The sequence below is a fragment of the Myodes glareolus genome, chromosome X (assembly GCF_982192425.1).
Source record: "Myodes glareolus chromosome X, mMyoGla1.1, whole genome shotgun sequence".
NCBI classification, from domain to species: domain Eukaryota; kingdom Metazoa; phylum Chordata; class Mammalia; order Rodentia; family Cricetidae; genus Myodes; species Myodes glareolus.
In genome coordinates this window covers 53,031,075-53,103,163 of record NC_142053.1, presented here as the reverse complement: position 1 = coordinate 53,103,163, position 72,089 = coordinate 53,031,075, and the positions used below count along the sequence as shown (strand labels likewise).

Here is a 72,089-nt window from a genome sequence, read left to right as displayed (position 1 = left end):
CGCGGGGAAATGTTAAGAAGTCTTGCCCTTCTTAGGTCAACAATCTGTGTGGGGTCTTTTCAAACTGGAAAATGGAGTCCAGTCATCAGAACCATCACAGTTAGCCTGAGTGCTGATCAGAATGGTAAGCCTCAGGGATCATGCCTTCTGAGCGACTGTTGGGGGTGAGGACCTCCCCAAAGCCAGCTTCTGACTCGGACCTGTTTCTCAGTGAGTTCACCTGCTCCCTGCTTCTCATCTCCTTTCCCTCTCCATGCCCCATCCCCAGAAGGAAGTCTTGCTCCTGGCTACCAGTTTACCACAGAACAGCATTCCAATAGCTACCTCCCCAGTTTAGGGATCTGGAAATCACACCTCAGATTATCACATGTGAGTCAGCTAACAGAGTAATCCAGACAGCAGTAGGTAAGACCTCCCAAGGCCTTGCTTCTCCTTTGCTGAAATTGTCTCTCATTGGTTGCCCAAGAGAACTGGTCACTGCCCGAGTCTCAGCAGGTTCCTGTGTGGTTTCTCTGACCAGGAATAGCCTAGTGAGGGCTGTAAGTTGTCCCAACTCCTTCTTCTGGATGGCCATTGTTTTGTTTCAGTGAATTAGTGTTATGGTGGAAATCTTGCATCATTCAGTTTACCCACCCTTGAAGAAACTCTCCCGCTCCTCCGATGCCTCCTCTTCTTTCTCCTCCTCATCATCTTCCTCCTCAGTCAAATACGAAGATGCACTAGGGTATACTAAACTCTGCCCAGAGAATCCATCCCTACCTGTGATGCAAAGGCAGTCAAAGCTCTCTTTACTTCTCTTTCTGGACTTAAAGCAACTGGAACCATATGTGCTCTTCTCTGAGGTTCATCTACATCTTTCAGGTTTTGCACTATTGTTCTAGGGAAGATGGACATCGATTCTTTTTAAACGAGCAGACTGTATATGGTAGGCGAGCCCAGTGGATCATTGTGCCAATACCGCTCATCTGAGCCTTCCAGGATTCTATCCATGTCAATGAGTAGCACCAGGTACTGGGGTGTTCCAATCTCTGGAGCCAGCCCTCTGCAGTGCCAATCCAGTGTCCCTATCCACATCTCCATGGGGTAGGTGGAATTATGGGATGTGAAAGGGGTTGAAACTCCATTTCATTAAGTCTCAGGATAGTCTGAGGAGCAGGCCATCTGATCATACTTGGATAAAACAGAAAGTTGCCCTTTAGGGATTGGTCAGGGTGAGGGACATGGGCAGTTCTGAGCTCAGAATCAAGTCATTCCCTGTTCTATACTCTACTCTTTTAAATTGTGTAAATGAATGTGTGTTGTGTGTATCTACGCTGTGTGTGTTGTGTAATTGTTTTACCAGGCTATGCTCTCTGAGGATCCCTGTAAGATGCCCATTCTCACTAATTGTGACAGCTCAATTAGAGGGGGTAAGTGGCTTTGCCAAGAAGACTCAGTTCTGAATCCCACTTTGCAGTAGTTCTGCTTAACTACAGAGCCTGGGGCTGGTGCCTGCCAGGAAGCTGAGCTTCCGCTTTAAGGGTTAGTGTTCTCAGGGTTTCTGTCCTCAGTGTCTCCTAACTCCTTTTCCACGTGGTGGTGCTCCCACTCCCCAGATGACCTCATTCTTATTCATTCCCTTTAAATACCAATTATCCCCAGACATGCATCTCCATTCTAGTCCCTCTTCCAACTCAAGCCCGCCTTACCGACTGTCTACTGGATACTCCTGCCTCATCGACGCTTTAGAAGTATATTCAAAGAAGGTATAATGTCTTCATTAGCTTAATTCTGTTTTGATCTAGCTCCACACTTACAATGCTCCCTCCAATATTAGATCTGTTTTCGTTAAGGAAGAATAAGAGACAACCAGTATGACTAATACAAAAAATATTAAAATATGTTTAATTTATCACTCACATCCAACTTGTATTTGCTATCTCTTTGAGATTATCCCATTCATTGAACTTCTTACACATATAGATTATTGGTGTTTTACCGTTAGTTTTGAGCAACATCCATGATTCAAATGTAAAAAGTTCATTATGCATGTTGCTATGCTAGGTGATGTCTGATATGATTCTTGGGCTATGTTCATCGTTCCACAGTCTTTCAAAAATCTTCTGTTCCTCAGGCTGGATAATCTCAACTGACCTTGACCTCCAAGTTTACTAATTATTCTGACACCTCAGTTCTACTACTGCTTCTCTGACATTTTCATTGTTGTCATTGTATTCTTTTCTCTTTATGTGAAAGGATCTGATAATATACCTAGCTTAAAATAAGAAAAACAGAGATTGCTGGGCTGTGGTGGCACATGCTTTTAATCCCAGCACTTGGGAAGCAGAGGCAGTGGATCTCTATAAGTTCGAGACTAGCCTGGTCTACAGAGAGAGTTCCAGGACAGCCAAGACTACACATAGAAACCCTATCTCGATAAACCAACCAACAAAACAAAACAAAAACCTACAGAGGTCTGGAGGGACTGCGAGCTCTTCCTCCAACACTTTGGCTCAGGTCAGTCTGTTTTCACTCTCTAATGCAGTCCCTGAGTCACAGCTTGCAACAGCAAAGCTTCTTCATGGGGTCCTCCAAATCATCTTGATCCTGCATCCTAAGATTAAGAGTAGAGAGTACTTATTTTTAACATTCATTCTTTAATTAATTGTATACATGCATTTCTGTGAGAGTATATTCCACATGGATAGAGTTATAATTTTAGCCAAACCAGCATGGCTGGCACTTCCAGATCCCAGTACCCCAAATGTGCGGACAAGCCCTCAGGCAAAAATAACCTGTTCTTTCATACGTTCCTCCATTTTAATTAACCCTCATCCATTTCCTTACCCCCACCATCACCCATTCCTCTCCTTATCTGAACATTTTCACCCTAATATGCCTCCTCTACCCTCCTCTACACCTTCACTTTATCTATGCTCTGAAATCCTCTCTCCTTTAAGGCATGTCCCCTCCCCCAGTGTGCCTTTCCTAGCTTCCTGGTTTCCACAGGTACTCATGTTGAACACAGAGTTGAGGCTAGGATCTACATATGAAAGCACAGATAGTTTGTAGTATTTGTCTGACAGGATCTGAGTTATCCCACTAAGCATATTTTTTTCCAGTTGCATATATTTGTCTGAAATTTTCATTTTCATTTTAGAAAATTTTATTGTTTTGAAAATATCATACATGAGTATATTGTATTTGGATGATTTTTTCTCCCCTCTTCCCCTCTAACTAATCCCTACTACCCACTACTGATTCTTGGATTTAGGACCTCTTCTTGTACAATTGATAGTTATTGTTTTGTATATTTGTATGCATTTAAAATACACACACACACACACACACACACACACACACACACACACATACATACCCTACTGAGTCCATCTAGTTTTCCTCTAGTATACATGAGTTTAGAGCTGACTACCTACCTGGAAATAGGGCTCATCCCTGGAGGAAACCAATGCTCCGGCAGTCATTGACTACCTGTAACTCTTCATCTACTAGTGGTCTTTGTGAAATTTCTCTCATCCACTTTGGCATGTCAACTGGTGCTGTCATTATGTGAGTCTTCTTTCAACCACTCACACAGGTGATTTTCATGAGTGCACCATCTCTGCAATCTATAGAAGATACTTTCTCACAACAGGTATCTTGGTCCTCTGTCTCTGAGAACATTTTCACCCCCATTTCTGCTATGTAACCTGAGCTTCAGATATGAGAGTTTGTTGGAGATGGAGATATTGGAGCTATGAGATCTGCAGTCACTTATTCTCTGCATTTCCATCTGCTGTGGTTCGTAGTAATAGTTTCCATCTGCTGCAAAAAAAGAGCCTAAAAATTAGGGGTAGGAGCTATACTTGTCTGTGGGTATAAGCATAAGTGTTTAGAATACAATTAGAAACTACAATGATTTAGGAAAATGATAGCAGATAGCAGTAGTTTCTCCTCTAGGACCTATGACCTCTGCAGCAACTGGTTGTTGGCTATGGCTACAGTACCATGGCAGTTTGAAGCCCAATAAGACAACTGTTGGCTACCCCCAAGATATAAGTGCTACTGCTGTACAATTGGAATATCTTAACTAGCTGGTCATTGTTGTGTTTCATTATTTTTAATTTGAAGTCAACTTTATATTGTGTTTTAAAAATTATTTTTAATTTTACCATTATTCCTACAAATATGTTCACTGATTATGGCTCCTTTTTTGATAAAAATTTAGATCCTCATTTTGTCTATGTTTGGGTATTTGAAGTTATATGTATGATAAGACCCTCTATGTCAATATTTTGTTCTGTTTTCTTTTTCTGAAAAATGTTATCTAAAATAGGAAAATTCATACTGGGAGAAAGAAAAATGATTACAACAAGCTATAGGAAGGAGGAAATGAAGAATGGAGACTTGAATCAGTTGTGAAAGGATGAAACATTTTGGAGCTAGCTATTGGTATACTCTTATGATGCTGTGAATGTACTTAATGTTTTTGAAGTGTATGACTAAGATACAAATTTTGAATTACTTATGCTTTCCACAATAAAATATCCTGCAATTAATAACTTATACAGTACAGTAATAGTACATTTTAATGTTGCATAAGTACTTCAGTGTATTTTCAATATTGCCATTGCCTTAAAGTAAAATTCTAGCAAAAAAAACTGAATAAAAAGCAATTTTTAAGTATCACCCTTTCCCCCAGGTCTCGAAAATCAGCCGCCTGTGTTTGATCACCATTGTAATATATCCGCTGATGCTGTCATAAAAAAAAAATAGCCCACACTGGTGACATAAATGACAGAAATTGATTCTTCAATTTCATGCTACCTCAAAATCCAAGGTCAAAGAGCTAGCAATAGGAATTTGTGTTTTCCTCTTCAAAGTTGCTGATAGATACCTCCCCACCCCACCCCCATTTTTTGAGACTGGGTTTCATGATGCAGCCCTAGCTAGCCTGAGCTCACAGTTAAAGGTTCACCTCACCATTCCAAGCAATAGATGCCTTCTGATTGTGTCATCAATTAGTCTTATTCTCTGTGTGAGTACACTCCCGTCCCACCTCCGTAAAATAGTTCTACATACTTGCAGCATACAATATGATCTTTAGATGTATGTATGTACTGTGAAAAAGTTAACTAAAGCTATGTCTACCTTCATTAACTCATATAATAATTATTTTTAGTAAGAAAACCTAAAGCCTAATCCTTCAATATTTTTCAACCATAAAATATTGTTAACTCCAGTTATAAAAATATTCATTCAGTCTATTTTGCTCTCTATAACTTCATACTAAAATAAATAATTTCCTATTCCAATATTACTTTTTTCTCCGAATTTATTTTAAATAGTTTTTTAGTATCATGCCTTGTACTTAAACCTTTAATCAATGTTGAAATGAATTTTGTATATGATGTTTGATAAGGTTCTGTTTTCACTGCTCTATATGTGGTAATCCAATGTTTCCAACATCATATTTAAGAAACCATTCCTTTCCCTTTGACACCTTTGTCAGAAAAACTGACCATAAATTTGTGGAATTATTTATGGTATTTCAATTATGTTTCATTGATTTGTGTCTCCTTTGGACCCAATACCACATTTTCTGATTATCATAACTTTTATAGTCTTTGAAATTTGGTCATTATCCGGGTTTTGTTCTCCTTGAAAAGAATTTTCTAAAATGTTTAGAGTCTAAAATGGCTCCCTTAGTTGAGATACAAACTTCCCTGCTCCCGTAACCATCCTTCCTCCCTCCCCCCTCCCATTCCCCCAATCCATCCCCGATCCTCCCCCTCTCCCCTCTCCCTAACCATCTCCCCATACTTCCACCCCCCCACCCCCTGTGCACCCAAGTTTGCCTGGCAATCTTGCCTACTTCTAATCCAGGAGGATTACTATATGATTTTCTTCAGGTTCACCTTCTTATTCAGCTTCTCTAGGATCACAAATTATAGACTCAAAGACCTTTAACTATGGCTAGAAATCACTTATGAGTGAGTACATACCATATTCCTCTTTTTGGGTCTGGGTTACCTCACTCAGTAAAGCGTTTTCTATTTCCATCCATTTACATGCAAAATTCAAGATGTCATTGTCTTTTACCGCTGAGTAAAACTCTAATGTGTATATGTTCCACACCTTTTTTAACCATTCTTCTATTGAGGGGCACCTAGGTTGTTTCCAGGTTCTGGCTATTACAAATAATGCAGCTATGAACATAGTTGAACAAATACTTTTGTAGTATGATAGGGCATCTCTTGGGTATATTCCCCTGGACTGGGACTGAACGAGCATGAGATCAAACTGGACTCTCTGAATGTGGTTGACATGGGGGCTGACTGAGCCCCCAAGGTCCAAATGAAGACTGAGAAGCCATTGACAATGGCACTGGGTCTTGTTTCGTCTACATGGACTGGCTTTTTGGGATCCTGGCCTATTTGGATGCTCACCTTCCTGGACCTGGAGGGAGGGGGAAGGAACTTGAATTTCCCACAGGGCAGGAAACCCTGGCTGCTCTGGGGAATGGTGAGGGAGGAGGAGAGGGAGTGGGAGGAGTGGGGGGAGCGGGAGGGTATTGGGAGGAGGGGAGGAAGTGGAAAGAGTGTTTTTGGATACTTGAATAAACAAGTCTAACGGAAAAAAAATGTTTAGAGTCTTGTGTTATGAGTTTCAGGATTTTGCATTTATAATTTTGTAAAACATCTTTGGTGTTTTAGTAGGGACTGCCTGGAATCAATTTATGAATGCTGAATTGCATCAATATGCTGCTAATGTTAATTCTTCCAGCTCAATAATGTAAGATACCTTTCTATTTCATCTTCTTCAGCTTCATTCATCAGCATCTTACACTTTCAGTGCTTAGATCTTCTGCCCCCTTTAAAAAAATTATTCTTAGGTATTTAACTTTTGTAGTTATTTAAATGTGATGATCTTATTCATTTCTTTCCCACATAGTGTGACGTGTATATAATTGATACTAGAGGCAGAGCAAAACTTATGGTAGTGTAAGATCTTTTCTCACTGTCTCCTCACAGAAACACACTTGAGCAGTTCTGCGTGCACATTATCTTTTCAACAGGTGGTGAACAGAGGGGGAATATCACAGTATTATGCTTTATGGTGTTAACTTTTTAAAACTAGATTGAAGTGATAGGAAACAGAGAGTTGCTTGAGTCAGATTTTGCCACTTTCTAAGCAAAGCAGCATAATGAATTCCATAAACTCCTTAGGGAGAGAAAGAGAAACATGCCTAGGTCTCACACTTGGAGCACAATACAAGGCAAGACACGATTAAATCCACAGTTGCGCAAAACATTATGCCTTCCCCTGCCAGCGTAGTGATGGCGGATTGAGCTCTGGACCTGTGTTAGCCTGATAGCCAAGAATCAGACTCTACCTCTCCACTCCCATTCTCAGGCCGTAAGCTAGAGTAAATTGTCATATTTTGTGATGTCAGACACAGAAGTAAACAAAAGACTTTACTTTGGTTCTTAGTGCTGTACTAACAAACCTGGACTGCTTGATGCTATGCTGTATGAACTGTATGAACTGGTCTATATGCTGCACGGTGCTTCCCAGAGTTGAGTTGGTGAGGATGGCTCCTACCGGGCAGTCTCAGAGACAGTAAACATGTTTCCTCCATGTTGGATGGGGCAGAGCCAACAGGCAGAGCCTTGTTAGTTCTAGTCATGCCTGCTTCTGGTCAGAAAATAATTAGAGATACACAATAAGGACAGATTCAGATTTTTTAAAAAGTCCTCTAAATGGATCACAGTGTTGGAACTGAACATACAGGACCCACAGAGATATGACTGCTAAACTTGCCTAAAAGTGAAACAATCCTTCAGGGTTCCTGTTTCATGAAAGAGACTGCCAGATATTTTGCAGGACACAGAAGAAAGTGACTGAAAATCTGCCAATATAGGTGGAACTGTCTCTGAAATTTCCTGCTTTATGGGAAAGTCTGACAGATACTGTCGACTGAAGATGGATGCCCCAATGGTACAGAAGAACTTTGAGTGACTGTCCAGGCAGCGAGATGTCTTTGTCAATTCTAGAGTTTTGGAAGTTGCTTACAATGCACTTCCTGTTTACTTAGGTAATATTATATCCTTCTGGAGTCTTTGATGGACTTGAAGAATATATAGATATAATTATAGTTTTCCTTAGTTATGATAAAAGACAAAATAGAAATGAATATTATAACTGTAATTCTTGTTTGATACCTATTTTGTTATATGTAATTTTACTATGTTAAAGTTAAAACCTTCCTTTTTATTTAAACAGAAAAGAAAAAATTGAGTGGGAGGACCTTCTACCTATGTGCTGCTTTTATTGGCTAATGAATAAAGAATCTGTTTTGGCCTATAACAAAGCAGAACTTAGCTAGGTGGGAAAAATTAAACTGAATGCTGGGAGAAAGAATGCGAGGTCAGGGAGAAGCCAGGTAGCCCCTCTGGAGACAGATGCCAGAATGTTACTCAGTAGGCCACAAACACGTGGTGATACACAGATTAATGGATATGGGTTAATTTAAGATATGAGTTAGTCAGAAATATGCTTAAGCTATTGGCCAAACAGTATTGCAAATAATAAAGTTTCTGTGTGTTTATTGAGGAACAGGCAGGCAGAAACCTCGTACAACATTCAATGATGACATTTAAGATAGTCGTCAATGTGACTATGGGACAAGGCCAGATCAGGCATCTTCAGGCATCTTTCCACAATTGCTTAGGGTCTTAGTTGGACTCATCCTTGTGGATTCCTGAGAATTTCTGTAGTGCCAGATTTCTTGCTAGCCCCATAATGGTTTCCTCTATCAAGATATCTCTTTCCTTGCTCTCCTTCTCTGTCTTTTCCCCAGCTTGACCATCTAATTCCCTCAAGTTCTCCTCTCCCATCCCCTCTCCTCTCTGCTTCTCCTTCCATCCTCCTTTCTCCTTCAACCCCCATGCTCCCAATTTTCTCAGGAGAACTTGCCTATTTCCCCTTCCCAGGGTGATCCATGTATGTTTCTCTTAGGGTTCTCCTTGTTACCTAGCTTCTCTGGAGTTGAGAGCAATAGGTTTGTTAGCCTTTGTTTTAGGTCTAATATCCTCTTATGTTTCAGCACATACTGTGCTTCTCTTTCTATGCCTGGGTTACCTCACTTAGAATGTTTTTTTCCTAGTTCCATCCATTTGCATGCAAATTTGAAGATGTCTTTTTTTTACCACTGAGTAGTACTCCATGTTGTAAATGTATCACATTATTTTATCGCTTCTTCAGTTGAGGGGCATCTAGGTTGTTCTTAAGTGTTGTCTTTTCATGATGTCCCAGATTTTCTGGATGTTTTGTGTTAAGAATTTGTTGGATTTAACATTTATTTGGCCAATGACTGGATTTTCTCTATTGTATCATCAACACCTTAGATTCTATCTTCCATCTCTTATAATTTGTTGATTATGCTTGCATCTGTAATTCATGTCGTGCCTATCCATGTCTCTGTCTCTTGCCTGCCCAGCACGTGTCTCTCTGCCCTGGACCAGCCACTACTCGGGGATCAGCAGCCATCCCTGCCTGGAACTGGCTGCTCCCAGGGCCCGCTGCCTGCCGCCACATGGCCTCTTACCACCGCTTGGGGCCCTGCAACATTTCTGCTGCCTACTGCCACCGGGGATCCTGCAGCATTTTTAATTTTTTCATAACATTTTGTGCCATGTGACTCCAATAGGCTCTCCCACTCCAGTTTTTTTTTTTTTTTCCAGAGATTGGGATCCTGAACCAGGTTTTTTTTTCCAACTCCTACCACTGTCTTCCCTGCTTCAATTGCTAAGTTTCCCCCAACTGCTATGGTTGCTTCCTTGAGCTTAAATTGTGTTTGGCCCTGGGCCAATCCATCCGTGACTGAGGGCCCAGGGTCCCTCAGATCCCTCTTTCTCTCTTTTTTTCCATTTCTTTCTTTTCTTTTTTTCCCCTCGCCGTAAAAGGCTGCTCAGAGCAGCCTCTCTCCTCTCTGGCTTCTGAGTCACCCTGACCAGATCACCCCACCCAGGGTTAGGGGACACCTGGCTCATGGGTCCTGCAGTGTTCGCACCAATTTGCACCCAGCCTAAAAGGGGAGACATCCCTGTTTGTAGGTCTTGTGGTGTGGTGTCACTATTTCATGGGTTTTCACAATTTCAGCTGTGAATAGCAACCATCCATGTCTGTCACCCTGCTTTTTTCAATCCCAGCCTTTTGCTTCCTGTCGTGGCTTGTGGCATGGTGCGGCTTTTCTCAGTTCCAGCCTTTTGCTCCCCGTTGTGGCTTGTGGCATGGCAACTTGTGGCATGGTGGCTCAACGACAGGGCGGCTCACAGCTCTAGGTCTCTCTTATTATTAAGCTTAAAATCCCTGTAGCTCAAAAATTGTGGCTTTTCCATCTCTTATTGAGCTTAAAACCCCTACAGCTCAAAAATTGTGGCTTTTTTCATACAACATGTGACTGCTGCCATTTTGACTGAGGTCATGTGACCTTAACCACCATCTTAACTGAAGTCAGGTGACTTCATCACCATCTCAACTAAGTGGCTTTTTTCATGCATCATATGACTGCTACCATTTTGACTGAGGTCAACTGACTTCACTGCCATCTTAACTGAGTGGCTTTTCTATACAACATTTGGCTGCTGCCATTTTGACTGGGGTCAGGTGACTTCACCGCGATCTTGGCTGAGAGCCAGGTCAGATGACCAAATTCTCCCATCTTTACTAAAGTATATCCTGCCTTGTCCCCCGGTTTTCACTAAATTCCTCTTGTTGACTCTGTCACATGCATGTTTTGCACAGTGGCATGTCTTTGGTAGGGCCCACCAAGAGCATCCACTTTGCCCAGTTCCTGTTCACTCTCTCTGTGTATGATCAAACATGTAACTTAAATAGACCTATGCTTAATGTTATGATTGTTCATTACATCTCATTTCAGACTACAAAAACAATAAGTATCATGCTTTAAACTGATATGTATTTTTAAGTCTCTTACAAAAATACCTTATATTTAATCAATTCCCTGGTCCTAAATTTTTTTTCCTTAATTTAACTTTGTCCTCTGTTCTGCCAATATCTTATTCAGGTGTAAGAAACACCAGACATTTCCATGCCACAATCACTGGACAGGAGCAAAGAAACCAACCATGCCAGGATGTGGCCAGTGCCCCGGCTTCTCAGGTTTCCCCCAAAGATGATGCCTACAAATAAGCAGGAAGCAGTCTTAAGAATCCGCCGTCCCAATTCCTTCCACTGCCACATCCACGGCTGTCACGCCGGTGTAGCAGAAATGCTGACTGGACGGACTGTTGCCCTAGGATTGGGGCCTGTGCTCCACGGAGTTGTGCCCCAGGCTGTCCCTTGGCAATCAGCTGCGGTCATGATGCCACCTGAGTTGCCACCTGCACTGACTCAACCTCGCTGCCCTTGGTGCCGATATGGCTGTCTTTTCCTTGTCTTTCTGTTCTTTGTGATTCTTGCATCTTGCCGACAGATCAGACTATTCCAGGAAGTTGCTGATACAAACAAGACTGCTGAGGACATTTTGAGCTCTGCCCCACCATTCATTAAAGCCTTTAAGGAAGTAGCCAGTTCTGGGAATTGGGGGTCATCGTTAGGATAATTCCTTAATGATGTGGAGCAAAAGGAGTTACTCTTACTAGGAGAAACCTTAGAAGTCTTCTGCAGGAAAACAGTTGCAGCAGTCCCCACTAGGCATCTGCCTTGGGGGATACGTGCAGTTGCAAACAGGAGGCCTATGAAGCCTTTCTTGTGGGCAGAAAAAGACCTAGGCTGATAACAACATCTGAGCCTGAGAATCAGGAAGGGAGGAGAGTTGAGGTCAATGGTGTGAGACGAGTTTCAGAGAAGTTTGAGATCATGTCTTTGAAATTTCCTAGCAGAATGTTTTCCCAGGAAGATAGTGGCCTTCCCATCTCCCACCCAGGATATTCTGAGCACAAGGTCATTTAGCTCAACCCAGCCAGCCACCTGGTACAGGTTGATAAAGATGGCCTAACTCAAGAACAATGGCCTCTCTAAAAACAAGAAAAAAAGGCTACTTGACAAAATGTGAGGGAGCAAAAGTCCTTGTACCCATGCCAAAGCATCTTCAAAGATTCTCTTTGTAAACTGTTTTATGCTGTTCTTTTCTATGATCTGATGATGTATGCCTTTGCCAAGTTCTTTGATTGTAAAAGAATATAAACCTTGCACTGATTGAAGTAAAGTCGCAGCAGCATATTCAACCACATTGAATGTGTCTGTCTGTCATTTCCTCGCCAATTCCTGAATTCTCCTGAGCCTTCGCCCTGATTCTCCCACGGTCTGAGTGCCTCCCCTGAGCCGGTCCGTGGCATTCCACCTGTTGTGTCTAATCTCCCACTTTTTATTATAAAAAAGATCTAGAAATGTAATGCTGTCTCTTTAAGAGACAAGCCACGCCCACTCCCTGCAGCCTTGCTCCCTCCCTCGCCATCTTGGTGCTCTCTCTATTCTCTTCTCTCTCTCTCTCTCTCTCTCTCTCTCTCTCTCTCTCTCTCTCTTTCTCCTCCCATTTTTTCTTCCCCTCCATAATCCAACTAATAAATATCTAATTCTATTTTGTACGATGTGTCTGTCTATGTGCCTCCCACTCAGTGTCTGCTCACACTGCTCTCCGGGCTCGCGGGGGACCAGCCTGCCACCACATGGTTGTGGACCAGCCACCTTGGTTTGTGGACCTGCTGCCACCAGGACCCTGCAGCAAGCTGCTGGGGACTCACTGCAAATCCATAACATTTACAGCATTTCTGCTGCCTACTGCCACCAGGGATCCTGCAGCACTTTTAATCTCCCACTTTTTATTATAAAAAAGAGCTGGGAATGTAATATTCTGACTCTTTAAGAGAAGCCACGCCCACTCCTTTCCTCCTTGCAGCCTCTGTCCCACTCTCCTCTCTTCCTGTCCCCTCTCTGGGAGAGGCAGCTTCTGCCTCTCTCCTTACTTCTCCACTTCCCCCTTTTGTGTCTCTCTTACCTTTTTCTCATCCTTCTCTCTCTCTCCCCTTTTTCCTTCCCCTCCATAACCCAATGAATAAATATCCAATTCTATTCTGTACAATGTGCCTGTCTGTGTGCTTCCCACCCACTGCCTGCTCACACCACTTGCCGGGGACCAGCCCGCCACCACATGGCTGGAGACCAGCCACCTTGGTTTGTGGACCTGCCACCACTGGGACCCCGCAGCAATTACATAACATTTGGTGCCATGACTCAGATAGACACTCCTGCCCCAAACTCCTCTACCAGGGATTTTTTTCCTACTCCCACCACCAGCTTCATGGTTGATTGGTGAATCTCCCCTGTCTCGTTCTGCTATGGTTGCTTTCCTTAACTAAAATTGTGTTTGGACTAACCCTGGGTTAGTCAGCCTGCTCTAGCACTGCAAACTCTGTGCAGTGCATTCAACAGATTCTTGTTTCTCTTTTTTCCCATGTCTTTTTTTTTTGTTCCCTCTCCATAAAAGGCCGATTGGAGGGCCTCTGGTTTCTCTGGTTTTTGAGTCACCCCGACCGGATCCAGCCATGCCATAGCACCCCACCCCGGGGTCAAAGGACACTTGGACACAGGTCCCTTCGGTGTTTGCAGTGATTCATATCCCACCCACAGTTGAGAGACGTCTCACAGTGTGCCTAGTGGTGTTTCATGGATTTTCACAATTTTAGCAGTGGGTAGCAACCACCCATGTCCGTCCCCCATCTTTTTTTCAATTCCAGCCATGGCATAGTGCAGGTTTTTAAATTCCAGTCTTTTGCTCCCTGCTGTGGCTTGTGGCATGATGCAGCTTTTTTGGTTCCAGTCTTCTGCTCCCCTCTGCAGCTTATGGCATGGCTGCTCAGCCACAGGGAGGATCACACCTCTAGGCCTCTCTTATTAAGCTTAAAATCCCTTCAGCTCAAAAAATTGTAACTTTTCCATACAACATGTGACTGCCACTATTTTGATTGGGGTCAGGTGACTTTGCTGCCGTCTTTACTGAGGTATTCCCTGCCCGGTTCTCCAGTGTTAACTGTTGTTACCTTACCACCAAGCCAGGTCAGGTGACCAGGTTCTCCCATCTTTACTAAAGTATATCCTGCCTTTTCCCCCAGTTTACTTATGTTTTTTTGCAATAAATTCCTCTTGTTGACTCTGCTACATGTGTTTTGCGCAGTGGCATGCCTTTGATAAGGCCCACCAAGAGCATCCACTTCGCCTAATTCCTATTCACTCTCTGTGTGTGTGTTCATACATGTAACTTAAATGCACCTATGCTTAATGTTATAATTGTTCATTACATCTCATTTCAAACTACATAAACAAGTCTCATGTTTTAAACTGGTATGTACTTTTAAGTCTCTTACAAAAATACCTTATATTTAATTCAACCCTCATTCAAAATATATTAAGTTGTTCTCTACTATCGTCAGTTCTGCCATTAACCTTATATTGCAAGCAGTTTTGTCTTCTTTCTGCCTTTTTACGAGTATAAATCTTACCTGCTAAGAGCCTGTACAATCAAGCTCAGACCCAACCTTCCAGGCAGATTCTATACTGTAGTTATACTTAATAATCAGCCCTCAACTGCTCAGAGATCTGGGGAATGTGATATTTAAATATTTAATTATTAAAAAACTTTTCATAACAAAAAGATATGGTTTGGCTCCTAGCACCAAAACTCTACTTCCTCCAAAGAAGATAGAAGACAAATGGACACACAACAACATCCATCTACACTGGGAAAAACTGCCTTTCACCTAGGCTGAAGATCTCCTGACATGGACAGAATCATTGGAATTGACAGCCTAGCTACTCAGGTCAAGGTAGGCTTGTCTTCCTACAGATTTCTTAGCCCACAGGATCTTCTGGAGCCTGGCAGGCTCTGCACTAAACAGCAAGTGTCAAATGTGACCTTCAGCGACTATGGAGGATTCTAAAGAGTAGCTCTGGGTGCCAAGTAAGTTCTCTGTCATTTTTTAATCAGTAGCTCAGGTAAAATTTTATCCTTCTCAAAGATCTCTGATGTAGTTTGATAGCTGAGAGGTTTTGTCAGTTTAAAAGAACAACCTCACCAAACAAATTTCAGATCAAATTTCTCTCTCATGCTGTCTTCCACAGTCTTAAAAATACTTTTCATTAAACAAACATATGTCACAGTCATTATACAATGTATGTGTCTAAAACTTCTGTTTTCACAAACCCAAAGAATTCTAGTGAGTTCCAGAGAGCTGAATTAAAGGACCCACCTTAAACAGGTCAGCAACATCCTCCTCAACTCCCTGGTCCTAATTTTTTTCCTTAATTTAACTTTGTCCTCTGTTCTGCCAATACCTTAACCAGGTATGAGAGATACCAGACATTTCCAAACCACAAACACTGGACAGGAGCAAAAAGGCCAGCTATGCCAAGATGTGGCCAGTACCCAGCCTTCTCATGTTCCCCCCAAAGAAGACACCCACAAATAAGCAGGAAGCAGTCTTGAGAATTCGCCGCCCCAATACCTTTGACCTGTGGTGCCTAACCACCTGCTTTTTTATTATAAAAAAGAGAGGGGAATGTACTGGTTGTGCTGTCTCTTTAAGAGACAAGTCATGCCCATACCCTCCCCCACCCACTGAGGCAGGCTGATCTTCAGCTTCTGGCCTGAGCTCACTCTCTTTTCCATCTTCCTCTTGGAGAGGCAGCTTCTGCCTCTCTCCCCTCTTCTCCCCTCCCCCCACTTCTCTCTCTCTCTCTCTCTCTCTCTCTCTCTCTCTCTCTCTCTCTCTGTCTCTCTCTGTCTCTCTCTGTCTCTCTCTCTCTCTGCTCTTCTCCCCTTTTCCCTTCCCCCCTCCAGAACCCCCTTGAATAAATATCCAACCTCACTCTGCATGTTGTGCCTATCCATGTCTCTGTCTCTTGCCTTCCCACCACGTGTCTCCCTGCCCTGGACCAGCCACTACTCCGGGACTGGCAGCCGTCTCTGCCTGGGACTGGCTGCTCTCAGGGCCCACTGCCTGCCACGACATGGCCTGTTACTACCTCTTGGGGACTTACAGCATTTCTGCTGCCTACTGCCACCAGGGATCCTGCAGTATTTTTAATTTTTTCATAACAATGACAATAACAAAGAGGAAAGGAGTAGGAGGGGACCAAAAGCCTATCCAGGAGGAGACTTGTCATTGGCTATTTTTTTAACTCTGGCCCTTAGGTCTTTGGACCTCCATATCAAACCAGTTTGGATTTCTTGGTGCATAAGGAACTCTGCTCCTGTCAGAGGGCACAAACGTAGTCAGGCGATTTAGTCCTCTTTTATTTTGAAGTTGGTCCTGAAGGATGTTTAACTGATCTGAAACTTTTTAAGTTTTCTGAGAGCTGGTGAGACGGGGGAGATTAATTGGTGTCAAGAAGCTCTCAGTCCAGCTGCTTCAGATCTGCATCCTGAAAAAAATGACCAGAGGAACAAGAAGAGACATGATTTTGGTTACGCATTAGTCCCTTTTCAGTGGTCATCTGAATTGCTATTGGAAGTTTGGGGGCACAGACCATTACAACTGTTTTGTAGGTGGAGTAATAGGCACTATAGAAGAAGGAGCAACACATAGGGCTACTCAGAGGAGGGACAATCTAAGGGACCACAATAAAAATTAATAGATGGTAAAAATTCTGAAAATAAGACAGCCATTTGATGACAATATGCATCCTTGGAGTATATTGTGTGAGTGAGGTACCATCTGTAACATACAGAGTGTGAGACTGCTAGGAATACTATAATTGTTACTGTGATGGCTATTCTTAGTTGTCAAGTTGGCTACATTTCTAATAAACTACAGTCCAGAAATCGAGGACACACCTGTGAGATTTTTGCTTGGTTTAAAGCAGGTGGATCCACTTCTAGTCCACACCTTTGAGGTACGAAGACCTGTGCCTTTGATCTAGATCTTGAGGTGGGCAGACACTAATCTGACCACACCCTCTTCTGGAAGTCTATATAAGGATATGAAGAAAGGAAGCTATTGCTCTTTGTGTACTTATCCTTGCCTTGCCAGCACATCTACTCTGCCACTGGCATTAGAGTCAACTTTTTCAGGAATCCAGCAAATCCTGAAGATCAGTTGAGCTGTCCAGCCTTGTGGGCTGAGCAACAACTGGATTCTTGGACATTCCATTCACAGCTATACAGTTAGCCATTGTTGGATTAGCTAGTCTGTCATTCCAACACACACACACACACACACACAGAGAGAGAGAGAGAGACAGAGACAGAGACAGAGACAGAGACAGAGACAGAGACAGAGAGACAGAGAGATTCATTCTGTAAGTTATGTTACTCTCGAGTAACTATTTAGTCAGCTGTTTATTGCATCAGACTCCTGTTTAAGGAACAAGTTCCTGGAAGCTTTGTAAGAGAAATCTGTTAAAGTCAGCATCTAAACAACAGTTTAAATGAGACAGAATCGTATTAAGTCATTTTTATAAGAATGTCTAGCAGCATTCCAAAGACACCACTTGGGTATTTTGAATAATTTTCAAAACCTTGGAGTATTTGGCAGCCTCCTTAAACATAGATGGTTAGAGTGAAGAAGGACACATGACAGCTGGGAGACAATTTTCCAGAAAGAGGCAGTGTTCCATCATTAGTAAATACAGATTTTAGATTTGGCCTCAGTGCTTAAGAAGATAAGCTTCTTTATGAGCTATAGCTAAACACTGCAGTGCTGAGGTAAACTAGTTTTTTCCTATATCAGGGAAGGAAAGAGTTGGGAAAGAGTTTTCAAAATACTATTTCATATGGTTATGTCTGGGGACTGCAATCCCTTGAGCTGTTAAACATACTGATCATTTTTACCAAGCATACACTTTTCTGCTGTGTGTTTAAGACCATGTAGGTAGCCAAAAAAAATTTGTACTGTCAAGGCTACTGGAGAATCTAATCCTCAGGAACCTCTTGGGTTTATGAAGAATCTCAATCTAGTGTTCCTCTAGACTATTTTTCACCAGTTGTCCATCCATCTAAGAAAAGTCAAAAGACCTTGCTTGACTGTGCCTTGCCTTGGAAGCACTGAGGAGATCTTTCCTCTGTGTTGACCTTCTTCTTTGTAGACTGGATGCTGGTTAGAATTCATAGGTTAGGGTCTCTGTGGCTTCCTTGAACAAGAGAATAGGTAACTTTCTACCTTTGCAGAACGTTTCTAGATATGGCTGACAGTCCCTTGTGACCTCATTGACCTTAGAGGGCAAGAAGAAAATATTCTTTATTTCATATCTCTGAGTATATTAATATAAGTCTCCAAAATGGTTTTGAACACCAAGGTCAGTCACACCAGTCTGGAATTTTAATAACTGTATAATAATTTAATGGCTAACAATTTCTAAATAAATTTTGGTTAGACACGTATTTTAGCCAATTATTGTAATTACAGATCTTTGGCCTTAGAAATTTTAATACCATATACATCTTCTCTAAGTCTTATCCCTTACATGCTTTAAATAACTCAGCTATTCAGGACTTACATAAGATTTCTTATTTTCTTTTCCATTCTATAAACATCCATCTAGCTTAATCTTCATACATATAAATGTTTTTTAGTAACACAATTACTATCTTTACATCCTTCTAACTTTTTTTTACATTTTTAATACCACACAATCTAATAGCATTAACAAATGGATTTACTATCTTTTGTGAGAAGATTTTTTTTCCTTGAGAAAGAGAGAGAGGGTACTAAGCAATGTTTATCTCCAAGTCATAAGATCCCACTAGCAAATCAAAGCTCAATTTCATCAAAGTTCACCCTGGAGAACCAATGTGTTCATTGGGCTTCCTTTCAGAGAATTTGAATGGGATTACTGATGGGAATATGGGTGACTCAGACACAATCACACTCAGAAGACTTTACTCAGTATGCATGAGGACATTTTATAGTCACATAGTCAGCTCTACCTTTGTAAGCCTATTTCTCTATCTAAAATTGGCCTGGATCTCTTCCTTTTGTGAAGAAACATTAATATTTCAGAAGTACCACTCTGATCATTTTAGGCTGAAGGTGTGAAGTTGCTTAACTTAGGAGATACAACAGAGGCCCTAGATTGGATTTTGAAAAAAGAATTGTTCATTTGTTTGATTTTTTAAAGGCCATAGTGGTAAAAGGTGTTCTTAAAGTCCTTAGAATATTTATATTTATATGTATATTCATCTATATAAAATTTATTTAAAAGCACAGACATAAGTTATTCTTATCTAAAGGGAGGGCAATTGTTGAATAGGAAAAATGCATCCTGAAGTAGGAGTGATCATCTTTAAAGTTAATTTCTACCCTCAAGAACCAGGGACCAGGCTGTAAAATTATAATTAAGATAAGGTTCAAGGAGATGACATTATGACCAGAACTGTGTGATAATGTATGTCTTAAACTTAATTTTTTTAAAAAATAAATTTTAAACTTAAAAACTTATTTTAATTGTCCCAAAGAATAATTTAGGACCATTAGCGATTTTTTATTTATATTACATATGTGGTCTCATTGATTAAAGTTTTTACCCTTTTGTTTTTTAATTTTTAGTTGAGCCAAGTCAACAACTTTAGTTTACATGAGCACTTACTTATATGTCAATTTGACATTAAGTATATGTTGTAAATAACAGACCATAATCATATGCAGATAGATGGTTTGTATATACATGATCATATATAAAATATGTTTTATTAAATCAAGATTCTGAGCTCTATTATTTGTTTGTATTATGTTTTCATAATCCTCCTATTGAAAGGAAAGCAACATTAAGATCTCTAATCAACGTACTGCTAGACAGGGCTGAAACAGAAGCAGACATGTGGAACAAAAGAGTGTTGAAGGGCAGAATGTATTTTGTCTCACTTTTAGGGCCTGGAGATCCCATCAGAAATAGCAGGTATTGAAGCCCAGCAGAACCAACCATAACAGCTCCTCAAGACTTGTCAATTTATCCTTTGAGTCTCTTCTAGAATCTGGAAATCTCAAAATCCTAACTCAGTGTCAGAGGCATGTCCTTAGGTTTTCCTTTGCAGCCAGTAACTGCATGATATACAGTGTCAGAATTAAGACAAAACGAAACATTAAAATTCCAAAATAAACACCTCAGTGGGGGAGGGTCCTGATATTACCCGCTTCGTCTAAAATGAACAGGGCACAGTGATTGCCCTGAAGGTTCAGTGAGACTGGGAAGTTTTATTGATGCCTCCATTTTGTTTGAGTTCAGTTTCATTGTAAAGTGAACCCATCCCCCATCAGGGCACAAGTCCCTGGGGGATTCACGCATTGCACAGATCATATAGATCATTGCCTACTTTTATTTTAAGAAGACAGTTTAGTTAGGTTAGGAGGGATGTAGGAGGAGATGGTATATATGGCCTAGGTAGGTACGCCCAAAATAACAAGCTAAAGAAAGAGAGGAAAGAATTTCATGGTTTTATCTACAGGAAACTGAATCCACAGAAAGATGTTAGAATAGCTAGAATGTAGTTTGCATGAGGTTTCTCTAGAAGTTATGGCAGAGACATGAGAAGGAGAAAGAAAGTAACTTCCCGAATCTCCCTAAGGAATGATCCAGCTCGATCCAGCTCAGGTCTCTGATAGGGAAAGGGTGACAGTAGCTCCCTGTCAGTCAGGGGACTATCTTTTAGTTTTTACATCCTTTTGCAGCAGTTATTTTAACTATAGACTTTTTTATATTAGGTGTTAAAAACAGTAACCTATATTGGAAATAGTTTACCCATTAGCTGTCCTAGGGCCCAATATTTTTTCTTCTTAGACTGTTTCTTTCTCATGTTCCCTGATACAATAAGGGGGCCAGACTGACCCAGTAGTGGGGTTTGAAGGACATTCTGAGACAAGACTTTGGAATGGGAGGTCCAAATCCCATCTTCATTGACAGCTTCTCAAAGATCTTAAATATTACAGGACCCTATTCAACGGGCAGACTAGTTCTCTGAAGTTTAAGGCAAGCCAAAGGTGTGTAGGAATGGAAGTCACAGATCCCACTTGGGGCAATGCAAGGGTCAGGATCATTTATGGTAATAAGTTGTCACTTACACCCAAGGATACATATCCTTTAGTGATAGCATTATGTATTACTTACCCTACTGAAGAGGTAGAGGCAGGCAATTCTTTCATACATAATCACGAATTTAAGTGATAATGACTTTTGAATGCAGATTTAAGGATATATGTCTAACCTTCTTGATTTATTTTTAGCATTGTTAAGCCATAGATCTTTTGGTAAACTGCGTTGTATGGGAAACTGTTATGTTCTATAATCATACACTACATAAGTATCAGATAAGTTTCCAGGCTCTTTGTAGATTATGTTTATAAGTCTTAATCTTGATACTAAAAGAGTTTCAATTAAGAAATTATCATATTAAAAACTGTTAAAAATGATTAAGCCTGGAGCAATAATAGATTTGTCAAAGATTTGTTAAATATGAAATTTAAGGACTTGACCCTGCCTTGCCCCATCTGCCCTTGTGTCTGAGGTGTCCTTGGAATTCCAGGTATCCCTACTTCAGTGCTGAGGAGTTTCATCCAAACAGGTGAGTGTGTGCTATCCTGGGGCAGACTGTCCCGGAAGACAGCACAGTCCCCTATCCCAGCTCCTGCTGCATGGGCTCCTGTGTTTCAATCGACCCTGCCCTGCCTCTACATCCATCCTTGTGTCTGAGGTGTCCTTGGAATACCAGGTATCCCTACTTCAGTACTGAGGAGTTTCATCCAAACAGGTGAGTGTGTGCTATCCCAGGGCAGATTGTCCTGGAAGAGAGCACATCCCCGCTACCCCAACTCCTGCTGCAAGGGCATCTTTGTTACAGGAGACCCTGCCTTCCCCAAGTCTGCCCTATTGTCTGCAAGGTCTTTGACCCAGGAACAGTTCTTGCTCCTGCACTAAGGCTATCCATCCAAAGGGAAGACCCTGTGTCTGTGCTGAGGAGTTCCATCCAGACAGGAACAGTTCCTGCTCCTGCACTGAGGAGATCCACCCAGAGAGTCAGTCACAGCAGACTGGACCAAGACACCAAGACTCTCCTGGCTCCATCTGAAGGAAGAGATGGGCAGGTGCCAATGCAAGAACTCCTCCAACAGCTGGAAAGGCAACATGATATCATCAGAAACCAGGGATCACGAAACAAGAAGAATTAAACACTCTACTCCAGAAGAAATAGAAGAAATTGACTTTAAACGGAACATTATGAAAATAATAGAGGACCTTAAACAGGACGTGAAAAAACTGCCATAAAGAAATAGAGATGACAAAAAAAGGTAGAGGAAATGGATAAATCTCTCAAAGATAACCAAGAACAACAAGAAATACAAGAAAAGCAATCAAACAGGTAAGGGAAACAGTTCAAGACTGAAAAATGAAATGGAGGAAATAAAGTAAACACAATCTGAGGGAAGGCTAGATATGAAAAATCTGGGTAAACAAGCAGGAACTACAGAGACAAGTATTACCAACAGAATACAAGAGATAGAAGAAAGAATCTCAGACACTGAAGATACTACAGAGGAAATAAACTCACTGATTAAAGAACAAAACAAATCTAACAAATTCTTAACACAAAATATCCAGGAAATCTGGGACACCATGAAAAGACCAAACCTAAGAATAATAGGGGTAGAAGAAGGAGAAGAGTTACAGCTCAAAGGTCCAGAAAATATATTCAACAAAACTATAGAAGAAAACTTTCCCAACCTAAAGAAGGATATTCCTATGAAGGTACAAGAAGCATACAGAACACCAAGTAGACTGGATCAAAAAAAGCATCCCCTCACCATATAATAATCAAAACACAAAATATACAGAATAAGGAACAAATATTAAGAACTGCAAGGGAAAAATGTTAAGTAACATATAAAGTGAAACCTATCAGAATTATACCTGACTTCTCAATGGAAACCATGAAAGGCAGAAGGTCTTGGATAGATGTACTGTAGACACTAAGAGACCATGGATGCAAGCCCAGACTACTATAAACAGCAAATCTTGAATTCACCATCGATGTAGAAAATAAGATATTCCAGGACAAGAACAGATTTAAGCAATACCTTGCCACAAACACAGCCTTAGAGAAAATATTAGAAGGAAAATCACAAACCAAGGAAGCCATTAACACCCATGATAACACAAGCATCTGACAACCCTCCACCAGCACAACTCAAAGAAGGGAAACACACAAACTCTACCACCAGAAAAAATAAACGGAGTTAACAACCACTGGTCATTAATATCAATTAATATCAATGGACTCAATTCGCCTATAAAAAGGCACAGGTTAAGAGAATGGATACAAAATCAGGATCCAACATTCTGCTATTTACAAGAAACACACCTCAAACTGAAAGACAGACACTACCTCAGAGTAAAGGGTTGGGAAAAGGTTTTCCAATCAAATGGACCAAAGAAACAAACGGGTGTGGCTACACTAATATCTAACAAAATAGATTTCAAACTAAAATCAACCAGAAGAGATGGAGATGGACACTTTATACTCATAACTGGAACAATTCATCAGGAGGAAGTCTCTATCCTGAATATCTATGCCCCTAATAAAAAAGCACCCACTTTTATAAAAGAAACATTACTAGAACTCATACATCAAACCACACACTCTAATAGTAGGAGATTTCAACACTCCACTCTCACCAATGGATAGGTCAACCAGACAGAATCTTAGCAGAGAAATAAGAGAACTATCAGATGTAATAAACCAAATGTACCTAACAGACATCTAGAGAACATTCCACCCAAACAGAAAAGAATATACCTTCTTCTCAGCATACCATGGAACCTTCTCAAAAATTGATGACATAATTGATAACAAAGCAAACATCCATAGATATAAAGAAATTGTAGTAACCAGCTGTGTACTATCAGATCAGCATGGAATAAAGCTAGAATTCAACAACAAATCTAACCCTAGAAAGCCTACAAACTCATGGAAACTGAACAGTCAACTACTGAACCATCCCTGGGTCAAGGAAGAAATAAAGAAAGAAATTAAAGTCTTCCTTGAATTTAATGAAAATAAAGACACAACATACTCAAACCTATGGGACACAATGAAAGCAGTGGTAAGAGGAAATTTTATAGCACTAAGTGTCCACATAAAGAAATGGAGAAAGTACACATTGGAGATTTAACAGCACACCTGAAAGCTCTAGAAAAAAAAGAAGCAGACTCTCCCAGGAGGAGTAGAAGACTGGAAATAATCAAACTGAGAGCTGAAATCAACAAAATAGAAACACAGAAAACAATCCAAAGAATCAGTGAAACAAAAAGTTGGTTCCTGGAGAAAATCAACAAGATCGACAAACCCCTATCCAAACTAATCAAACGGCAGAGAGAGAACACGAAAATTAACAAGATCAGAAATGAAAAGGAGGACATAACCACAGACACAGAGGAAATTCAGAGAATCATTAGATCTTACTACAAAGGCCTGTATGCCACAAAATTGGAAAATGTGAAAGAAATGGACACTTTTTTAGATAAGTACCATATACCAAAATTAAATCAAGACCAGGTGAACAGTTTAAATAGACCTGTAAGTCATGAGGAATTAGAAGCTGTCATCAGCAACCTGCCTACCAAAAAAAGCCCTGAACCAGATGGTTTCAATGCAGAATTCTACCAGAACGTCCAAGAGGAGCTAATACCTATACTCCTTAATGTGTTTCACAATACAGAAACAGAAGAGTCATTTCCAAACTCCTTTTATGAAGCTACAGTCACCCTGATACCAAAACCACACAAAGACATAACCAAGAAAGAGAATTGCAGACCAATCTCACTCATGAACATTGATGTAAAAATTCTCAATAAAATACTGGCAAACCGAATCCAAGAACACATCCAAAAAATTATACATTATGATCAAGTAGGCTTCATCCCAGAGAGGCAGGTCTGGTTCAACATACAAAAATCTATCACTGTAATCTATCATATAAATAAACTGAAGAAAAAAAACCATATGATCATTTCATTAGATGCTGAAAAAGCATTTGACAAAATTTGACACTCATTTACGATAAAGGTTTTGGAGAGATTAGGGATTCAAGGTTCATTCCTAAATACAATAAAAGCAATACACAGCAAGCTGACAGCTAACATTAAATTAAATGGAGAGAAACTCAAAGCCATCCCACTAAAATCAGGAACAAGACAAGGTTGTCCACTCTCTCCATACCTCTTCAATATAGTGCTTGAAATTCTAGCAATAGCAACAAGACAGCATATGGAGATCAAGGGAAATCGAATTGGAAAGGAAGAAGTCAAACTTTAGTTACTTGCAGATGGCATGATAGTGTACATAAGTTACCTCAAAAACTCTACCAAAGAACTCCTATAACTGAGAAACACCTTTAGCAATGTGGCATGATACACGATCAACTCCAAAAAATCAATTACCCTCCTATACACAAAGAACAAAGAAGCAGAGAGGGAAAACAGAGAAACACCACCTTTCACGACAGCCACAAATAGTATAAAGTATCCTGGGGTAACTCAAGGAAGTGAAAGATCTATTTGACAAGAACTTTAAGTCTTTGAAGAAAGAAATTGAAGAGGATACCAGAAAATGGAAGGATCTCCCTTGCTCTTGGATTGGGAGAATCAATATAGTAAAAATGGCAATTCTACCAAAAGCAATCTATAGACTCAATGCAATCCCCCTCAAAATCCCAATAAAATTCTTCACAGACCTTGAGAGAACAATAATCAACTTTATATGGAAAAACAAAAAACTCAGGATTGCCAAAACAATCCTATATAATACAAGTACTTCTGGAGGCATTACCATCTCTGACTTCAAACTCTATTACAAAGCTACAGAAATGAAAACAGCTTGGTATTGGCACAAAAACAGGGATGTTGACCAATGGAATCGAATCGAAGACCCAGATATTAATCCACAAACCTATGAACACCTGATTTTCGACAAAGGAGTTAAAATTGTACAATGGAAGAAGGAAAGCATCTTTAACAAATGCTACTGGCATAACTGGATGTCAACCTGTAGAAGAACGAAAGTAGATCCATTTCTATCACCATGCACAAAACTCAAGTCCAAATGGATTAAAGACCTCAATATTAATCTGACCACACTGAATCTGATAGAAGAGAAAGTAGGAAGTAGTCTATAACACATGGGCACAGGAGACCTCTTTCTATGTAGAACCCCAGTAGCACAGACAATAAGAGAATCAATGAATAAATGGGACCTCCTGAAACTGAGAAGCTTCTGTAAAGCAAAGGACACTGTCATTAAGACAAAAAGGCAACCTGCTGACTGGGAGAAGACCTTCACCAACCCTACATCAGACAAAGTTCCGATATCCAAAATATATAAAGAACTCAAAAAACTAGACTTTAAAATGCTAATTAACCCAATTAAAAAATGGGGCACTGAACTGAACAGAGAATTCTCAACAGAAAAAGTTCGAATGGCCAAAAGACACTTAAGGTCATGTTCAACCTCCTTAGCAATCAGTGAAATACAAATCAAAACAATTCTGAGATACCATCACCTGAGATACACCTGTCAGAATGGCTAAAATCAAAAACACCAATGATAGCCTATGTTGGAGAGGATGTGGAGTAAGAGGAACACTCATCCATTGTTGGTGGGAATGCAAGCTTGTGCAACCACTTTGGAAATCAGTGTGGCGGTTTCTCAGGAAACTGGGAGTCAACCTACCTCAGGACCCAGCAATTCCACTCTTGGGAATATACCCAAGAGATGCCCAATCATACTACAAAAGCATTTGTTCAACTATGTTCATAGCAGCACTATTTGTAATAGCCAGAACCTGGCAACAACCTAGGTGCCCCTCAATAGAAGAATGGATAAAGAAGGTGTGGCACATATACACTTTAGAGTTCTATTCAGCGGTAAAAAACGATGACATCTTGAATTTTGCATGCAAATGGATGGAAATAGAAAACGCTTTACTGATTGAGGTAAGCCAGACCCAAAAAGATGAATATGGTATGTACTCACTCTAAGTAGATTCTAGCCATAAATAAAAGACATTGAGCCTATAATTCGTGATCCTAGAGAAGCTAAATAAGAAGGTAAACCTAAAGAAAAACATACAGTTATCCTCCTGGATATTGGAAGTTGACAAAATTGCCGGGTAGGGGTTGGGAGCATGGCGGTGGGGGTGAGGTGGGGATAAGGGGAGATGGGGGAGAGAAGGGAGAAGGGGAGGATGGGGAGAGATTGAGGGAATGGGATGGTTGGGATGAAGGAGGGGTGGTGTAGTAGGAGCTGTGGGCTGCTTCCCGCCACCCACCTTTCAGCTAGCTTTACCCCTGAAATAATTACACGGAAACTGTATTCTTTTAAACATTGCTTGGCCCATTATCTGTAGCCTCTTATTGGCTAACTCTTACATATTGATCTAACCCATTTTTAATAATCTATGTAGCACCACGAGGTGGTGGCTTACCAGGAGGATTTTAACCTGCAGCTGTCTTGGAGAGGAGAATCACAGCGACTGTCTCATTGTCTTTTTTCTCCCAGCATTCTGTTCTGTCTATTCCACCTATCTAAGCTGTTGTCCTATCAAAAGCCAAGGCAGTTTCTTTATTAACCAATAAAAGTAACACATAGACAGTTAACCCTCCTTCATCAGGGTGGATGTGGGAGCAGGGAAATATATACCTTAATTAAGGGAGCCATTTCAGAGTTGGCAAGAGACTTGACTCTAGAGGGGTTCCCAGGTGTCCAAGGAGATGTCCCCAGCTTGTTCCTTGAGGAGCAGAGGAAAGGGTGCCTGAACAGGCCTTGTCCTATAGCCACACTGATGAATATCTTGCATATTTCCATAGAACCTTCATCTGGTGATGGATGGAGATAGACACAGAGACCCACATTGGAGCACTGGACTGAGCTCCCAAGGTCCAAATGAGGAGCAGAAGGAGGGAGAACATGAGCAAGGAAGTCAGGACCGCAAGGGGTGCATTCACCCACTGAGACAATGGGACAGATCTAATGGGAGATCACCAAGTCCAGTTGGAATGGGACTGATGGAGCATGTGATCAAACCGGACTCTCTGAATGTGGCTGATGGTGGAGGCTGACTGAGAAGCCAAGGACAATGGCACTGGGCTTTGATTCTACTGCATAGACAGGCTTTGTGGGAGCCTTGTCTGTTAGGATGCTCACCTTCCTGGACCTGGGGCGAGCTGGGAGGACCTTGGACTTCACATAGGGTAGGGAACCCTGACTGCTCTTTGGCTTGGAGAAGGAGGGGGAGGGGGAGTGGGGAAAAGGAGAGGAGGAAAGTGAGAGGAGGGGGGGAGGAGGAGGAAATTTTTAATTTAAAAAAATTTAAAAAATTAAAACAAGGAGAATAATTTAAGTATAATATCTATAAATATATTCATATATGTAGAAATTTTTTAAAAAAGTGAATTCCAGGACAGCCCAGGGCTACATAGAAAAACCCTCTTTCAAAAAACCAATAAATAAATAAATGACTAAATAAATTAAAAAAAGAAATTTAAGGTATTTAAGTTTATATGACAGACAGAGACTCCAAGATCTTAGCAGTGACCTCCAAAGTCCCCAAGAAGAAAATGGATCATTGGGCAAGACTGCCCCAATGCCTCATCTGCTGGCAGGGCTTCATCCAAATTGTGGGCAATCAGGATACTTAAGAGGTAATTGCCCCTAGACAAAGTAAGGTCAGTTCCTCCCTTCCTCTTCCACAGAAAAACCTCTCATCTTCTGGGCCTGCACCAAAGCTGCTGTCCTGGTACCCCTTGACCTAATGCCATGGAGACCACAGGATCCTGGGATAGCTGTCAGGATAAAGGATTATGGTCTAGTCTCTGTCACTTTGGTTATCCTGTCTCAAATCTCTGATCACGCTGATGGGTAGACTAACTGTAGTTTTGTCAGCTAGGTAACAGCAGACCTGCAGTTCCAGAGCCTCTCAAGGCTACAGCTACCTCAGTAACACCTTTGTTAGGTAAAGCTACTAGGTCTCTTGTGAAAAATACAGACAAGTTTGCCTTGATCGCAGGCTTCATATTGAAGGATGAACAGATTTCAGACTTTCCACTAAAGGAACATGATTTCTAATGACTGTTCTCATTAATAACTACTTGTATATCTGGGAGATAAATAGGTAGGAAAAAAGGGGTTAAAGTCTGAACAAGTTTTGAAGGTCTAAGAAAGGTTCCAGAAAATGATTTAAGATGTATAAATGCAAGTTGTAAAGGTATAAATAAGTGACACAAGCTATGTGAAAGAGGGAACTATTTAAGATTTCTGTCCCCTTTCTATGCTATTGCTACACCAAGATTTCAAATATTCAGAGTTGTAGCATTGACAAACGAGCTCTGATAAACTGATAGAGCATTGATTACTTACTTATTCAGTCACAAGCTCAGGATTTTACATTTCCTTTGGTTGTCTTCTAAGTATAGGCTTAAAGGTGCATTTCATCAAGTTAAAACATAGATCAGGCTCTCTAGACATAGGAAAGATGCACATGCTTTTTAACCCAAAGCCATAACCTTTGCTATGACACCAAGGAGTAAATCTGTTCCATCTGTTTTACAGACACCTGGCTGCTCCTGGGGAAAGAATGCTCCTGCTACATTAGCCATCCTGGCCTGGTGGAGACATGGGTCATGTCACTCTAGAAACTTGGGGAGGACCTTCGATGGCATAACCAACCCACTTCCTCTCCCTTACTCTGGGGTCACTCTTCCCTTTTTGACAAGCTCAACCCTATTGTGAGACCAGTTATTCTCATTTATCTAGTTTTCTTCAAGCCCCTGACTTCTTTGTTTCCTCCAGGAACAAATTCATGAGGTCTCCTAGGTGGCAGCAATCAAATGCTTTTTCATCCACACCTCCTACTGAGCACAAACCCACCAATCCTGCTCCTGCATGGTCTTGGAAGTCCTTCTCTCTCTCTCTCTCTCTCTCTCTCTCTCTCTCTCTCTCTCTCTCTCATCTCTCTTTCTCTCCAAATCCTAGCCACTCTTAAGTAGCATCACTCCCTAAAGACTAAGCATTCAATCATAAAAGCCTATGGAAGCCATTCCAACTCAAACTGCCATATTCCATCCCTGGGCCCCACAGGCTTGTAGTCATATCATAATGCAGAAATGCATTAAGTCCAACTTGAAAAGTCCCCATAGTATATATAATAGTCTCAACCCTGTAAAAGTCCAAAGTCTCTTCTGACTCATGTGATCTCTTAACTCTAATACCCTATAAAATCAAAACCAAAAAAATAAATAAATAACAGGGCACATACTTACAAAGGTACAGGATACACATTACTATCCCAAAATGGAGGAAAGGGAGCATAGTGGGAAAATTCTGGACCAAAACAAAACAGAAGATCAGCTGGGCAAACTCAAAAGTCTGTACTCCATGTCTGATGTCAAAACAATCTTCAGATCTCCAAAGCCTTTCAGCTCTGATGACTAAAACATGCTTCTTTTCCTTGGGCTGGTTCCACTCCCTGTTAGGAGCTCTTCTTGGCACCTATCCTTTGCTCTGACATCTCCAACATTTTGAGGTCTCCAAGGCAATCCAGGCCTCACCTACAATAGCATCACACACTGACCCCTCTAGGCCTCTGTGCAAGGACACCTATGTTATGCTCCTGCTCTTAGTGGGTTTTCTTAACCATGGAGGGAGATCACATCATGTCTTTCTTCTATCCTTGACTCTAAAGACAGAACCACATGGTCAAAGTTGCCAAGTTCTGCAGCTTCCTGGGGTTGGAGCATGGCCCCCTTGTGTAAATACATTTTCACCAGCTTTCTGTTTTTTGATGATTTCTTTCTCTGCCTAAGCTTGGCTCTCTTGGAAGTGACTCTGTAGACCAGGTTGGACTTCAACTCAGAGTACAGCAAGCCTTTGCATTCTAAGAACTTGGATTAAAAGAGTATAGCATGAAGCCTGACCCTAAGTTTTGCTTTAACGACTTTTCATTATAATTCCTTTTCACAAGTTGGAAGTTTAGGCAGGTAGGGTCTTACTCTGAGGTCACCACTCCCTTTATTCCATTTAGCATCAAGCTTTTTAAAATCTGTCTACACTTCCTGATCTTCCTTTTCTCCTCCAATGGTAATTTTGAATTGTTCCTTACTCAGCTTGCTCCATTTCATTTGAAATCTGCTTAAGTGTGACCATTAAGAACCAAGCAACACAGTTAATACTAGACTGTCTAGAAACTTCCTCTGCCTCAGGGAGATTGTTTTGGACAGGGGCAGAAAGCAGCCACATTATTTGCCACAATTTCCAAGAATGTTCTCTATGCCACTCTAAATCACTCTTCACCTCTGAAACCTCTTGAGCTGGGCCCCCACAGTTCTCATCACCCTCAGCACTGCTGTCCTCTATGCTCCTACTAGTAGTGCCCATTAAGCCATGCTTAAAGCATTCAACAACTTTTCTAGTCCAAGGTGCTGAGGTGTTCCATAGTCCTCCAAACAAAAGCATGGTCTGGCCTATCAGAGATATATCCCAGTCCCTGGAACCGACTTTTGTATGAGTTAGGTTTTCTATTGCTGTGAAGAGACACCATGACCACAACAACTCTCTAAAGGAAACCACTCAGTTGGGACTGGCTTAAAGTTCAGAGGTTTAGTCCATTGTCATCATGGAGGAAGCATGGTGGGACACAGGCAGACATGGTGCTGGAGAGGTACCTGAGAGTTCCACATTAAGATATACAGACAGCAGGAAGAGAGTGTCACTTTGAGCCTGGCTTGAGCATCTGAAACCTCAAAGCCCACTCAGTGACATATTTCCTCTAACAAGCCACACCTACTTCAACAAGGCCACACCTCCTCATATTGCCACTTGGTATGAGCCTATGAAAGCTGTTTTCTCTCAAACCACCACAGTCTCTATGACAAAGAAGCACATTAAAAGAGACATGGAGAGGACAGATTCACCTGCAGGCATGTTGCCCAGTTATTTGTGTTTCTTCAGAATTCAGTGTTCTGACTTCTGGCACCACTCAGAAGCAGAATGTGCCATGCTTCATACTGAGAAGCACAGCATGACAAGTAGCCTGGCTGTCAGGACACGCCTACACCTCCTACAACTAAGACACCAGTTATTCAAATCTCTGAGCCTATGGTGGCCAGTCTATTTCAAACTACCAAACCAGTCCTCTCAGATCTATCATTTTTCCCCTAAACCCACAACTTTGTATGGGTCTTTTTCACCAATCAAGTCCAATGTGTGCTTTCCATATTTTCTTGCATGTATGGCTTTCCACTAGAGCATGATCATGGTGGACTTACCAGGACCAGTAATATTTTTGTTAATACAGTATATTTTGTTCATATTATTTCCCCTCCCCAACTTCTCATAGATCCTCCCTACCACCCTACCCACCCAACTTTGTGTTCTCTCTCAACAAAAATAAAACAGGTAAACAGAAAGTGAAAAACAAAACATGATGAACAAATAATGGAACTTCATGACTACCTCATCCTCCCCATACTAGGATGTTGTCTGGATTATACATGCTTGGGGCTTTGTGCATGCTATTACAGTATATAGTACTGGACTGTTACCCACATAGTAATATATGTGGGTTCCTATGTGATGCTGCTCTAATGTGTGTGGAAGAAATATTTTCGTTGTATTAATCAAAGGCTTCTCACTCATATAGGTTTTTTGCCCTCTCCCCTGCAATTATTTCTTGATGCGGGAGGACAAAGTGTAATATATTTGTCCCATTCGGATAGAGCAGCTACAGTCTCTGGGCCAGTTTGGGGGCTCAGTTTAATCACCATCTACTGCAATTATAAGCTTAATTGATGAGGATTGAAAGATATATTAACAATAAGTCATTAGGAGTCAGTTTAATACTGTGATTATTTAGTAGAATAACAGTAGTAGGTTCTCTCCCAAGGGTCTATGACCTGGCTACTCACAAATGTTTAGTCTAACAATGGTTCCAGTTATGAGTTTCATTTTGTGGAGTAGGGCTGAAATTCAATCAGAAAGCTTTGGTTCCATCCATAATGTTCATGTTACACAAAGTTGACCTCTGAACTCCACATGCACATGAATATAAGCACACCCATGCATATGAACATAATACCAACATGAAAAGTAAATTAATTTTTAAAAATAACCTAGGAAATAAAGTTGGTTCTCATTAGGAACTGCAGCCCTACATGCTGTGACCCAAATCTTTGACTTGTGCTGACATCTGATCAATCAGGATTATATATTTCCATGACCCTGAATTTCATGAACCCCTATTGACATATCAGAGATTAGGCAAATGTAAATTCCATGCATCATGGTTCATACTAACATACCAGAACTGTATTCCAGACAATCTACAATATCCTCCTGTATGGTGTGAATTATATGCAAGGATGCATACAAAGAAACTCACTGTTACTGGAACTGTAAGACTGCTTCAGCCAAATGGATTACCACTCAGCATTCATTACCTTACATTGTGGGTGGTACTTCTAATCAATGCCTGGTCTGCTACTCTTTCACAGGATACTCAATAAATTATCCTTTCCATGTTGTTTAAAAAATAAAATAAATAAAAATTACAATAATTATAGTGAAATAATCAGTAAATGTACCAAAAGTTGAAACATGTAATGGACTCTCATAATCTTAACATAAAGTTTATATTCTAGATTTTCACTGTTGCGCATGGTGCTGTAATAAATGTGGAAGTACTTTTGAGAATATTCCAAGGAAAAGATGCTTCATCAATTCATAAATTAATTTCTCCCTAAGAAAGGAATTTATATAGCTTTTTCCATTATACCTTAGTAAGTTTTACTCTTAAAGTGTACTGGTTGTTGTAACACTTGCTATATTTCAACTGTTCTTAATAGCCATACTTACAGTTGTAAAATGATTGATTGGTCAATGGCTGAATTTCATTGCCAGTTAATTATGTTGAGCTGCTTCTGTTTTCCATATCTCTGCCGGTGATTGTATATCTTCATTTGAAACTATTCAGAAACATGTTTTAAATTATTTTACTCAAATATTTATAACAACACCATTTGAAGGTGGAAATGATCAGATGCTTAACAAAAAAGGAATCTCACACTAGTTTCCTGATGGTATCGGGTTTCCTTGTCTGTCTGTTTTGATCTGCATTCATTGGTCCAATGTCGTCCTTTACCACACCTCCTACATATACCTGAAGGTCTAGGTTTCCTATTCTTTCCATTCCCAGATGAAGTATTATTCCTAGAAATTTCTTGCCTGCAATCCCTTTTCAGGTGTCCTAATTTACCACAATTAACACATTTGGCAGTTTGATGTCCCCTCATTGCTTTGGAAATCGCTTCTCCTACCCAAGATTCATCATTGTAGCTAAACGTCTGAAAATTCATCATATGCTGAATCCACTCATCCATACGTGCTGATCTAGAACTTAAAGGCCCAATTATGGTTTTGTTTCTAAGTTTGCATTTTCGAAAGTCAGTGATTCAAGAATTTTTCATCTAGCTTCTGGGTCTGTTACTCCTATGTGCAGAGCCTTAATTAATCTTTGCGAGAATTCAGTATAGGGTTCTCCCTGTCCCTGCCTAAACATGGTATGTGATTTTATCATTTACCCTAGTTCTGGTATCCTATCCCATGCATTCAAGGCTGCTTTGTGGCATAGGAACAAAAGTTCTTTGTCATAAAGAGCTTGGACCTGTGGATCAACATAAGCTCCTATGCCAAGAATTTGATCCTGGGAAACTTCCACACCCTTTGCTCTTTCTTGCTCTTTCATATGTTTGGATTCTTCTCTGAAATAAATTCCAAACATCAAGGTAGGTCCATCCTCTAATATCGCTGATGCTAACGGGGAGAAATCATGCGAAATAGCCCTGACATTAGAAGCCCAAGTCCTTATCATTTCTTTAACACATGTAGAGTACAAACCATAAGTAATGATGACATGCTTAATTTCCTTTAGGACATTCATTCCTACCGGCATCCATCTACCTTCTTTGGCTCCCTTTGAATCTTTAGAAGCTGACACTTTGTCAGAGTAAATTACTACGTATGTTGCTAAAATCCTGGGTAAACCAGTTCTGACAGTCAGTGGTGACATTGTATCCTACCCCTGTGCCTTCTCACCCTTTCATCAGCTTCAATAATATCCTCAATCATTTAAAATCTCTTTTTCATTATCTCTCATAAAGCCTGAATCTCCTGACCTGCAAATGTTTCTAGTGATTTTGCTCCAGTATTAATTTTCTGATCCCCATTTTGCACCTGTGTTTCCAAGGGATTAATGTTTCCTTTCAAAGATAACATCTCCTCCTGAACTGCTCCTGTATATCATGTAAATTGCCAACATGGAGGTATATTCTCTCCGTTACCTTATCAAAACATGTGATAACTTCAAATTCAACAGCCTGGACCCTTTCAGGTAAGTTCATAGTACCCTTAGATACAGAGTCAATTTTGCCTATCATGGTATTAATCCTATCAATTAGTGTCATATACTTCCATAACGATATAATATGGAAAATAAAACTAAAACCTAATAACCAGTAAATTGAAGTACCTTCATATTCATGGGGGCCTTGTGTGATTTCTGCCATCAAGGTAGCAAGGAGAGTGGCAAAAGTCCCATTAGAAACGAAATCTGCCATTCCATCTGATAAACCAGCAGATGGCGCTGTTTCCAAGTCGAGATTAGAACCTACACAACGGTATCACGACAGAGCTTGTGGGAAAATCTGCCATAATACTTGTTAAAAAAAAAAAAAAAGAAAAAAACTGGGGAAAATGAGTCACTCAAGAGGTTAGATGTAGTTAAATCAATAAAGAAAACCCAGATTCCAGGCACAAAGAACAGAAACCCAGGGAACTTCCAGCGGCTGAAAAGCAGAGCTGCTAGCCCCAGGCACCCGATTGCAGCTCCACCCCTATGCAAGAAGTCATGACACAGCTGTTGCAGAAGTTCCTGCACTGCTTGGAAGACTGTGGCACTGCATCCCTAGGATGTTTTCCTGGGACAAAAGGTCATTCCAGAGACTTTTCAGTGGCTGGTAACACTATCCCTGCTCCAGCTCTCACACTACAAACTCCCTTGTGATGGGTATTTTATAAAAAAAAAATACAGTTCAGTCAAAAGCAAATCTGTCCGGGCTGTGTGAGGTCTCAAACTCCAGCCTGGAGGGCAGGAAGTTCAAACCCACATTGTTCCAACTGAAGGCTGAAATGATTAGATGCTTAACAAAAAAGGAATCTCACACTAGCTCAGAACTAAGAAAACAGATTGGTGTTTATTAAGTGTTAGACTTACGGAGTCAGGATGTTCTGCTTGAACAATGATGAAGATCAGATACAAAGCAAACGGAACAGCCAAAATGAGGCCCAGGGGCAAGCAGAGAGAACAAGGAAGGAGCCTGACATGCTTCCACATTCAGGTAAAAAGTCATTGAGGCCACGCCTCAGAAGGCGGGTAGGTATTCGCTGTAACCAGCCCAGAGCAACTATTCATGAAAAACGTACAGTATAAAAAACACACAGCCAGGAACTTGTAGAGATAAGTAAAATGCTTTGTATCCATGCAATTGAATATTAATCTATCAAAAGAAAAGAAATATGTCTATATTATATAAAATATATTAATCTTAAAATACATTTTAGAAAATAAAATGTCAAAATCAAAAGACTAAATATTTTATGATACTGCTTATACTGAAAATAGCATTCATGAAAACCAAAGGAAAAATATTAACTTCATTCAGCTAAAGGAAGAAAAATTTGATGATCAACACAAACCAACACACTCTTTAACATTAGTAATAATTTTAGGGATGTGATGATTTAAAAAGAATGACCTCAATAGACTCCAATATTTGAATGCTTAGTCACCAGGGAGTGGGACTATTTGAAAGCATTAGAAGAATTAAGTTATGAGACTTGGGTAGAGGAAAGGTGTCACTAGGAGTGGTCGTTGAGGTTTTGAAAAGTCCACAACAGGCCCAATCTCTCTGCCCTCCTGCCTGCAGATCAGGATGTAGCTCTCAGCTAGTTCTCAAGCACCATAACTGTCCTCCCTGCCACCATGTTCTCTGCCATGATGACAATGGCCTAAACCTCTGAAACTGTAAGGAGGCCCTATTTGAGTGCTTTCTTTAGTAAGAGTTGCCTTGGTCATCGTGTTTCTTCATAGCAATAAAGCAGTGGCTAAGATAGAAGCTGGTACCAAGACTGTGATATCACTGTGAAAGGGCTAACTGTGCTGTTGTTTGAGGACTATGGAAGACTTTGGGACTTTGGAATAGAAAAGCAGTTGAACACTGGAAGTGGGGCTTAATGGACTATGCTGATAGGGCAATGTGGGCCCAGCTCAAGAAGATTCAAAGGGAAAGATTTCTAAGGTCTAGAGACCATAATTGTGATACTTTAGCAAAGATTGTAACTGTTTTCTGTGCTTGTCCAAAATTCCTGGAGGAACATTAGGAAGCATAGTTGGGTATGTTCAGTACCCAAGAAGATAAAAGTTTAGGTAATTGCCTGATACTAAATGGAATAAAAGGAGTGCTGACCTCAGAGCAAGACCCCATCCAGCTAGGCACACAACTTGTAGAAAGCAATTAAAGAAAGGCATAAGCAGTGAAGGAAACCATAATCAACAGCAATCTGATGCAAAAGTAACTGAACAATGGGGAAAGCTCCCAGTCCCATCAGGCAGCAGAACTTGTTAGCTTTAGCCAAGTGGTTCAAAGATAGGGGCTGTGGGGTCTTCCTCTGTGCTTACAGAAAGCAACTGAGGCCAGGCATGGAGGCCTTGTAGTCCCTGCATGGAGACTGGGAGACCCCTTTTGTGAAACTGTGGAGGTGAAGCCAGAGCTGTGGGAGATCTGCCAAGGAGAGCTGCAGACTAGGTATAGAATCAGCCTAAGAGACAAGCATGTTGCAGTCAACAAAACTGAAAGAATTTGGATTTTGGAGGAGAGATTCAATATCAGTCATGGAGATGCAGAATTTGAAGTCTGTCCTGCTAATTTTTGAACTCACTTGATTCTGGTATTTTCTCACTGTGCTCCCTATCCTCCCTTTAGGAATGGTGATGTATATCCTGTGCCTTTGTTTTTCCTTTTTTCTTTTTGAGGCCTGTGCTGGCACTAACTCTTAAATACTAAGATGGCCTCAAACTCACAGAGATTCTCCTGCCTCTGCCTCCCAAGTGCTGGGATTAAAGACATGTGCCACCATAGCCTGGCTTAACATGTACCTTTGTATGTTGGAAATAAGAGATCTGTTTTTTATTTTGATTTTTCAGGGAATTACAGTTAAGAGATTGTCACGAGTCTCAGAAGGTAATTTGGACTGTGGACCTTTAAACAGTGTTGAGACTGTAATAGACTATGGGGACTTATGAAGTTGGTCAGAATGGATACTTGCATTGAAATATGGCTACAAGCCTATGGGAGCCATAGATTGGGTAGGTGATGGTCTGAGTAAGAATGGCTCCAATAGGCTCGTGTATTTGACTGCTTAGTCATCAGTGTTAGGTATTCATGCCAACTTGGGTCATGGGGGAAACGTTCCCTGCTGTTCCAAGAGATGACCCTGGAGACCTCTGGCCACCAGTCTCCACCCCCAGACTACTCTAGTGGCAGACCTGACCCCTCAAGGCATGTCAGTGGCTATCCCCCATAAGTCCCCTTTGAGGAGCTCCAACAGCCAGTCCACGGTCCCCCATCCTAAGGGATGCAATCACCCATTCAAGGTAGGAGAGTGACCAGGCTGTGGCCTATGGAAAAAAATCCCACCAATGCCTGAAGTTGTCCCAAGAGCAGGCCACATAATCTTTCAGTCTCTGCTCACCTTGGAAAGCTCTGTCCCACCAAGAAAATACATACATCATACATCACACACACACACACACACACACACACACACGTATATAAACTCTGTCTTCTGCTCAGTTCTATGCTGCTTCTCATCTGAGCAGAGTTGAGGCAACCATTCTCCTGTGTTTTTCCCTCCCAATAAATCTCTTGTGTGAGGTTTGCTGTGTTAGGTATGACTTTGTGGTATTCGTTTATTCCTGGATGCCAGAATAATTTCATATCTGAGCTGTAATTCAATCAATGAGTACCATTATTTAAGAAGGATTAGAAGATGTGTCCCGTTGGAAGAAGCATGTTACTGGAAGTGGGTGTTGAGGTTTCAAGAAGCCAAGGAGAGTCCCAGTCTCCCTGCCTCTCTACCTACAGATCAGGATGTTGCACCCAGCTACTTCTCTAGCACCATGGCTGCTGTGCTTGCTGCCTTGCTCTCCGTCATGACGGCAATGCACTCTGAGTCTGTGAGCAAGGCTCCAGTTAGATGTTTCCCTTTCTAGTTGCCTTGCTCATGGTTTTGCTTCAGAGCAATAGAACAGTGACCCAAACATCATGTATGTGCATATAAAACACCATATTGTGAAGGGTTGGGAAAGGTATTCAACAATTCACTTGCCAAAAAAGCACCAAGATCCAAGTTAGATTTCTGGCACTCAGAAAAAAAAAAGCCCACTGGGCATGGCAGTCTTGCAGTCCATCTGTAATGCAGGGCTTGGGAGACGGAGATAGGGAACTTCCATTGTTAACTGGGTTAAAGTGAGGGACCACTGTTTTAATGAAATGATGAGGAGCGCAATCAAGGAAGGCTCTTGGCACGAAACTATAACATACACACATACACACACACACAAATAAATTAGAACATGATATACAGCATACACACATATATACACACCAAAATGCATCTTATTGTATGACAAATATTTAAAACTTTTTAGAAATGAAAGTAAGGTTTTATTGCAGAATTAATAAATAATATTATAGTAAAAAACACTGAAAATAACATAATTTGAAAATTAAGCAAAACTTAGCAATTCTTTGAACGTATATACAATATCTAGGAAAGAAAAGAAATTTTGATTAGCCTTCAAGCAATTAAAATATTAAAATAATAGTTGAAAAACTTTTCAAACGCAATAATGTTAATCTCCAGGTCCATAGTAATGATCTTATAAACCTCAACAAAATTTAAGGATGAGGTAAATCTCATCTGCATAACATTTTCAAGATTATAAATATGATCAGCTTCCTATTTTATTTTATGACACTAAATTCTGTGACAACCTAATCAAAACTGTCAGAAGAAAAAATATACCAGTATTCTTCTTGTACAGAATTGTAAAAATTCTCAGTAAAACATTAGTAAATCATATCTATCAACACACAAAGTACTTGTTATCCAGTAACTCAACTTCTCAAAGTGAGATCAGTTTGGTTTCATTATATTAACAAACTTAAAAAGAAAAATAAAATGACTGTGTCACCATTCAGAAAAAAGCAACCGGTGAAAATAAGAACTACTACTATATACGTCAAAGAACTAGGGACATTAATATATGAGAGGAAATATATGTGTGTTTTCTAACAAATGTATTTTTGAGGTATAGTATGGTGTTGTGCATGTATGCATATTTGTGTACCTGTGCATGCAGTGCCCACAAAAGTCAGAATAGTGCATCTGTTCTTGATGGAGACCTAAAGAGTGCAGTGGATTCGGGAAAACTCAAGGAGTCAAAAGTTGTGAAGCGTTTTGTGTATCCTTCCGACCGGGGTCTTAGATCGATCGGAGCAGCCAATGCTTTTAATCACTGAACCATCTGTCCAGCAAAGGCCTGATTTTTAAGTGAAAATCTTCTGTTCTTTTGTTCATTCTATTTGACTTTTTGTCTCCAAGCTTGAGACCCGGCTTCATAGAATTCTCTGGTCATTCAGTATTTAAGTCACATTCATATAGTCCACATAAAATTTTTAAACCAAAAAGATGTAGGCAATGGCATAGACACCTAAATTTGACGTGCCGCTGGGGCCTCGTGAACAGCAGGCGGAAGGATTTGGAGAGAAGTCAGCTGACCCCAGCTAGCCAATTGGAGTCCTCGGGTGGGTGCACTAACTTTGAAAAGGACCTGTTGGGGTCCTCAAGGGGCTTTTGAAGTTCTCGGACTCTCGTCTCAGCTGCCGTGACTGAGGTGCTGAAAAAGTTGGAAAATTCTCCCCACTCACCTACTCAGGTAAGTGACAACAGAAGTTTCTTTTCATAAACTGAACCTATTTGGGGATTAATCACTGTTTTCATCGGATTTCTTAACAGTTTGGCCCTGTTCGCACAGGACAGCCCTGTTTACAAGAAGCAACCCTGTTCGCGCGAGGCAGTGTTTCTTCGCCCTGTTCGCCCAAGGCATACGATACGTCCCGGCCTGTTTTCTCGAGGTAGCATTCCAACCCTGTCCCGTCCATGTTCACTTGAGGTATGAGTTCCTGAGGTGTAAATCACATCAATTATGTAAACAATGGCTGTGTATTCTCAATTTAAAATGCTTCAAATCTTTTCACCTATTAGTTATAGTCTATATTTCTGAGCTGGGTGTGGTGCCATATTGGAGGCTGAAGTAAGGAGACTCCAAGTTATGCCTCAGCCTGGATACATGGTGAGGTCTTCTCTCAGAGAAAAAACAAAAACAAACAACAAATAAAAACAAACAACAATAACAAAAACATCATTTGCATCAGCCTGGGTACTTGGTGTATCCTTGTATTAAAAAAAAAACAGCCAACAAAACCAGGAAAACTTTACCTTTCTTTCTCTTTGCATCACCCTGAGTACCTGGTAAGGCCTTGTCCTAAAAAGTAAAACAAAACAAGCAAACAATAACAAAAAAACAAAGAAATGAACACACCATTTTTTCTTTGCATATTTGTCTTACTAGTTTTCATATGCCAGGCTTTTAAAATGGTAGATGCTGATTTCCCTTCCAGTTTATTTAATATGTATTTTAAAATACTTTTGCATCTGAACTAGAAATACCTGTTGGTGATGAGTGTGATTTCATTTCCAAGTCATTTAGAACTTTTTTCAGTTCCCTGCTGTGTCTGGTTGGAAACTTTATATGTCACTGCATTCTGAATGTGAGAATTATAAGTGTTTGCCTCCATGCCTGACTTTTATCTATAAAACATTTAAAAATAATTTTACAAGTCTAAAATGTATTCTCCCAGATAACTCTGCTAAGAGACATTTTATAAAGCTAGTTTTTCCCATAAGGAAAGCAAACTCCATACAGAAGTTCTTTGGTGTCCATCACCTTTTCTGAAATAGATTGGTGCTGCCAGGAACAGACATGTCTCACTGTCATTAAAAGTCTTAGGTTAGTAAACATATTAAATGCCATATTCTGTAGGTCTTTGAAGTATATGAAGACCATCTGTCTATCTCAATGTAGCTGTTTATGACCCTGACAACATACTTAACATGACTATAAGTTTGATTATTATAGATTAATATTAATCTGTATTTTTTAATTATACATTGCATTTTTAAATGAGCTTCATAAACACAATACTCCAAATAAGAGTAGAAATGTACAAACAGTATAACAAAATTAAATTTGTATCAATTGGGTATATGCCCAAATGATGCTCAATCATGCCATAAGGACATGTGCTCAGGTATGTTCCTGGCAGCATTATTCATAATAGTCAGAACCAAGAAACAACCTAAATGCCTATTAACGAAAGAATGGATAAGAAAAATGTGGTATAGCTGAGCATGGTGATGCATGATTTAATCCCAGAACTGGAGAGGCAGAAGCAGGCAGATCTCTGTGAGTTCAAAGCCAGCCTGGTCTACAAAGTGAGTTCCAGGACAGACTCCAAAGCTACACAGAGAAGTCCTGTCTTGAAAAAAAAATAGAAAGAAATTGTGGTACATTTACACAACGGAGTACTACCCAATGTTAAAATAATAACATCTTGAAATTTGCAGGCAAATGGGTGGATATAGAAAAAATCATATTGAGTGAGGTAACCCAGACCAAGAAAGACAAATATAATATATACTTACTTGTAAGTGACTTTTAGACATAAAACAAAGAAAACCCAGTCTAGAGACCATAACCCTAGAGAACCTAAGCAACAAAGAGGACCCTAAGACAGATATACACAGATCTACATAGGAAGGAGAAAAAGATAAGATCTCCTGAATAAATTGGGAGTGTGGGAGTCACAGGAGTGGGTAGAAGAGAAGAGGGGAGGAAAGAAGGGGAACAGGTTAAAAAAAAGTATATCTCAATAAAAGCAATACAAAAAAGAATAGGAAACATGTATCAAAAAATCAAAATCCTTATCAATGTAAAATATTTCAAATTAACTGTTGTTTTTGGATTAAAGTAAATTCAGTAATCCACCCTTTTATCCTATCATTTCTATCCCCCTATTTCTTTCTCTTGTTTTCTTCTTCTTTTTTTTTTTTTTTTTTTCGTTTTTTTAGGCATGGTTTCTCTGAAGCTTTTGGAACCTGTCCTGGAACTAGCTCTTGTAAAACAGGCTGGCCTCGAACTCACAGAGATTGCTTGCCTCCACCTCCAAGCGCTGGGATTAAGGGCGTGTGCCACCACCTCCTGGCCAGAAGCTTTTTAATTTCTTGAAATTTAATTTGTCAGATTTTACTATTGTTTCCTGAGCTGTTTTCAGAATGTATTTTAAAGAGGCTTTACTGTGCCTATACAGTGCCTATAAAGTCTTTTTCTCATAGAAGTTTCAGGATGTCACATCTTACATTAGGAGCATTGATCGATTTTTAATTGATTTTTGTAAAGAGAGACAGGGATACAGGTTACTCTCTCTTCATTTAGATGGTTAGTTTTGCTAAACTAGCAAAAACTAACTAAAGAAAAGTATTGTAAAAGTAGTTTCCTTTTCTCCAGTGTATGTTTTGGGTACTTTTTTTTTCTTCAATAATCAGGTGATTCTAGATATATGATCATATTTCAGCATTTTATATTTCATTCCAGTGACTTACACATCTCGTTTTGTTGCAACAGCATGATGTTTATGTTTCTATTGCTCTATGATATAATTTGAATACAGCTAACATTTACTTGCTTGCTCCTGTATGTAAGAGATCTTTCCATCTTCTACTGTCTTCTTTGATTTCTTTCTTCACTGTTAGTAAGTTAGGTGTTTCAGGCTTTCACTTCCTCGTTAAGTCTGTTCCTTGGTATTTAATGTTTGAAGCAATTGTTCATGGAATTGTGATATTTGTCAATGTCATGGTTATTAGAATATGGAAAAGCCATCAGTGTTTGCACTTATTTTGTAATACTGAATGCTTTTTTTTCAGCTTTTAACAAATCCTAATGTTTTCTATTTGGAGTCTTTTAATTATAGGATTATAGCAAAGATTCTTAGGAATAATTAGACATCTCCCTTTACTGTTTGTGTGTATCATTTGCCATTTTCTCTTGCTTTACTACAGTAAACTAAATCTTCATTCAGGACATTGAATAAGATTTGAGAGGGTGGATCATACATTCTTGTTGCTAACTTAAGAAGAAATGCTTTCTAGTTTTGCAAATTTTATATGATTTTGACTGTAAGTTTATTGTGTAGAGACATTTTACTGTTAATTATGTTCCTTCTAGTCTTAGATTCTTCAGTGCTTTTTTGATAAAGGCCTGTTTTGCGCTTGTAAGATCATCACGTGACCTCTGACTACAAACCTATTAATAAGTGAAACATCCTTGTATACCTAATATAAGCCAAATTGATCATAGTGTTAAAATATATTATTAAATTCAGTTTATAAAAACTTTATTAGAAAAAAGTAATATATTAATAATGTTTACAACCAAAACATTTTTTAAAAAATTTAAGTCTGAACTAGGCTAGATATCAAGGTATATTGTCCACGTAGGAGAAGTTTGGCATTTCCTCTATGTTTTAATTAGGTAGTCTGGGGAGCATTTTTCAGGTCTGATAAAATATTTCCTTCATCCATGTGTTTCAAGGATTTTCTATGTTGGGAGATACGTTAATCTTACTGATTTTTATGGACGTCTAGAGTTAACTATATCTTTTGTATCTAGGAAATTAACCATTTCTTTTAGGTATTCTTTAAATATGAGTTTTTAAATATTCACTAACCATTTTCAGAATTTCATTGGTGTTTCTTTGTACTGTTTCCCTTTTATCTCTATTTTTACTAATTTATAATTCATTCTCTCATTTAGTTCAACTAAGGATTATGTCAGTCTTACTTTTTGAAAGAAACCATATTTTAAAGGTTATTTTTATTGTTATTCGTCTTAGTTACTGTTTCATTGCTATGAACAGGTATAACCAAAGTAATTTTAAAAGGTATTTAATTGGGAGGTTGCTCATAATTTCAAAGGATGAGTCCATGCCATCCTGATGGGGAATGTGGCAGACATGGTGCTAGAGTATTAGTCACAGCTCTCATCTGATCTGAAAGTTTCAGGCAGAGATAGATTGGCCTGCCATGAGTTTGTGACACACCTCCTAATAGTCCCACTACCTGGGAACCTGCATTCAAACATATGAGTTTATGAGGCCATTTACTTTTTTGAGTCAGGGTTTATCTGCAGCCCTGGTTGTACTGGATCTTGCTCTGTTATAAACCTGATAATCACAGATATACCTGTATCAGCTTGAGATAAAGGTGTACTGTTCACAGAGGCAGAAGCTACAAAAACCAGTGGGTTTCAGATGGCAACTAGTGGCTGTTTAGTCTATATAGTGAGTTCAGAGAGTATCTGTGCTCCTGAAGTTCCAAGTCTCAAGAGGAGTCAAGGTTGATAAAAAGTCCACAAGGTCCCAGAAGAAGGGATGAAGCTAACAGAGGACAGGGATCCAAGAAGCCCTCTTGGGTTTCTACACCAAAATGTTAGATTTAAGAATAATAAAGGAACAAAAACATGAAAGAGACCTAAGTCTTCTCTCAACAGTTGAGACTGTTTATTAGCACAGCAGCAAGGGCCAATGACTTCCCATGGGAATGGAACTTGTGTGAAGGGGAAGGAGCTGATTAGGGCTCTTATAGGACTGGGCAGTGGGTTTAAGTATAAGAATATTGATAGAGCTGCAGAGGGTACATAAGGACTCCTTTTGAAACTTCTTGTTCAGGCAAAGCAGACTGTAGGCAGAGCTTTCCTGCTACACAGACAATCTCAAATACGCTGAAGCTTATATTAATTATAAATGCTCCTCTGATAGCTCAGAGTTGGTACTAACTACCTCTTACAAGTTAAATTAACACATTTCTATTAATCTACATTCTGGAATGTACCTTTTGCCTCTGTTCTATTTTGTGTATTCAACTCATTCTGCATCTGGCTGGCAATTCCTCTAAGTCTGTCCCTTTTCTGCTCAGCTTCCTCTTTATCTGGTTTTTCACCTAACTTCCTCCTGCCAACCTATAGGCCACTGAGGCCTCTATTAGCCAATTATAGTAATACATATTCATAGTATACAAAAAAATGTTCCACAGAATTTCTCCCTTTTTGTCTAAGTAAAAGGAAGGTTTTAACTTTTAACAAAGTAAAACTATATATATAACAAAAAGAGTTATCAAGAATTAACAGTTACAAAATTCAGTCTATTTGGCAAAATTGTAAAAAAATACTTTATTATCTATCATATCTTTGTGAGGCTAAAGGTTTATCCCTAATTTACCTTTTATCATAGCTTAGGACAACTCTAACTATCTAGTCTTCAACTCCATCAAAGAACCCAGAAAGATGATAATGTTACTTACCGACAGGGACATCATATTGCCTGGACTACAGACCTAATATATCAGACAGACATTTCTGAGAAGCAGGTAATTTTAAAGGATTTCCTGCCTTGTCTTGTCAAAGTTTGGGAGTCACTCACTTTCTTTTGCATTTACTGGTCCAGTTTGAACAGTAGCTGTCAGCCATTGAGGCAAAGGGATTTTCTTTGCCCACATGGCTAACTTTTGCCATAAAGAAAATAAATTCTGTATGGAGTTTCTTCAGTGTCAATCACCTTCTCTGAAGTAGGTTGGTTCTGCCAGCAGGAGATATGTCTAAATGAGCTGCATAAACACCAACGAGAGCATACACACACAGTATAACAACAATTAACTTTAAATTTGTATCAATATAAAAAATTCATACAAATATAATTACTTATATTTATACTTAGGACTAGGAATTGCTTTTTTAGTTTAAAAGTAGATTCAATAATCTATCCTTTTATCCTACCATTTCTATATCCCCTTTTTTCTTTTCAGAAAGAGATCTTTTAATCTAATCGTTGTTTAGCTTTTTAATGACCATTACCATTAATAACTGGTGATCAAGCCCCCTTAAGTGATAACGAACATCTAAAACATAAGTGTGGGGATGTGCATATAGTTCTCTAGAACATTTCCTGTTGTTTTTGAGTGCTGTTATCTTTGTGAGAAACTTGAGAAAATTGGGACAATAATGAAGTTCCAGCTGGAGAGGTCTGTGAGGCTGGACCATCTCAGTCAGCAGTCTTGAAGCTGTTTTGGATGAAGAATTTTGAGGAAACTCTAACAGAGGTATTATGAAATTCTGGATCACATGGGTCATCAGTTTTCATTGGTGTTTGGTCCCCTTGCTCTGAAAATACATAAACTTTTAAAGATAATATATTTGTGTTAATTCTAGTATAGAGTATGAATTGTAAATAAGTCAGCCAAATATGAGTTTTTATTACATGTTTGAGCAGGTAAAATATGCATTACATGTCTTTTAGTTTTTTTTAGGTTCATTTCTTTATGTTTGTAGTTAGGATTTCAGAGCATCTTTCTCTTTCAGACCTGTTTTTCTTTAACCCAGAATGAATCCACAGCCTCTCATTTCCTGTGGAAGTAAAAGCATAACCTCTCCTGCAAAGCAATACACATTTTGACTTAAAATTTTGAAGTCAAGTCATTTTCAAAATATATAGATTGGTTTAATCAAGCAGTCCTCACAATACAGTATGTCCTAGAAACCAAAGAATTCAAAGATGACAGAATAACATACAGGATCCAGACTCTCTGTATTTTTTACTCTTCACTTTGCTTTTGCTTTTATATTACTTTACTCCCTCTTTTAGGACTTAATTATTTTAAAACTATTTTATATACCATTTTTCTCTCTCTTCCAAGTTTATGCATATTTTCAAATACACTGTGACACATTTAGAGAGTTTTCATCTGATCCTGCTTTACTGCATGTCTCTATCCTTTTCTGACCATGTGAGACAAACTTCAAACTGTTAAGTGGTGTGACTAGGACCAAAGCCTATGCCTTGGCAGCTGATTCTGCCTGTTTTGTTCCCTGAGAACCTAGCTTATGTCAGAGGTACAGGTATGAGCAGCATTTACTGTCTGAACTCTGGGAAGTTGTTGAGTCCATGCTGCCACCAAGTAGCACTGCTTGCTGTCCATAAACCCCATTTAAGTGTTCAGTAGCAGAACCTCCCAAAAGACCCATCCATGCTGGTAACACAAACCAGGAAAATGCATCATAAAGTAGGCATGTCTCTGTTTGCCTCTAGCAAACAAGAAAACAGTGGTTACCAAGAATTCGAGTATGACTCCACTTTTGTGTGTTTAGATTTCTTTTTTTTTAAGCTTTTCTGGCTTTATGTGGATGTATATGGCTCTGAATGTTGGGCACCATTTGTAGGTGAAATTTTCCTGTTCTGCAGCTGCTCTGAAACACACTGAGTCTTATATTTTAAATGCTCATCTGATAGCTCAGGCTTATTGCTTACTAAATGCTATAAATTAAATTTACCCATGAGGGAGCTTGCTGCTTTCCAGAATACTCCCAGTCTCTTTGCTCCACCTCTACTCCCTGTCTGGCTTTCCCGCCTATACTGCCTGCCTGGCCAATCAGCGTTTTATTAAAATATGATTGACAGAATACAGACAATTCTCCTACACCATTTCCCTCTTTTTTTAAAAAAAACAAAGGAAAAACAGACAATTCTCCCACACCATTTCCCTCTTTTTTTTAAACAAAGGAAAATACCCATAGTCCATTTTTTGGGAATGTGGGCGTAGTATTTCAGGCTACTTCCTGCTGGTTGGGGGCGCTGATGATCTTATACGGACCTAAAGAAAATTTAGAGTTATAATCAAGTCCTGACTGAAGTATCCTGTGAGTCTTGATCATCTCAGGCAGCAGTCTTGATGATGTTCTGCATGTAGAACTCAGACATCCAGGTCATCTGTTCCTATAGGAGATTTCTCAGATGGTCTTCCTTTATCAAACCTGATTTTTCTTAACTCTGAATAAATCCAGAGCCTCTTGTTTTCTGTGGAAACAAAAGTAAAATCTCTTCTCCAAAGTAACATACCTTTTGACTGACTTCTATTTTGAAGCCAAGGTATTTTCCAAATACCTTTCTTGGATTGATTCTGCAGCATTTATAAGCAAATAATCTTAGCAGCTGTTGCTCCTTCCTCAGCATTCAAACAATTCAAAGAGAGCATAATAACACACAGTATCAAGATTCTCTGTGTATTTTCCATCTTTATGCAGCTTTATTTCAACCTCTATTTCTTTTAATTTTACTTTTAACTTTTGGCTTTTTGAGACAGGTTCTCTGTATATTTCTTTGTCCTGGAATAACTCTGTAGACTAGGCTGTCCTTGAACTCACAGAGATTCCTCTGTCTCTGCCTCCCCAGTGCTGGGCTCAAAGGTGTATGCTACCACACCTTGAACTCACAGAGATCTGTCTGTCTCTGTCTCCCAGGCATTGGGATTAAAGGCATGTGCTACCATACCTTGAGGTCACAGAGGTCAATCTCTACCTCTGTCCCTTGAAGTCACAGAGGTCAATATGCCTCTGCCTCCCAGGCGTTGGGATTAAAGGTGTGTACCACCACACCCTATATCTCCCTTTCTTTCTTTTTTTATTTTTAATGACTTTAACCTTTAGCCTGCATATCTTTTTAACACACTGTAAACCATTTAGAGGTTTTCTTCATCTTTGAATCTCTCTTTACTGTATATCTCTCTTTTTCTGACCACATGAGTCTTTAAGGAGAGGACTAAAACTGTGGTTTTTATGGCTGGAATTAGCCCATTCCTTAGCTTTCCAGCCTCATGGCAGAGGTACCGCCAGAGCCATTTTTATCGTCACAACTCTACAGTGTTTCAAGGTCCCTGCCAACAAGCAAGTTGCAGCATTCTGCTCATAGACTATACTCAGTCGAACTGCCTGCCTGAAAGAGTCAGAGTTTGCCCTGGCAGGACGGCCCAGAAAGCTGGCATTTTAAAACAGCGCAGCTTTTTTCCTGCTACTGCTGAAAACCTGAAAAGCATGCGTTCAACTTTTCATCAACACGGTTTAAGTGCTTTGCGGCAGGACCTCTTAAAAGAGCTGCAAGGTTTTGCAGCTAAAGCTGAGTCAGGAAGCCTCTCTTAGATGAGAGCATTTGCTTGCCTCTAGCAAGCAGAGCAGACCTGAGAAATTGCTGCTACCAAGAAACCATGCATAATGCTGTTATTTTGTTCTAGAATTACTTCCCAAGCTGTCTTAGGCTTTATGTGGATACAGTTGTCCACATGTTGGTGCCATTTGTAACATAAGGGCCAGTTTGTTGGGGTTTCTGTCCCGCCCAGTACCCCAACAAGCCAGTAAATCCCAGAAAATCACACACAGGACTCCATAAGATTATAAAGCTGATTGGTCCATTAGGTCAGGCTACTTATTAGCTCTTATAACTTATGTTATCCCATTATCCTTATATACATTAGCACATGGCTCAGTACCTTTTCCAGTGGGGCAGCTTACATCTTTCCTCTCTGATGGTCTGGGCAGAACTGTAGAGGGAGCTTCCTGCTTTCCAGAATACTCCCAGTCTCTTTGGTCCACCTCTACTTCCTGTCTGGCTTTCCCACCTATACTGCCTGCCTGGCCAATCAGCGTTTTATTAAAATATGATTGACAGAATACAGACAATTCTCCCACAACACTACCATGTATCTTTTATGTCGGTCCCGTTTTGTGTGTCTGAATCATTCTGCCTCTGGCTGGTGACTCCTTTGACTGGGTACTTCTTCATCCCAGCATCCTTTTAGTCTAGTTTTCCCATCTAACCTCCTCCTGCCCAGCTATAGGTTAGTGAGCTCTTTTTAGCCAATGAGAGTACTACATATTCATAGTGTATAAAAGGATTGTTCCACAACAGCAGGACATCTTGGGAACTGTCTCAACAAACAGTTCTCCCTGTGATATGAATTTGCTGACTGATAACAGTTGCACGATGACATTAATACAGTCTCAGCAGGACTTTTGGTTTTCTGCCGGCAGGGAATTCTATCAGAAACTATTACTAAGTCAAAGCTCATGCAAATGTAATTCATGGATGGTTTTAACCCAGGTAAATATAATAACTTGTTAGCGTAAGTCCCATGGTTCTGTTTTTTCTCAAGGAAGATACAGGTGTAAAGGGGTTGTGGAATCCTGCTCCATTGTTAAGAAAAACTGATGATGTAGTCAGCAGTACTAGGAGGAGTGGGAGATATGAAGATCCATCTAATAATCACTGTAACATCAATCATAGAGATTCAAAATTTGCCTGCTGGGTTTCAGTCTTGCTTTGCTCCAGTATTTATTCACTATGACCCTTTCCTCCTCTCTTTTGGAATAGTAATGTATTTTTGTGTCATTAAATGTCCGAAGTATGTAATTTGTTTTTTATTTTGATTTTGCAGGTGTTACAGTTAAGAGATTACCCCGAGTCTCACAAGAAACTTTAAGCTCTGGAATTGTAAACAATCTCGAGATTGAAAAAGACTATGGGGACATTTGAAGTTGGACTGAGTGCATTTTGCATTAAGATATGACTACAGACTTATGCAGACCAGGGAGCAGGATGGAATAGTTTGAATGAGAATGGCTCCCATAGGCTCAAGTATTTGAATGCTTGATTCCAAGTTGGTGAATTATTAAGGGACAATTAGGAATTGTGGCCTTGTTCGAGAAAGCCTGTTACTAGGGAGTGGGTTTTGACATTTCAAAAGCTATTTCCAGGCCTAGTCTCACTTTCTCTCTTCCTCCTGCATGCAGATCAGGAAGTAAGCTCTCAGCTACCACTCCAACACCATACTTGCCTGCCTGTCACCTTACTCCTCACCTTGATTTTCATGGACTAAGCCTCTGAAACTGTAAGCAAACCCCTAATTAAATGTTACTTTTTGTATTTTCTTTGGTCATAGTGTCTCCTCACAGCAATAGAAAAGTAACCAAGACAATGGGCTCTGTAACATGAGGGCCTGCTTGTTGGTGTTTCTGTCCTGTCCAGTTCCCACAGTCGGTAAGCAACAAAGAAAATCACACATTGTCTACATTAGATACAATCTGATTGGCCCACTAGCTCATGCTTCTTTTTAGCTCTAGTAGCATATATTAATCCATTATTCTTATCTGTGTTTGTCACATGGCTCAGTACCTTTTTCATCGGGACAATTCACATCCTGCTTCTTCTGTGATCGGGGCAGGAGTGGGAATAATGGGCTTCCTCCTTCCTAGAATACTCCTGTTCTCATTGTCTCACCTCTACTTCCTGTCTGGTTTTCCTGCCTATACTTCCTGCCTGGCTATCAACCAATGAGTGTTTATTTAAAACATAATTGACAGAATAAAGACAATTCTCTCACACCAGGGCTGAAAGCTACATATGATTATTGATTGCTTTTCCCTGTTAGCAGCTTGCATAGTACATTGAAAATTGTAAGAACTAGTTCTTATGGATGAGACATGAGGGCTGTTTGCAGATCAATTCCTCCAAGTCCTATGTCTGAAATGTGTGGTGTCTTTCACAGTAATGTCATACCTTCAAGTCCTCATAATCAGCTGAGCACAATGGAAATAGTGTCTATTCCTTGGGGGTGTTTCTTAGATTTCCCAAACTAGATTTCAGGATTTTTTAACATCCTTCCTGATTGCTTCACTTACCTATAGCTCATTGTGGTATAATGTTTAATTTTTTTTGATTGTTTCATTTCTGTCATTTCCCTTAATAGTGATTTATAAGTTTATTGCTTTAGGACCTGATAAGATGGAAAATACTGATTTTACTTTTAAATAATTTTTACTTGTTCAGTGACTTACATTGGAATCTATATCACATAATATCCTATGGACTGTTGAGAAGATATGTATCTTATAGCTATTAAATGTAATAGTCTATAGATTCTTGCTCCAGTATGCTTTCTTGTTTCTGTGATAAACACCATAACTGAAAGCAACTTCTGGAAGAAAGATTTTATTTCACTTTTCCTCTTATAAATCCATGATCTAGGGAAGTCAGGGTAGGAATTCAAGATCGAAATCCGGAAGCAAAAACCAAGAAATTATGCTTACTGACTCCCTCAGCCCCCAGTTTGTTCAGTTGCAAACCATATTTTTTTCTCAAGTATACTTTTAGACTCTTTGTTCAGTGTAACATGAGGGCCAGCTTGTTGGGGTATCTGTTCCCGCCCAGTACCCCACAGCTGGCAAACCCCAAAGAAAATCACACACAGGACTCCATAAGGTTATAAACTGATTGGCCCACTAGGTCAGGCTACTTATTAGTTCTTATGACTTATCTTAACCCATTATTCTGATCTATGTTAGCACATGGCTCCGTACCTTTCTCAGCTGGGCCAGTTACATGCTGCCTCTTTGCTGGTCTGAGCACAAGTGACAGACGAACCTCCCTTCTTCCCAGAATTCTCACATTCTCATTGCATCACCTCTACTTCCTGTCTGGTTTTCCCGCCTATACTGCCTGCCTGGCCAATCAGCGTTTTATTAAAATGTGATTGACATAATACAGACAAATCTCCCACATCATTTCCCTCTTTTTTTTTAAACAAAGGAAAATACCCATAGTCCATTTGTTGGAAATGTGGGCGTAGTAATTCAGGCTACTTCCTGCTGGTTGGGGGCGCTGATAATCTTATGGGGACCTAAAAAATTAGAATTATCATCAAGTCCTGACTGGAGTATCCAGTGAGTCTTGATCATCTCAGGCAGCAGTCTTGAACCTGTTCTGGATGAAGAACTCAGACATCTGGGCCATCTATTCCTGTCAGAGATTTTTCAGGTGGCCTCCCTTGGTCAAAGATGATTTTTCTTAACTCTAAATAAATCCACAGCTTCTTATTTTCTGTGGAAACAAAAGCAAAATCTCTTCTCCAAAGTAACATACCTTTTGACTTCAATTTTGAAGCCAAGGTATTTACAAAATGCCTATCTTGGATTAATTCTGTAGCATTTATAAGCAAATATTTTTTAGCAGCTGTTGCTCCTTCCTCAGCATTTAAACAATTCAAAGAGAGCATAATAGCATACAGTATCAAGATTCTCTGTGTATTTTCCATCTTTTCGTGGCTTTATTTTAACCTCTATTTCTTTATTTTTACTTTTACTTTTTGAGACTGGTTCTCTGTATATCTTTGTCCTGGAATAACTCTGTAGACCAGGCTGTCCTTAAACTCAGAGATCCCACTGTCTCAGCCTCCCCAGCACTGGGATTAAAGGTGTGTGCTACCACACCTTGAACTCACAGAGATCTGTCTCTGTCTCCCAGGCATTGGGATTAAAGGCATGTACTACCACACCTTGAGGTCACAGAGGTCAATCTCTACCTCTGTCCCTTGAAGTCACAGAGGTCAATATGCCTCTGCCTTCCAGGCATTGGGATTAAAGGTGTGTACCACCACACCCTATTTCTCCCTTTCTTTCTTTTTTATTTTTAATGACTTTAACCTTTAGCCTGCATATATTTTTAACACACTGTAAACCAGTTAGAGGTTTTCTTCATCTTTGAATCTCTCTTTACTGTTTATCTCTCTTTTTCTGACCACATGAGCCTTTAATTTACAAAGCAATATGTATAGCTGTGGCTTTGACAGCTACATCCAGCTCATTCCTTAGCTTTCCAGACTCATGGCTGAGATACCAGCCACAGCTGTGTTCACTGCCACAACTCTGTTTCAAGGTCCTTGCCAGCAAGCAAGCTGCATCATTCTGCTCACAGACCACACTCAGTTGGACTGCCTGCCTGAAAGAGTCAGAGTTTTCCCTGGCAGGACAGCCCAGAAAGCCGCTATTTTAAAACAGCACAGCTTTTTTCCTGCTACGACTGAAAACCGAAAAGCATGCGTTCAGCTTTTCACCAACAGCATTTAAGTGTTTCGAGGCAGGACCTCTTAATGAGCTGCAAGGTTTTGCAGGTAAGGTTGAGTCAAGAAGCCTCTCTTAGATGAGAGCATTTACTTGCCTCTAGCAAGCAGAGCAGAACCGAAAAATTGCTGCTACCAAGAAAACATACTTTACGCTATTCTTTCCCAAGCTTTCTCAGGCTTTCTGTGGATTCATTTATCCACATCTGGGCGCCATATGTAACATGAGGGGCCGGCTTGTTGGGGTTTCTGTCCGGCCCGGGTACCCCATAACCAGCAAGCCCCAGAAAATCAATCACACAGAGATCTCTATAAGTTATAAAGCTGACTGGCCCATTAGGTCAGGATTCTTGTTAACTCTTATAGCTTATATTAACCCATTATTCTCATCTATGTTAGCCATAATGGCTCCGTACCTTTCTCAGCTGGGCAAGTTACATGCTGCCTCTTCGGTGGTCTGCACAGGAGTGGCAAGGGAGCTTCTGCTTCCAGAATACTCCCAGTCTCTTTGCTCCACCCCTACTTCCTGTCTGGTTTTCCCGCCTATACTGCCTGCCTGCCTGGCCAATCAGCGTTTTATTAAAATGTGATTGACAGAATACAGACAATTCTCCCACATCAGTTCAGCATTTTAAACACTTCTGCAATTTTTTGATATGACACTGAGGAGATATTTTCATTTGTTGTGATTTTCATATTTCTTATAATTTTGTGTTGTGACTTCTGTATCACATTGGATGGGTATGTGACACCTTCAGGTTTATCTTTTCATAGTGTCTAGCCATCTGTTCAGGGCTCAGTATCAAGTCCCAAAAAGAAAGGAGAAAAGAAACCACTGTAATAGTCAAACTACATATAGAGAAGTACACACAGAAAATATTAAAGTCAACAGCTGTGCCCCAACAACTATGCAGCAGATACTCACAGAAGTAATGTACAGTAGATTATTAAATTAAAACTCAGTTTGGGCAAAAGTAGAACTAATCATACCCAGTGTCTGTGAAAAAGAGCACATATAATTTGGGAGGCATATAGAGGTAGGAATTGATATAGGAGGATATATGGGCAGTACTGGGATCAAATATTAATAGAATACATTTTATGCATTGTGAAATTTCCAAATAATTAATAAAATGTTCTATTTTCAAAGTAGAAGTAATAATAAGTGAATGAAGAGGACAGGAGAAGGAAATAGAGCACTGAGATCTGTGTTGGGATTTTTGTCTTAGCGCATTCACTTCGCACCCAACAGTAGACCATCTGTGAGAGGGAGGAGGCTGCTGTAACCTAAGGCCTTCGTGGACCTGAAACTCAGGATTCTCAGTTTCACCAGCTCTGAACCAAAGGTAAGTGGCTTCAGATGTAGGACTGCTCCCCAACCTCATACCTGGGATCATCAGTGACCTCACAAGGTGGCAGAGATTGTTCATTAACATGCAAGTGGTGTGACCTCAGAGTTTTGGGGCCTTCAGTACCCGAGGATCTGCTGCCTGTCTTTTTCAGCTCTTCCTTGCCTGTCATTCACCCAACCCATGACTGCCTTCTACGGGTGTCTCCCCATGAAGCTGGTGTGGCAGTCTCTCTCTAGTTCTTATTTACCAGAGTAGCTTTGTCTTAAATAGTTGGTTGCTCTCGAGATTGTACCTGACTGGATATCCCTCAGACATTAACGAGGAAGAAATAATTTTCTTTCACATTGACTAGTGCCAATAGCAGAATCATAGTCCCCAAATTTCCCAGATTGAATTAATGCTAGTGAGAAGCTTGGGTTGACCTTTGAGGCAGGGGTGTTCATCATTTTGTCAGAGACACATTACATTTGGAGGTGACTTTTCCTTATTCCTCATACCTTCACTCAGAACTGGTGCTAGAACTTTTGAGACGTGCCTACTCTTGGATGAATAGCCTTTCTGTTTCTCAGTACTTTTAAGCTGTCCTAGCCTTTCTTTTGTGGTTCCTGATGTTTTACTCTTTATCCTTTTCAGTAGCTTGTGTTTTCTTACCCTGTCTTCTCTTTTGCTTGTCTGTATGACTTTGGATTTTTGAGAAAGGGTGTCGTGTAGTCCAAGGTGCATTTTGAACTCATTATGTAGTTGAGAATACCTGGAACTACTAGTCCATCTGCTTCTGCCTATTGAGTCCTGGGATTGCAGGCATATGCCTCTATACCTAGTTCTCTAACTCCTTCTGTTTACCATGTAGTATGTACATAGTTTCTATGGTTATTTTACCCAAGAATTTCATGTTTTCTTATGATTGCATGGGAATTATACATTGGTGACAAAATACCTGTTCTGATAGCATTCATTTTACCCTTTTCTCATTTGGAGGTAGGAGGTATGTTTACCATAGTGTTTCAGCAATAGTTTAATATATGATATCTGCTTACCAGACGTGAAATCTTCACAAGATGCAGGGATGCTCATAGTTGTTTTTTGTTTGTTTGGTTTTATCTGCACTCTTTGGCAGTCCAGCTCGCAAATAAATATACAGAGACTTATTCTTCCTTGTGAATTCCTGGCCTTAGCTTACCATGTTTCTAGCCAGCTTTTCTTAGCTTAAATTATCCTGTCTACATTTTGCCTCTGGGGTTTTATCGTTACCTATTCTCTGTACCGTTCTATACTTCTTTACACCACAGCTTGTTGTATAGCTTGATGGCTGGCCCCTGGTTTCCCCGCTTCTACCTCTTTTTCTCACTCCTCTCTCTTCTCTCCTCCTATTTATTCTCTCTGCATGCCAGGTCTGCATATTCCTGTGTGCCTAGCTATTGACTGTTCAGATCTTTATTAGGCCAAACGGGTGTTTTAAGCAGGCAAAGAAACATACCTTTACAGAGTTAAACAAATGCAGCACATCTTTGTATAATTAAACAATTATTCTACAGCATAAACACATCTTTAATTAATATTCCACAACAGATGCTGCTATAGAACACCAAATGTATTTATATTGTTGGCATGGGAAATAATACTATCATTCACATAACCCAGAATAAAACTGTCTATTTGGGAAAGTACTACTCATTCCTACCCTGTTCCCCTTTCCCATTTCTTTCACATCCTTCACTGAAGGAGTAGCATATTCTTCACTTTTTGTTCTAATAGCACTTATATTTATTTTGCACAGAGGACAGGTAACATGGTTTTTTTTATATCATATTCTTAAAGGAGAGAGAGAGAGCATAGAGTGCACATTTCCATTTTTTTATTTAACAGCATTTCTTTCTTTACTGAAAATACATTCTAATACAATATATTCTGATTGTTATTTCCTCTCCCCTAAACTCCCCCACCTCATCATTCACCCAAATCTTTATCTGTTCTATCTCTTGCTCTCATTAGAAAACAAACAAGATTAACAAAATAATATAAACTAAGATAGAATAAAAGCAAACCAGAATGGGTTAGTACAAACAGATAAACAGAAAAAAGAAAAGCAGAAAAAAAACACAAGAAAATCACACTTCATACACAGAGAAAACCCATAAAAACAAAATCTGAAGTGTAATCATATCTTTGGACTGCCAGCGCCGAAATAATTACTTATCGATTTCCTATTAACTATGAATGCTTGGCCTTGGCTTAGGCTTGTTCCCAACTAGCTCTCAAAACGTAACCCATTAATATTAATATTCATTCTGCCACATGGCTCATTACCTCTCCTCCATACTATAAGTGTGACTTACCTGTGTCTCATTAGTAAATTCTGACTCTCTTCCAAGAGTTCCTATCATTGCCTGGAAGTCCTGCCTAGCTATTGGCCATTCAGTTTTTTACTAAACCAAACAGAAGTTGCCTTGGTAAAGACAAATCTTCACAGTGTTCGAAAAGAATATCCCACAACACTGAAACCATAATATAAAAGCAAAAGACATATAAGGTTTAAAAAATTACCCATATGATGCATTATTAGGCAAAAACCTGTCCAAATATATCATTGAGTTCATTTTGTGTTAACTAGTTACTGCTAGGCATAGATCTTGCTCTTAAATCTGGTTTGTATATCCAGTGAGACTTGTGGAGAAAACTATTTTTTTCTTTATGAGTACTATTCATTAGAGATAGATAGCTTCTGAGTTAGGTGTGGAGGCTTACATCCACTTATGCAAGCCGTGCGCATGTGGCCACAGTCTGTGTGAGTTCATTGGGCATGATTCCTGTTGTGTCTAGAAGGCCTTGTTTCCTTGGAGTGTTCCATCCCCAGTGGCACTTATAATCTTTCTGCCTTAACTTCTGGAGTGTTCTCACCAATTTTATTCAGGTATTTGTCTCTTTTTTTTATTTTTTTAAAATATTTATTTATTTATTATGTATACAATATTCTGTCTGTGTGTGTGTCTGCAGGCCAGAAGAGGGCACCAGACCTCATTATAGAAGGTTGTGAGCCACCATGTAGTTGCCAGGAATTGAATTCAGGACATTTGGAAGAGCAGGCAATGCTCTTAACCACTGAACTATCTCTCCAGCCGTACTTGTCTTTTCTTGTAGCAGTGACAAGATATAGTAATTACAGAAATTCTCTAGAAAGTTTTCATTTTCTTGGTATCAGGAGTCCCTTCTCAAGTGGCTTCCTTCTCTTTTCTTAGCTATTCCTGTGTATTCTTTCACATATGAACTTTACCATCAGGCTGTCTAACCCAGTAAAATGTAGATATTTTTGAAATTGAATTCCATTTAAACGTAAATTTAGGGGAAATATTTTAAATGTTTTTTAATGTTGAATTTACAGGAAAAAGTCAAATTTAAATAGCATTGCTCCAAAGCCCTTATAATGAATACTGGAGTCCTTATTCAATCATATCAGGCACATCCGCAACTGAATTTTGAACCAAAGTCCTGGAATATTCAGGGATATTCCTAGGAACAAGGTGACCTTGCTCCTAGAGCACAAACAGCAAATTCTTGAATACATTTCACTAACATTTGTAACAGTGTGTGAAATTAGCTACTTTGTTACATGAAACTGCCCAGTCCCTTCCTTTCTAGAAGGACTTTTTCTTCACACAAAAGAAAGTTCTACACCAAAACGAAGCACTTACCTCCTCTTGCACTTTGAGCTATAACAGAAGACCACCCTTTAAAGACCCTTAGACATGTGCCTGAGATTGAAATCCGAGAAGCCTCAAGAAAATGTAACACCTTTTAAATCTTAGTCATCAAGTTATTTTATCAAAAGACAATGCCATAAAGTGTACAAGACGCTGTAGCAAAGTAGCATATTAGGTAGGTGATAAGCAGCAGTTATTTTGTTTCTGATGGTTTTAATGTTTTTGCTTCAAATTCTTACTTATTTTCTGTATTCATATGATACTACGTTGTTTTATAATCTATCCAATTTATCATGATTTTTTTCTTTTTATCAGTGCTATGTAGGCATTTTAGAGGATTTGTTGTCATTCCGGCAGTAGAAGAGAAATTTGGGAGCTTTCTGACTCTTTCATGCGTTACAGGATTCTTAATCCTCCCCCCATTTTGTTTTTTTTCCATCATTAACAAATTTTCCTGAATGTTTCTCTTATCCACATCAATTTATTCTTTCTCAGAGCCTGTTTGTTTCAAAGACTGCAGTTTTAAACCCTCCATATTGTCTGCTTGATATGCATTTGATACTCATTTTTCTAACACATAGTCATAATTCATATTAATGAGATTCATTGTGATATGTCCATACCAACCTCTAGGTTACATGAATTATATCTAGCTGTGTTTTGTCACTCCAACCCCTGCCAACTCTCCTAGACTCTAGAAGTCATTATTCCATGATCATATTGACTATTTAATTTTTACTTCCCACATGTGAGATAACATACAGCTTTGAGTTGAACATTTTTAAGTCTTTGCCCCAAACTGTACTGCATTATTTTGATTTTATGTTTTCTTTATCATCTGTAAGATTAAATCATGACTAATTTTTCTGAATATTTTTAAGGTCAACTTTAAGTTCTTAAACATCTTACTTCACGTGTATCTTGTAGAGTTTTGGTGTCTTCATCTGACACAAATATAGTGATGGGAGTGAGACAAATCAAGGGCTAGAATGTCATTCCTTTTCTCTTTAATCACAATTAATGTGATGTTTTAACATTTACTATTGTACCACTTCATAGATTTATCTTTTTCTTAATCATAGCTTATATACTACTGAGGGAAAATACTGGAATTCATGTAGATAAGTGACCAAAATTGTTTTCTGCTTACTTACTACCCATTTTGATGACATTTTATAAGATACAGAGTATATATACATGGGGAAAAGAGTAGTAACAAATACATAAACACATACGGTTATAAACTCACAAGTCTATTTCTAATCTTTATCTATTGTAGGAGTAGCTGGTGGTGGCTATCTGATTGATTTATTCTTTAAATCATTTCTACTTTGCTAGCACAGGTTGCAAAGAAGACACTGTGTGTTCTCCCAGAACTTCTGAGTGTTTTTCCTCCTGATGCAGGTTAGCAAAAATGGATGCAAAGAACCCCAAAACTCTGTTCGATCTTACTATACAGTGTTTGCTGAGACATGAGTCTGCAGCAATCCAAGCTCTGGAGGATATTCCAAGAAATTTATTTGTTCCATTGTTCATTGCTGCCTTCAAGGGTGGGCATAAGAAAATATTGAGTGAGATGGTGAAAGTTTGGCCCTTTTACTGTCTCCATCTTGGGACATTAACTGTACGGGAGCCTCAACATGAACTCCTGAAAGCCATGATTGAGAATCTTCCAGTATATCCTGCAAGGAACTCTTCTTCTCGGTAAGACTATATAATAGAGACATGGTAAGACATAGAAGGTAATACTACAGCCTGATACTCTCTTAGAAGGAGTAACTAGTGAATGCTGAAGGTTAATTTGTGATACTCGGCTGAAACTTGGTAACACATTAAAGACTGATGTCTTCAATATTCCTTAGGAAATCTGTTATTGGGGATTCTATTGATGGGTTTATGTAATGGGTGTTACTTAAGAGAAAGACAGGAGCTTTAAGACTGGAGGGGATTTAAGGTATACAAAGGATGGGGGAAGAGGGGGTTGAATTTTCATGGCAAAGACTTGTTGGTAGTTAGTACAAGGAGTTCCAGCTGTGGATAAAAGGATTTGTTCTTATATGTCATCATTGATCCTACTGGGTTTCATTATCATTTGCTTTTTCTCAGATATTCTATCTCCTCTTACCCCTACAGGAAACCTAAACTGAGGATCCTAGATTTAAGGCAAGACATTGACTGTAGGCTCACATGCCCTGAAGTCGGCATCAAATCACCTTTCTGTTTTCACTCTTGTACTTATTCTGATAACTCTGTCACAAAAATGGAAGGACAGCTTCGTTTTATAGATTTAGGGTCCACGATTCATTTACCCAGGCCTGTGGAATTACTAGTGGATCTTTCCCTAGATGGCTCTTTAATGGAAAGTGAATTTTTGATTTTGCTTATGAGGAAAATTAGGGAGAGTTTTGGTGCTTTGCACATATGCTGTCGAGATTTGCAAGTTGATAAATTGGGTGACTGCAAATGCACCCTGAGACTTCTTGATCTCAACTGTGTTCATCAGCTGTCAGTTGATAAGGGTTCACTGAGTGATATCACCAACATCCTGTCTCAGATGAGCCACCTAAAGAGCCTTAGTCTGTTTAAAGTCACTTTTAGATCTCTGAGTGGGAAAGTCTTTAAAAATTTCCTTAGTCATTTGCAACGTATGGAGAACCTTAAGGAACTCAACTTGTCTTCATTCTGTCTCAAAAATCACCTGGACAGCGTGCTCAGGTAAGAGATTCAGGCATGTTTCTGGGTTTCCTGGTTAACTCTTGGGACAAAATAGAAAATATTCATGGGTATTCCTAAACTCCTCAAAACCTTTTATGCTTTCTGCTTTGTCACTTTTGGGAATTTGAAACTGAAGGAGAAATTACAAAAATTAAGCAGCCAGCAATGTAAAGAGAAGTGCAGAAATACAAAGGTGAAAAACCACTAGCCCTCTAGCTATGAGAAGAAAGAGAAATTGAGATAGTGGAAGACTTTTTCTATAGCACTGCTGCACATAATCATAGATGCCAATGGCTTACAATGACAGATCACTTTGCTAATTTGTAGTCACCAAGACATAGGCCATGATGGTAGAGGACGGCATGTAAGGACTGACCAAAGGTAATCTTCAGTTGACTGCTCTTTCTGATCCCTTTCCACTAAAAACATGAACTGAAATCTACAATGAATAATATTTTAAGTATCAAGTGTGTTCGTTTTTCTCTTAATATTTCTTAAAATCATCAGTTATAATACACTTTACACATTCTTAAGATTAAAAGAAATTGTATCTCAGTGTTGAAAACAAAACTTTAGCCATGTGTGGTGGCACACGTTTTTAATCTCAGCACTAGGGAAGCAAAGACAGGCAGATTCTCTGAGTTCAATACCAGTATGATGTTTATAGTAAGTTCCAGGACAGCCAGGACTACACAGCAAGTTAATGCCTAAAAATACTTCTCCGAGTCATGAAATTATTAAGCAAACAAAGTACATATTGACATATTAATACCCACTTATACCGCATATGAAAAGCAGTTTATTCTGGATGTAAAGGTATAGTTTTTCACTTTCCATCCTCATTCTTCAGAAGTTTTATTGTTGTTTTCTCCCTACAGAGTTCTGCCACCTAATCTGGATTTTTTGTATCTGTCATTCTGTGATATATCGTACAGAGACTTCAGATTTCTAGCCCAGTGCCCTCAGGCTTCCCACCTAAAGATGTTGAATCTTAGTAACAATACAATGTATTGGGATGACTTTGAGCCCTTTCAAACTCTTCTGTTAAATCTCTCTGGTACTCTTAAGCATCTAGAGATAAATCATTGCCTTATAAAGGATTCTGCCATCTCTGTTCTTATCCCTGCCCTAATGCGTTGTACTCATCTCCGTGTCCTTAACTTTGCTTCTAACCCCATCACAATGCCTATGCTTGTGAATATCATGCATAGGTTAACACCTTTGATGAAGCTAAAATATGTGATTTATCCTATCCCTTTACATTGCTATGAACGATGGCATTTTCAGGGCAGGTTAGACCGACGGAGGCTTGCTGTTGTACAACTACAACTGAACGCGTTGCTACACATTGCAGGGAGGCATGACATGAAATGGATCACTTATGCAGAGTAAATTTCACAGTCTAACACAGTTTCAATCTGATATGTACTACTTAAGTGCTAAATATTATTTCCTGAACACATGCACGCAATATATAAGGTTCTTACATTGAGGGAAATTGCACTTAGGGAAAATAGATATGTAAACTAATTCCTATACAGAAAAAATTTAGAAAAAAATGGAGGACTTGGAGAATCCCTGTGTATCTCTTGTCTACTATTGATATATTTCATTTTACTAATCACAGTGATGTGCATGTAATACAGGATGATTAACTCCTAGTCTGCTATATTTCTGCTCGTACTGTTTGGTTCAATAGTTGGTACAGCACAGAAATCAGAACAATGACTGCCTTTCCTGCTTGTATTTGAGGATATGGCAGATGTTTTTTTTTTTGAGACAATGTTTTTATCCCCTAAGTTACTATAGGCTGGTTTTGGTTGATTTGTGGAAACCATCAAGATTTAGTAGTGGACAAGTAAAGCAGGCAAGCAGAGGTTCTGATGCTTCAATATAACCTCAAGAACACAAATATAATTGGACAATTCCTTGATGTAGGCCAACTGTATAGTTTCCACTACTTCCCGTGAAGTCTTCAGTTGGGTATCTAGCCTTTGTCTCATGAATTTTTATGTGGGATTTAGGATCCTTGCCATAATATTTCCCCTACTTTAGTTCTCCTGTTCTACTCCCAGTTCCATCGATCCTGTACATTTCCTTAGCTGTATAAATCATTCCCTATTTATATATTTTGCTTCTCCTTTGCATTAGCTGTGCCCCATTTGGCATGATACATACTAGCCATGTTTGAGTACTGAGTCTAACTGACTTTATCCTCTGAAATATAACATAATTATAAATTCAGTTTTTATGTCCTAGAATTACAAATGGTGCATGTAAAGTCAGTAATTAATAATTAAACAGGGCTAAGGAAATGCCTCAGTTGCCCAGTTGCTTACCACACAAGCACTCCTGTGCTCGGCTCCCAACCTAGCGTTTGTGTAAAAAGCTGAGCATTAAAGAGCACACTTGTAACTCCAGTGTTGAAAAGGTGGAGGAAGGAAGATCATTGGGGCTACATGACCAGATATTCCAGCAATTTAGTGCATTCTACGTTCAGTGAGAGATCTGCCCTCAGAAAATATGTATAGGAAAAAAAGTAGATACTGACTTTTGGCATGCATGTGTATGAGCACATGCGTGCACACACAGGCACACACACATAGTCAAGTGCATGCACCTTCTCCCACACATGAACATGGACACATAAAAATATCTTACTAATATTGTTAATTTCTTTAAATTCATACTGCATCACAAAGTCATGGTAAAAAAATTAGCATTTGTTCCTTTCCTTTCATTTTGAAATGCCAAACAACTGTATTTCAGTCATTGAGTAACAAAAGGATAGATTGCAAGTAATAATTTACACATAATGTTGTCTTATTGAAAAAATTAGTAAAAGCAATAGCTTATTTCTTTATATTGTTTATATAGTTTTTTTTAAGCGAGGTCATGCTCAGTTTCAGTCTGACCACAGAAAAAAGTAATTGAATTTTGTTTTTAGTAGTGATACTGGTAAATGTATCAAACTATATATAATTTTTTTGGTTTTTCGAGACAGGGTTTCTCTGTGTACATTGAAGTCTGTTATGGAATTCACTCTGTAGTCCAGGCTGACCTCAAATTCACAGAGATCCAACTGTTTCCACCTCCCAAGTTCTGGGATTAAAGGCGCGCACCACCACTGCCTGGGTTCAAACTGTATTTTACAGCCAGAATATAGTAAGAACATGGCAAGGCAGTTAATATTTGTTTTTATTAATTTTCTTTTGGTGGTAACAATATATTTCTAAATTAATAAGAAAAAACATGTTAAAATATGCTGTAATTCATGTGTTATAATTCTTTTGTGATATAACATTTCAAATTTGTACATATTTTTCAGAATGCTTGCATTATAATCCACAAAATTTCAAAAACGAACTAAAATACCAGTGTAATGAGTGATTTACTTTTGTTGTTTAGAAGTTAAAAAATGCAAAATTTTTGACAGTTTGTATTAAATAAAATATTAAAATTAAGTTTACCTGTTTCTTTGAACTTTCTTTTTTGTGTTTTTATATGGCTGTCACTATATATTCTCTGAATAAACTGAGATCTTGTGCTCTCAGAAGTACAGGTCTGACTAATGTGTTAACAGTATCAGAATACTGGGGAAGCTGAAACTGGACCAATATTGGCATATTTTCTCTCTTTGCTCTGTCTTTCCTTGGGTGCCATGTTTCTGTCAGAGACACTGCACCTGGGGTAAAAACTAGACCCTACAATGAACAGAGAACTTGGAATTTATTCCTGTTGTACTGACGATATGAATGGTATTCCTGGAGACTCCCGTGCAAACAGGTGCTCTGCATACTTTGTTTTTTATAGATCTGAAAGGTAACCTAAGTGAGTGTACTATATTGCTTCTATATGGCTGTGATAAGAACTTCAAAAGCAACAGAGGGAGGAAAAAGTAGATTTGACTTACATGTCCCAATCTCAGCCCATCATCGGGGGAAGTCAGAGTAGGCATTTGAACAGGAGCAGAGGCAGGAAAGATGGAGGAGAGCTGCTTAGTGTCTTTCTGTGGCTTGTTGAACAACATGTCTTCTACAACCCAGGACCAGTTGCCCAGGGGGCACTTCCCACAGTGGACTGGGCTCTATTTCATCAACCATTCATTAATCAAGAATAATGCCCCACAGACTTGCTTACAGGTCAATCCGGTGGAGGCAGTTCTTCATCTATGGTCCACTTTCTCTCCAAGACTCTAGTTTCTGTAAGTTGACAAACTAGCCACTACAGTAGACCTCTGCCGACTTGACACACATACATAGCTTCTAAACTATAACCTTTCCTTGTTTATTCCCAATATCTTACGATACTATCACAACATAAAATAATATGACCTTCAAAATACCAAATTCTTTATTTTTTTAAGTATATCAACAGTTCAAGATCTCTTTAAAATTTCAAAGTTTCCTAACTGATTCCTATAAATTTAAAAATAAGTTTATAAAAATTTCATGATGAAACTTAATATTTTGTGGGATGATTTAAATATATGTGTTTATATATTCAAAGCATTTTAGTATTTTGTCACATTTGATATACAAAACACATATGCATGTGTGCAGTTCAGAGACAAATTGTAGGAGTTTGTTCTATCTTTCTACCAGGTGAGTAAAAGGGATTGAACTCAGGATGTCAGGTGTGGCACCAGACGCCTTTACCTGCTGCTCTATCTCCCTGGCTCCTTTAACAGGTGTTTAAGAAGTTCAAAGTACCTTCTTTTGTAAGACAGTATAGATTTATCTGGTTCCAAATTATGTGTGAAACGTTAACATACTTAGTTTGTATTTTAATTTGTTATAAATCATGTTTTGTAAGCCTACAGCAAAGTTTTTTCTCCCCTCAACCTTAATTTCCAGAATTACCATTTGAAAGTGCTGAAATTTAAATATTCCACCAGGAGGCCCTAAGTAAATATTTCCATAAATACACTTTAGTTAGAGCCAACTGAGATAAAAAGTTTTGAATAATGGATTTTTCAAGAGCATAAAAATTACAAAAGGGACTGGAGAGATGGGCCAGTGGTTAAGAGTACTGGTTGCTCTCCCAGAGAACCTGGGGTTTGATTTCCAGCACCCACACTGTGGGCACAACAACCACCAGTACCTCCAGTTCCAGAGGATCTGAAACTGTCTTCAGGCCCCTTTGGGCAGTGCACACACATGGTATACAAACATCCATGCAGGAAAACCACTAATACTCATAAAAATGGAAAGATTTAAAGTACAGACAACAACCCCTGAAAAACCAAAACTCACATTTTGAATTAGATTTATTGGAAATAATTTAGAATGATATGGGATTTGAAATAATAAAAGATTGTAGCTTTAGCTGTATTTGTGAATTCCGTTTAGGATACCTAGAGACAAATTGTGGTCCATCTTGGTGAGTTAAGAAAAAGTTGATGTAATATGATAAACACTTTTAGGTATGTATTTCTGGTTCACCAACACTTTCATGTGAGTCTCACAGAAGCAGCTGTACTTAAAGGGAAATTCTGGTACCTGTGCGTGTAGGTAAGACTTGATGGCACAACTACATATTAAGGTCAGACGTTTCCCCCACCTCCAATTCCAGTTGTATGTCCATGTTTCACTTGTCCTAGATGAATTTCTCTCATGGTCCTGCACATGACTGTGATCTGAACTCTGAAATCACTGCTGTTTGCCAGCCCTATAGCTTGACAGACCTGACCTAGAAGAGAGGCCCTAAGGAATGACCTGCCCCATGCAGGGAAGCCTCGACTCTATGGTCTCAAAAGCTTAGTTGCTTATCACCCTCAACTACTCCTTCCAGTCCCAATCACATCTCTCCATCCAAGGAAAATCCCATCCCAAACTGAGAGGCCCACAAATGTCAACGTCTAGTGAGTTGGGGTCCCTGGGTAAGGGTCTCGTGCAAATCAGGACACCGGATGCAGAGTATGAACAACTGCATCATAAGCTGTAGTTCGTGTGACTTTTTATACAGACTAAAATGCATCACCTCAACGCTGAACCCCCCCCCCTTTACTCATGTACATGATCATGAGAAACTCTTACCTCACTTTGCAAGAAACAATGTCACAATAAATAACAGTAATTAAAAAGAAAAGAAGTACATAGAAACAAGGCAAAAAGAATACAGAAGCAAAACACTTGTTTATATCTGGTAGAATGTGAAGAACTGAGCTCAAAGGCCACTTCCTTAACCAGGGTACAGATTCTGACAGAAGGTTTGCAAAATGGGCAAAGAAAGTGCTTTCATGTATGTGTGGTTTGCCAAGCAACCATTTTCCAACTTCATCTCATCTGTCCCAGGAGGAGCCTGCACTCTAAGTCAGTGCTGTGTCTCTATACACAAAGCTCAGAATCATAGAACAGTGTCCCACTGCAATGGCCCCTTTCCAATTGCCAAGCTGCCCCTTAGCTTCAGATAATTCTGGCATAAAAATATCCTCTGATTTTTATCTAAGCTTTTTAATTTAACATTTCCAGCATTATTTATTTATTTAATACTTATTAAAAAGTATACCACAGTGCCCTGCGATTTCCCTTTAAGCATGTGCACAGTTCCTGGGACTTGGTATCATGTCTTTAACACACTGGCACCATTCCTCCGTGCTTCAGTAGTTTCTGGTTAAATAGTTTGTTTTCCAAATAGTCTCCAAAATTAAAGTGCTCAGAGGAGCTGTCTTGGTGGTTAAGAGCACTTGCCACTCCTCACAGAGGATCTGGATTTGGTTCCCAGCACCAATGTAGCTCGGTTCACAAATGCCTGTAACTCAGAGCTACGTAACATGACACCCTGTTCCCAAAGTTGTGAGCAATTGCACTTGCATGTTCAAATAGGGACAAACAAAATTTTAAAAGTTGGGTTGCCAAGAAAAATTGAAAATATTTTCATATAATCATGTAAAAGGTGAATGTTTGTGGAGAATTTTTTACTTTATTCCTATTTTAATACTAGCATATAGAATTTCCAAGAATCAAGTTTCATTTGTTGACTTTCAGAAATCTTGTAATTTCCCCTCTGTTTTGCAAAGCTTATATAATGTCATCTTTTAACTCAGCTCCTACAGGAGAATCCAGCAAACAATATCAAATAAAAATGGTATAACTTTGCCCAACTGAAGACTGAAATGGCCCTATTTTCCAAAAGAACAGAAGGTTCCCTTCACCCTGAGCTCAGCATACAAGGAAGGCCCTCTGTTTGACCTTGGTAGGGTAGGTCATCTTGAAGTGCAGAAGCTGCAGTGCTTTCTCCAGCTTTTCTCTCCATGAACACAGCTCTCGGCTCAGCTCATGAGAACTTACACACTACGTTATAGAAGGAGGTTTTGACTGACTGTACAGTTGCCAACAGTGCGTCATCAGATCTTGGATTTGAATGTGCTATGGTTTTTGTCTTTGATACCTCCACATTTCTTTTTTGATCCCTTTGTTGATATTTTGACATTTTAATTAGTATTAGTACATGGATATAGTGTGTTTGGAGCCAATACATCTCCAATCCCCTCCCCTCTATTCCTTTCGTGGCAGTGTGTTCCTGGATCACCAGCACTGACACACAGAGACAGGTGGATCCTGGGACTCACTTACTAGGCGGTCCAGCAAAAATGGAAAGCTGCAGGTTCAGGAAGAGACCCTGTCTCCAAAAATAAGGTGAAAAAGATATCCGAGAAGACATCCCAGTGTCAATCTCTAGCCTCCACACAAGATACACACACACACACACACACACACACACACACACACACACACATCTAAAAATAAAGTAGTCCCCTGACACTTCCTTGCCTTTGGTTTCCAGAGAGGGACATGCAGGTAGAGACCTTACCCTCTGGAGTTGCCTAGCTGCCAGTTCAGCAAACATATTTTAAAAATAGCTTCAACAGTACTTGGTGGCTCACACATCTGATCCCAGCACATAGCAGGGAGAATCAGGCAGATCTTTGTGAGTTCAAGACTCCCATGGTTTATGTATTGCGCTCCAGGAGAGTCAGTGAGGCCTACCTCCAAATTTTTTATTATCACTGCTCCAGTCAAAAGCCAAGGTGAGGGGCTTTTCCCATATTTGTGCCTACCCCATTATCCTTGTCTCTCTGGGTCATTACAATTGCTGTTGGGGTCGATGGTGTGTTTTGACTCTTTTGAGTTTTATTTCCTCTTTTATCTGCCCCTTTCTCTTCTGTCATCTGCATTTCCAGATATCATGGATCTGCTCTAACACATGCTCTCGCTCTCTCTGTCGCTGTCTCTCTGTTTCTTTCTATCTGTCTCTGTCTCTGTGTCACTCTCTCCCATCCTTTGGAAGACAAAACACCAAGAATAGATATGTCCATTCTTCGTTAAGATTCTGAACTTCCCAGAGACTCTCAACAGACTACACTAGGACTTCTCTCCCCACATTGCAATGGTGTCCTCTTGCCAAGGCCACAACCTTATTTTTCTCTAACCTTGTTCCAGTTTATCAACACTCTGATAGTAGCTTTAATGTGCATTCTTTTCTCAACTCATTTTGTAACTCCACAAGTAACCAGTATTTTCTCACAGTTCACAACAGTGTACTGGATACAAATTCAAGCCACAAGTACAATTTTATTGTCTCGATCTCTCAAGTTTTAATCTGTAAAATGGGAGTGGGTAGAAAATTAGCCTCACAATGGTACTGTGCACAGAGAGTACGTGGAAAGGACCAATATATTTCATTGTAGTTGCTTCTGTCCGTTCCTCTGGATCTTGGTTGGGAATCACTCGACAGGCCACTCCCAATGTGTACACTGATGGTAATGAATATTTCATCACTTTTCTACTTGTCAGTTCTATTGATCTATAACTGATGCCCAGACATGTACAGATTTAAATGATACAGAAAATTGATTTGATGTATGTATATATAGTGAAATGATTACCTCAACAGAACTAATGGTCATATCTATCAAATCAGATAGTTACCTTTTTAGACAGGAATACACATTTAGTCTCTTAAAAAAAATCCCACATGGCAAGGTACTCTGCCCTCTCTAAAGGAGGGAGGGAAAATGAGGAGGGTGAGTGAGGGAGTGGGAGGGGAGTGGGGGGAGGGGAGGAAGTGTAAATTTTTGAATGGAAAACTTTCCAGTATAATATGCATTACTGCTAAGTATGGTCACAAATCCCTGTACTATACATCAGGCCTACAGAACACATTTGCTTTAGAAGCAAGTACTTCTCTCCTCTAAGCAATGGCTCCCCATTTCATTCACGCTTCACTCTGGTAGCCCACACCTGTGCTGTTTTGCATAAGCTAAACTTTTTA

At 39.5% G+C, this 72,089-nt stretch overlaps 1 protein-coding gene across 1 annotated transcript; it reads left to right on the top strand.

The window, feature by feature from the left end:
• Positions 1–41,176: 41,176 nt before the first annotated feature.
• LOC148117319 (melanoma antigen preferentially expressed in tumors-like) lies at positions 41,177–66,277 on the top strand. The gene is made up of 6 exons (XM_087902911.1): positions 41,177–41,330; positions 51,945–52,042; positions 56,278–56,394; positions 61,503–61,802; positions 62,232–62,813; positions 63,692–66,277. Exons 4-6 carry the CDS (start codon positions 61,513–61,515, stop codon positions 64,203–64,205), a joined length of 1,386 nt encoding a protein of 461 aa, XP_087759037.1. The 5' UTR covers positions 41,177–41,330; positions 51,945–52,042; positions 56,278–56,394; positions 61,503–61,512; the 3' UTR covers positions 64,206–66,277.
• Positions 66,278–72,089: the final 5,812 nt, after the last annotated feature.

Coding starts and splice junctions, on each gene's coding strand:
- LOC148117319 (XM_087902911.1), top strand. CDS start 61,513: ATGGATGCAAAGAACCCCAAAACTCTGTTCGATCTTACTATACAGTGT. Junction 61,803..62,231: donor GCAAGGAACTCTTCTTCTCG/GTAAGACTATAT, acceptor TTACCCCTACAG/GAAACCTAAACTGAGGATCC. Junction 62,814..63,691: donor CACCTGGACAGCGTGCTCAG/GTAAGAGATTCA, acceptor TTCTCCCTACAG/AGTTCTGCCACCTAATCTGG.